This window comes from Mytilus edulis, chromosome 11 (assembly GCF_963676685.1).
Source record: "Mytilus edulis chromosome 11, xbMytEdul2.2, whole genome shotgun sequence".
Lineage (NCBI taxonomy): Eukaryota > Metazoa > Mollusca > Bivalvia > Mytilida > Mytilidae > Mytilus > Mytilus edulis.
In genome coordinates this window covers 29,877,681-29,949,769 of record NC_092354.1, presented here as the reverse complement: position 1 = coordinate 29,949,769, position 72,089 = coordinate 29,877,681, and the positions used below count along the sequence as shown (strand labels likewise).

The following is a 72,089-nucleotide window of genomic DNA, read 5'->3' as shown; positions in this document are numbered from 1 at the left end:
AAAAAATATCAACATTTTTTATTCAATTTAACCACTTTTTGGATATTCATTCGGATGTTACCTTATTGATATTTTTTTCATATTTTACTGTAAATTTGTCAATTTTTTGATAATTTTTTTTTTGTTACCTTAAATCTGTCATTTGTTCAAGAAGAAAATTTGAACCAACCACAGTTTTATCAAAACATTTCAAAATTTTTTATTCAATTTAACCACTTTTTGGATATTCCTTCGGATGTTACCTTAATGATATTTTTTTCATGTTTTACTGTAAATTTGTCAATTTTTTTATAATGTTTTTGACGTTACCTTAAATCGGTCATTTGATCAGGAAGAAAACATGAACCTACCACAGCTTTATAAAAAAATATCAACATTTTTCATTCAATTAAACCACTTTTTGGATATTCGTTCTGATATTACCTTATTCATATTTTTTTCATATATTACTGTAAATTTGTCAATTTTTTTATATTAACAGTTTACTCTCTAATGCAATTGCCAATACATATTAGAAAATTGTCTTGATCAAATGACCGATTTCAGGTAACATCAAATACAATTATAATAAAAAATGTCATATTTACTGTCAAATGTGCAAAAAAAACAATACACCTAAGGTAGGTTGGGTATACATTCTATGCAAATATCTATAAATTATGGTCGATTTAAGGAAAAATCTACATGAATTTCAAAAAAACGTGGTAAAATTTACTGAAAAAAGTGGTTATTTCTTAATAATTGTGTGGTTGGTTCAAGTTTACTTCGTATACAATTGTCAATACATATCAGAAAATTATATTGATCAAATGACCGATTTCAGATAACATCCAATACAATTATCAAAAAAATTATCAAATTAACTGTAAAATGTGCAAAAGTTACCAATACACCGAAGGAAGGTAAGGTGTACATTCTATGCAAATATCTATAAAATATGGTCGATTTAAGGTAACATCTAAATGAATTATCCAAATTGGTAAAATTTACTAAAAATGTGGCAATTTCTTAATAATTATGTAGTTGGTTCAAGTTTACCTTCTAATACAATTGTCAATACATATCCGAAAATTGTCTTGATCAAATGACCGATTTAAGGTAAAATCAAATACAATTATCCAAAAAGTGGTAAAATTTACTGAAAAATTTGGCAAATTCATAACAATTATGTGGTTGGTTCAAGTTTACTTTCTAATACAATCGTCAATACATATCCGAAAATTGTCTTGATCAAATGCCCGATTTAAGGTAACATCAAATACGATTATCCAAAAAGTGGTAAAATTTACTGAAAAATGTGGCAAATTCATAACAAATATGTGGTTGGTTCAAGTTTACTTTCTAATACAATTGTAATTACATATCAGAAAATTGTCTTGATCAAATGACCGGTTTAAGGTAACATCAAATACAATCATCCAACAAGTGGTAAAATTTACTGAAAAATGTGGCAAATTCATAACAATTATGTGGTTGGTCCAGGTTTACTTTCTAATACAATTGTCAACACATATCAGAAAATTGTCTTGATCAAATGACCGGTTTAAGGTAACATCAAATACAATTATCCAAAAAGTGGTAAAATTTACTGAAAAATGTTGCAAATTCATAACAATTATGTGGTTGGTTCAAGTTTACTTTCTAATACAATTGTAAATACATATCAGAAAATTGTCTTGATCAAATGCCCGATTTAAGTAACATCAAATACGATTATCCAAAAAGTGGTAAAATTTACTGAAAAATGTGGCAAATTCATAACAATTATGTGGTTGGTTCAAGTTTACTTTCTAATACAATTGTAATTACATATTTTAGAAAATTGTCTTGATCAAATGACCGATTTAAGGTAACATCAAATACAATTATCCAAAAAGTGGTAAAATTTACTGAAAAATGTGGCAAATTCATAACAATTATGTGGTTGGTTCAAGTTTACTTTCTAATACAATTGTAAATACATATTAGAAAATTGTCTTGATCAAATGCACGATTTAAGGTAACATCAAATACGATTATCCAAAAAGTGGTAAAATTTACAGAAAAATGTGGCAAATTCATAACAATTATGTGGTTAGTTCAAGTTTACTTTCTAATACAATTGCCAATACATATCAGAAAATTGTCTTGATCAAATGACCGATTTCAGGTAACATCAAATACAATTATCCAAAAAGTGGTAAAATTTACTGAAAAATGTGGCAATTTCATAACAATTATGTGGTTGGTTCAGGTTTACTTTCTAATACAAGTGTCAACACATATCAGAAAATTGTCTTGATCAAATGACCGGTTTAAGGTAACATCAAATACAATTATCCAAAAAGTGGTAAAATTTACTGAAAAATGTGGCAAATTCATAACAATTATGTGGTTGGTTCAAGTTTACTTTCTAATACAATTGTAAATACATATCAGAAAATTGTCTTGATCAAATGCACGATTTAAGGTAACATCAAATACGATTATCCAAAAAGTGGTAAAATTTACAGAAAAATGTGGCAAATTCATAACAATTATGTGGTTGGTTCAAGTTTACTTTCTAATACAATTGTAAATACATATCAGAAAATTGTCTTGATCAAATGCCCGATTTAAGTAACATCAAATACGATTATCCAAAAAGTGGTAAAATTTACTGAAAAATGTGGCAAATTCATAACAATTATGTGGTTGGTTCAAGTTTACTTTCTAATACAATTGTAAATACATATCAGAAAATTGTCTTGATCAAATGCACGATTTAAGGTAACATCAAATACGATTATCCAAAAAGTGGTAAAATTTACAGAAAAATGTGGCAAATTCATAACAATTATGTGGTTAGTTCAAGTTTACTTTCTAATACAATTGTAAATACATATCAGAAAATTGTCTTGATCAAATGCCCGATTTAAGTAACATCAAATACGATTATCCAAAAAGTGGTAAAATTTACTGAAAAATGTGGCAAATTCATAACAATTATGTGGTTGGTTCAAGTTTACTTTCTAATACAATTGTAATTACATATTTTAGAAAATTGTCTTGATCAAATGACCGATTTAAGGTAACATCAAATACAATTATCCAAAAAGTGGTAAAATTTACTGAAAAATGTGGCAAATTCATAACAATTATGTGGTTGGTTCAAGTTTACTTTCTAATACAATTGTAAATACATATTAGAAAATTGTCTTGATCAAATGCACGATCTAAGGTAACATCAAATACGATTATCCAAAAAGTGGTAAAATTTACAGAAAAATGTGGCAAATTCATAACAATTATGTGGTTAGTTCAAGTTTACTTTCTAATACAATTGCCAATACATATCAGAAAATTGTCTTGATCAAATGACCGATTTCAGGTAACATCAAATACAATTATCCAAAAAGTGGTAAAATTTACTGAAAAATGTGGCAATTTCATAACAATTATGTGGTTGGTTCAGGTTTACTTTCTAATACAATTGTCAACACATATCAGAAAATTGTCTTGATCAAATGACCGGTTTAAGGTAACATCAAATACAATTATCCAAAAAGTGGTAAAATTTACTGAAAAATGTGGCAAATTCATAACAATTATGTGGTTGGTTCAAGTTTACTTTCTAATACAATTGTAAATACATATCAGAAAATTGTCTTGATCAAATGCACGATTTAAGGTAACATCAAATACGATTATCCAAAAAGTGGTAAAATTTACAGAAAAATGTGGCAAATTCATAACAATTATGTGGTTAGTTCAAGTTTACTTTCTAATAGAATTGCCAATACATATCAGAAAATTGTCTTGATCAAATGACCGATTTCAGGTAACATCAAATACAATTATAATAAAAAATGTCATATTTACTGTCAAATGTGCAAAAAAAAAACAATACACCTAAGGTAGGTTGGGTATACATTCTATGCAAATATCTATAAATTATGGTCGATTTAAGGAAAAATCTACATGAATTTAAAAAAAACGTGGTAAAATTTACTGAAAAAAGTGGCAATTTCTTAATAATTGTGTGGTTGGTTCAAGTTTACGTCGTATACATTTGTCAGTACTTACTTCGTATACAATTGTCAATACATATGAGAAAATTATATTGATCAAATGACCGATTTCAGATAACATCCAATACAATTAACAAAAAGATTATCAAATTATCTGTAAAATGTGCATAAGTAACCAATACACCGAAGGAAGGTAAGGTGTACATTCTATGCAAATATCTATAAAATATGGTCGATTTAAGGTAACATCTAAATGAATTATCCAAAAATTGGTAAAATTTACTGAAAAATCTGGCAATTTCATAACAATTATGTGGTTGGTTTAAATTTGCTTTCTAATACAATTGTCAATACATATCAGAAAATTGTCTTCATCAAATGACCGGTTTAAGGTAACATCAAATACAATCATCCAACAAGTGGTAAAATTTACTGAAAAATGTGGCAAATTCATAACAATTATGTGGTTGGTTCAGGTTTACTTTCTAATACAATTGTCAACACATATCAGAAAATTGTCTTGATCAAATGACCGGTTTAAGGTAACATCAAATACAATTATCCAAAAAGTGGTAAAATTTACTGAAAAATGTTGCAAATTCATAACAATTATGTGGTTGGTTCAAGTTCACTTTCTAATACAATTGTAATTACATATTTTAGAAAATTGTCTTGATCAAATGACCGATTTAAGGTAACATCAAATACGATTATCCAAAAAGTGGTAAAATTTACTGAAAAATGTGGCAAATTCATAACAATTGTGTGGTTGGTTCAAGTTTACTTCGTATACAATTGTCAATACATATCAGAAAATTGTATTGATCAAATGACCGATTTCAGATAACATCCAATACAATTATCAAAAAAAATATCAAATTAACTGTAAAATGTGCAAAAGTTACCAATACACCGAAGGAAGGTAAGGTGTACATTCTATTCCAATATCTATAAAATATGGTCGATTTAAGGTAACATCTAAATGAATTATCCAAAGATTGGTAAAATTTACTGAAAAATGTGGCAATTTCTTAATTATTATGTGGTTGGTTTCAATTTGCCTTCTAATACAATTGTCAATACATATCAGAAAATTGTCTTGATCAAATGACCTATTTAAGGTAACATCAAATACAATTATCCAAAAAATGGTAAAATTTACTGAAAAATGTGGCAAATTCATAACAATTACGTGGTTGGTTCAAGTTTACTTTCTAATACAATTGTAAATACATATCAGAAAATTGTCTTGATCAAATGACCAATTTCAGGTAACATCAAATACAATTATAAAAAAAAATGTCAAATTTACTGTCAAATGTGCAAAAAAAACCAATACACCTAAGGTAGGTTGGGTATACATTCTATGCAAATATCTATAAATTATGGTCGATTTAAGGAAAAATCTACATGAATTTAAAAAAAACGTGGTAAAATTTACTGAAAAAAGTGGCAATTTCTTAATAATTGTGTGGTTGGTTCAAGTTTACGTCGTATATATTTGTCAGTACTTACTTCGTATACAATTTTCAATACATATCAGAAAACTATATTGATCAAATGACCGATTTCAGATAACATCCAATACAATTATCAAAAAGATTATCAAATTAACTGTAAAATGTGCAAAAGTTACCAATACATCGAAGGAAGGTAAGGTGTACATTCTATTCCAATATCTATAAAATATGGTCGATTTAAGGTAACATCTAAATGAATTATCCAAAAATTGGTAAAATTTACTGAAAAATCTGGCAATTTCTTAATAATTATGTGGTTGGTTTCAATTTGCTTTCTAATACAATTGTCAATACATATAAGAAAATTGTCTTGATCAAATGCACGATTTAAGGTAACATCAAATACGATTATCCAAAAAGTGGTAAAATTTACAGAAAAATGTGGCAAATTCATAACAATTATGTGGTTAGTTCAAGTTTACTTTCTAATACAATTGCCAATACATATCAGAAAATTGTCTTGATCAAATGCCCGATTTAAGTAACATCAAATACGATTATCCAAAAAGTGGTAAAATTTACTGAAAAATGTGGCAAATTCATAACAATTATGTGGTTGGTTCAAGTTTACTTTCTAATACAATTGTAATTACATATTTTAGAAAATTGTCTTGATCAAATGACCGATTTAAGGTAACATCAAATACAATTATCCAAAAAGTGGTAAAATTTACTGAAAAATGTGGCAAATTCATAACAATTATGTGGTTGGTTCAAGTTTACTTTCTAATACAATTGTAAATACATATTAGAAAATTGTCTTGATCAAATGCACGATTTAAGGTAACATCAAATACGATTATCCAAAAAGTGGTAAAATTTACAGAAAAATGTGGCAAATTCATAACAATTATGTGGTTAGTTCAAGTTTACTTTCTAATACAATTGCCAATACATATCAGAAAATTGTCTTGATCAAATGACCGATTTCAGGTAACATCAAATACAATTATCCAAAAAGTGGTAAAATTTACTGAAAAATGTGGCAATTTCATAACAATTATGTGGTTGGTTCAGGTTTACTTTCTAATACAAGTGTCAACACATATCAGAAAATTGTCTTGATCAAATGACCGGTTTAAGGTAACATCTAATACAATTATCCAAAAAGTGGTAAAATTTACTGAAAAATGTGGCAAATTCATAACAATTATGTGGTTGGTTCAAGTTTACTTTCTAATACAATTGTAAATACATATCAGAAAATTGTCTTGATCAAATGCACGATTTAAGGTAACATCAAATACGATTATCCAAAAAGTGGTAAAATTTACAGAAAAATGTGGCAAATTCATAACAATTATGTGGTTAGTTCAAGTTTACTTTCTAATACAATTGTAAATACATATCAGAAAATTGTCTTGATCAAATGCCCGATTTAAGTAACATCAAATACGATTATCCAAAAAGTGGTAAAATTTACTGAAAAATGTGGCAAATTCATAACAATTATGTGGTTGGTTCAAGTTTACTTTCTAATACAATTGTAATTACATATTTTAGAAAATTGTCTTGATCAAATGACCGATTTAAGGTAACATCAAATACAATTATCCAAAAAGTGGTAAAATTTACTGAAAAATGTGGCAAATTCATAACAATTATGTGGTTGGTTCAAGTTTACTTTCTAATACAATTGTAAATACATATTAGAAAATTGTCTTGATCAAATGCACGATTTAAGGTAACATCAAATACGATTATCCAAAAAGTGGTAAAATTTACAGAAAAATGTGGCAAATTCATAACAATTATGTGGTTAGTTCAAGTTTACTTTCTAATACAATTGCCAATACATATCAGAAAATTGTATTGATCAAATGACCGATTTCAGGTAACATCAAATACAATTATCCAAAAAGTGGTAAAATTTACTGAAAAATGTGGCAATTTCATAACAATTATGTGGTTGGTTCAGGTTTACTTTCTAATACAATTGTCAACACATATCAGAAAATTGTCTTGATCAAATGACCGGTTTAAGGTAACATCAAATACAATTATCCAAAAAGTGGTAAAATTTACTGAAAAATGTGGCAAATTCATAACAATTATGTGGTTGGTTCAAGTTTACTTTCTAATACAATTGTAAATACATATCAGAAAATTGTCTTGATCAAATGCACGATTTAAGGTAACATCAAATACGATTATCCAAAAAGTGGTAAAATTTACAGAAAAATGTGGCAAATTCATAACAATTATGTGGTTAGTTCAAGTTTACTTTCTAATACAATTGCCAATACATATCAGAAAATTGTCTTGATCAAATGACCGATTTCAGGTAACATCAAATACAATTATAATAAAAAATGTCATATTTACTGTCAAATGTGCAAAAAAAACAATACACCTAAGGTAGGTTGGGTATACATTTTATGCAAATATCTATAAATTATGGTCGATTTAAGGAAAAATCTACATGAATTTAAAAAAAACGTGGTAAAATTACTGAAAAAAGTGGCAATTTCTTAATTATTGTGTGGTTGGTTCAAGTTTACGTCGTATACATTTGTCAGTACTTACTTCGTATACAATTGTCAATACATATGAGAAAATTATATTGATCAAATGACCGATTTCAGATAACATCCAATACAATTATCAAAAAGATTATCAAATTAACTGTAAAATGTGCAAAAGTAACCAATACACCGAAGGAAGGTAAGGTGTACATTCTATGCAAATATCAATAAAATATGGTCGATTTAAGGTAACATCTAAATGAATTATCCAAAAATTGGTAAAATTTACTGAAAAATGTGGCAAATTCATAACAATTATGTGGTTGGTTCAAGTTTACTTTCTAATACAATTGTAAATACATATCAGAAAATTGTCTCGATCAAATGCCCGGTTTAAGGTAACATCAAATACGATTATCCAAAAAGTGGTAAAATTTACTGAAAAATGTGGCAAATTCATAACAATTATGTGGTTGGTTCAAGTTTACTTTCTAATACAATTGTAATTACATATTTTAGAAAATTGTCTTGATCAAATGACCGGTTTAAGGTAACATCACATACAATTATCCAAAAAGTGGTAAAATTTACTGAAAAATGTTGCAAATTCATAACAATTATGTGGTTGGTTCAAGTTTACTTTCTAATACAATTGTAAATACATATCAGAAAATTGTATTGATCAAATCCACGATTTAAGGTAACATCAAATACGATTATCCAAAAAGTGGTAAAATTTACAGAAAAATGTGGCAAATTCATAACAATTATGTGGTTAGTTCAAGTTTACTTTCTAATACAATTGCCAATACATATCAGAAAATTGTCTTGATCAAATGACCGATTTCAGGTAACATCAAATACAATTATCCAAAAAGTGGTAAAATTTACTGAAAAATGTGGCAAATTCATAACAATTATGTGGTTGGTTCAGGTTTATTTTCTAATACAATTGTCAACACATATCAGAAAATTGTCTTGATCAAATGACCGGTTTAAGGCAACATCAAATACAATTATCCAAAAAGTGGTAAAATTTACTGAAAAATGTGGCAAATTCATAACAATTATGTGGTTGGTTCAAGTTTACTTTCTAATACAATTGTAAATACATATCAGAAAATTGTCTTGATGAAATGCACGATTTAAGGTAACATCAAATACGATTATCCAAAAAGTGGTAAAATTTACAGAAAAATGTGGCAAATTCATAACAATTATGTGGTTAGTTCAAGTTTACTTTCTAATACAATTGCCAATACATATCAGAAAATTGTCTTGATCAAATGACCAATTTCAGGTAACATCAAATACAATTATCCAAAAAGTGGTAAAATTTACTTAAAAATGTGGCAAATTCATAACAATTATGTGGTTGGTTCAGGTTTATTTTCTAATACAATTGTCAACACATATCAGAAAATTGTCTTGATCAAATGACCGGTTTAAGGTAACATCAAATACAATTATCCAAAAGGTGGTAAAATTTACTGAAAAATGTGGCAAATTCATAACAATTATGTGGTTGGTTCAAGTTTACTTTCTAATACAATTGTAAATACATATCAGAAAATTGTCTTGATCAAAAGCACGATTTAAGGTAACATCAAATACGATTATCCAAAAAGTGGTAAAATTTACAGAAAAATGTGGCAAATTCATAACAATTATGTGGTTAGTTCAAGTTTACTTTCTAATACAATTGCCAATACATATCAGAAAATTGTCTTGATCAAATGACCGATTTCAGGTAACATCAAATACAATTATAATAAAAAATGTCATATTTACTGTCAAATGTGCAAAAAAAAACAATACACCTAAGGTAGGTTGGGTATACATTCTATGCAAATATCTATAAATTATGGTCGATTTAAGGAAAAATCTACATGAATTTAAAAAAAACGTGGTAAAATTTACTGAAAAAAGTGGCAATTTCTTAATAATTGTGTGGTTGGTTCAAGTTTACGTCGTATACATTTGTCAGTACTTACTTCGTATACAATTGTCAATACATATGAGAAAATTATATTGATCAAATGACCGATTTCAGATAACATCCAATACAATTAACAAAAAGATTATCAAATTAACTGTAAAATGTGCATAAGTAACCAATACACCGAAGGAAGGTAAGGTGTACATTCTATGCAAATATCTATAAAATATGGTCGATTTAAGGTAACATCTAAATGAATTATCCAAAAATTGGTAAAATTTACTGAAAAATCTGGCAATTTCATAACAATTATGTGGTTGGTTTAAATTTGCTTTCTAATACAATTGTCAATACATATCAGAAAATTGTCTTCATCAAATGACCGGTTTAAGGTAACATCAAATACAATCATCCAACAAGTGGTAAAATTTACTGAAAAATGTGGCAAATTCATAACAATTATGTGGTTGGTTCAGGTTTACTTTCTATTACAATTGTCAACACATATCAGAAAATTGTCTTGATCAAATGACCGGTTTAAGGTAACATCAAATACAATTATCCAAAAAGTGGTAAAATTTACTGAAAAATGTTGCAAATTCATAACAATTATGTGGTTGGTTCAAGTTCACTTTCTAATACAATTGTAATTACATATTTTAGAAAATTGTCTTGATCAAATGACCGATTTAAGGTAACATCAAATACGATTATCCAAAAAGTGGTAAAATTTACTGAAAAATGTGGCAAATTCATAACAATTGTGTGGTTGGTTCAAGTTTACTTCGTATACAATTGTCAATACATATCAGAAAATTGTATTGATCAAATGACCGATTCCAGATAACATCCAATACAATTATCAAAAAAAATATCAAATTAACTGTAAAATGTGCAAAAGTTACCAATACACCGAAGGAAGGTAAGGTGTACATTCTATTCCAATATCTATAAAATATGGTCGATTTAAGGTAACATCTAAATGAATTATCCAAAGATTGGTAAAATTTACTGAAAAATGTGGCAATTTCTTAATTATTATGTGGTTGGTTTCAATTTGCCTTCTAATACAATTGTCAATACATATCAGAAAATTGTCTTGATCAAATGACCTATTTAAGGTAACATCAAATACAATTATCCAAAAAATGGTAAAATTTACTGAAAAATGTGGCAAATTCATAACAATTACGTGGTTGGTTCAAGTTTACTTTCTAATACAATTGTAAATACATATCAGAAAATTGTCTTGATCAAATGACCAATTTCAGGTAACATCAAATACAATTATAAAAAAAAATGTCAAATTTACTGTCAAATGTGCAAAAAAAACCAATACACCTAAGGTAGGTTGGGTATACATTCTATGCAAATATCTATAAATTATGGTCGATTTAAGGAAAAATCTACATGAATTTAAAAAAAACGTGGTAAAATTTACTGAAAAAAGTGGCAATTTCTTAATAATTGTGTGGTTGGTTCAAGTTTACGTCGTATATATTTGTCAGTACTTACTTCGTATACAATTTTCAATACATATCAGAAAACTATATTGATCAAATGACCGATTTCAGATAACATCCAATACAATTATCAAAAAGATTATCAAATTAACTGTAAAATGTGCAAAAGTTACCAATACATCGAAGGAAGGTAAGGTGTACATTCTATGCAAATATCTATAAAATATGGTCGATTTAAGGTAACATCTAAATGAATTATCCAAAAATTGGTAAAATTTACTGAAAAATCTGGCAATTTCTTAATAATTATGTGGTTGGTTTCAATTTGCTTTCTAATACAATTGTCAATACATATTAGAAAATTGTCTTGATCAAATGCACGATTTAAGGTAACATCAAATACGATTATCCAAAAAGTGGTAAAATTTACAGAAAAATGTGGCAAATTCATAACAATTATGTGGTTAGTTCAAGTTTACTTTCTAATACAATTGCCAATACATATCAGAAAATTGTCTTGATCAAATGACCGATTTCAGGTAACATCAAATACAATTATCCAAAAAGTGGTAAAATTTACTGAAAAATGTGGCAATTTCATAACAATTATGTGGTTGGTTCAGGTTTACTTTCTAATACAATTGTCAACACATATCAGAAAATTGTCTTGATCAAATGACCTATTTAAGGTAACATCAAATACAATTATCCAAAAAGTGGTAAAATTTACTGAAAAATGTAGCAAATTCATAACAATTATGTCGTTGGTTCAGGTTTAATTTCTAATACAATTGTCAACACATATCAGAAAATTGTCTTCATCAAATGACCAGTTTAAGGTAACATCAAATACAATTATCCAAAAAGTGGTAAAATTTACTGAAAAAGGTGGCAAATTCATAACAATTATGTGGTATGGTTCAAGTTTACTTTATAATACAATTGTAAATACATATCAGAAAATTGTCTTGATCAAATGACCGATTTAAGTAACATCAAATACGATTATCCAAAAAGTGGTAAAATTTACTGAAAAAGGTGGCAATTTCATAACAATTATGTGGTTGGTTCAAGTTTACTTTCTAATACAATTGCCAATACATATCAGAAAATTGTCTTGATCAAATGACCGATTTAAGGTAACATCAAATACAATTATAAAAAAAAATATCAAATTAACTGTAAAATGTGCAAAAGTTAACAATACACCGAAGGAAGGTAAAGTGTACATTCTATTCCAATATCTATAAAATATGGTCGATTTAAGGTAACATCTAAATGAATTATCCAAAGATTGGTAAAATTTACTGAAAAATGTGGCAATTTCTTAATAATTATGTGGTTGGTTTCAATTTGCCTTCTAATACAATTGTCAATACATATCAGAAAATTGTCTTGATCAAATGACCTATTTAAGGTAACATCAAATACAATTATCCAAAAAGTGGTAAAATTTACTGAAAAATGTGGCAAATTCATAACAATTACGTGGTTGGTTCAAGTTTACTTTCTAATACAATTGTAAATACATATCAGAAAATTGTCTTGATCAAATGACCGATTTAAGGTAACATCAAATACGATTATCCAAAAAGTGGTAAAATTTACAGAAAAATGTGGCAAATTCATAACAATTATGTGGTTAGTTCAAGTTTACTTTCTAATAGACGTGTTAGAAAAGTCGATACTACTGCTGGCGCTCGTGTTGGATGAAGATTAACACAATATGATGTACAGGGGTCATCTCTAAAAGTTTAAATACTATCTCATATTTTGTTACCTGTATGGGTGTGTTTGATACAGTTGATGTTTACCTGCAGCAGTTTTTTTTAATAAATAACACAGAAGACGATCAAATATCATGTAAAAAAAAGTAAAATAGTTTAAATTTAAAATTTTTTTTTTTATCAATTATCATATTAATCTTGTTTTACGTTTTGTAAACAAATGGTAAAAAGGGCATAGTCGTATAACGCACGACTTCACATATTTACGTTTTTATATTAAATTGTTTATTAATATATTCCTTTTTAGCTCACTGATGGTAGAACAGCTGAAAGTAAATTAAAAAGATAGAAAAAATAGTTCAAAACAAATAGCAGAAACAAATATAGAAACATTAAAATGCACCCCTAACCCCCTCCATCCTCGCCCCAGGTCAACTCTTATAAGACCAGAAAACAGGGATTATGATTTCTGTTTCGCTTAACGTTTATTAATCAAGCGTCTTTGATAAGATGGAATCTTTTTACTTTCAAATTTTCTAATTTTTTTTCAAAACCAAGTTTGCAAGCTATCGAAAGAAAATGATAAAATACAATTCGTCTCAATTAATTGAATAAGAAGAATGGAAACAGGGATTATGTCAGAAAAACAACAACCAGACCACAATATTTAAAACAACTCCAGGGTCTTCAACAAGCGAGAAATCCCGCACCCAGCGGAAGTTTTGAGCAGGCCCCGAAAACCTAATTTATACTAGACCAAGAAAATGGACGCCACTTTACACTTCGAAAAACAGAGATGATGTTTTCCGTAGCTACAAATTCACACATATATTTTCAATCGACCCTTCGTGTCCCAATTGCATTCGTGTAAATTAACATTCATTTGCATTTACGATATCAATGGTTTTTTGCATTTTGCAATTGTCAACACAAAACTTTATATGACCTGTAAATTAACAATATTGCATCTTATCTTATCTTATATATATATTTAGATTTTTCAGAATAATTTTAGATTCTTCAGATTTGAAATCAATGCAATAATTCAAACGAAAATATGACTAGGCGGCCGATAATGAGCAAATCACACCCTATATATATATAATTCAAACATAATTTCGTTTGAATTATTGCATTGTTTTAAATCTGAAGAATCTAAAACTAATCTGAAGAATCTTAAATTATTCTGAAGAATCGAAAATTATTCTGAAGAATCGAAAATTATTCAGATTTTATCTTTTAAAAATGTATCGATTTGCCGTGATGTTATTGTGATGTACGTAGAGTTCAAGTTGAAAACTGAAGTTTGAACCCTCTTCATGTACTACCCTCAGAACTAAGAAAAAACCGAGGACACAGAGGTAGTTTACCCATGATAAGAACAGGACGCATAGACAACAATATTTATTTTCGGTCAACGTAGATTTGTTTCTCATGATTTAAGTTTTCGTTCACCTTATCATAAACAAATTCGTACCCAGTCATGTTGGAGTTTATATGTTACATACACTTTTGTCTGTGAATAGCAGTGTGCCATAAGAATATTCTTGAACTTAAACAGTTAATAGTTTCAGGTAGATTTGTTTTGCTGTTTATTTACTGTGCACTGTATTGATTGTTGAAAGAGAAGATATACACATGGTTTATAGAAAACGTAAAACTGAATAATTCTGATAATGAAACATACCAAGGAGAAAAAGTTAGCACCGCATGAAAAAAATGGACCTTAGACAAAAAATCGAGATATCCTGTTGTACACTGTAAAAACAGTGTTTAGATCTAAACATAATCCCAAATGCCAAATGTGTTCCCAGGTTGGAAACATGTTTAGGATTATGTGTATTTCTTAAACATGTTTAGAAAGTGTTTATTTCCTAAACACCATTTTTACAGTGTAGTCTTACAATAGTAACTGTAGACCTCAAATATCTTTTTAGATTAGTTTTCAACCTTTGAAATAGTTTTCTTTTCTAAATTTTTCCCATTGATTTCTATAGTAGACACATATGTACTATTTAAGTAATGGCGACCATGTTGTTTGGTTGACAGGTTGTCACCAGGAAACCCTCAATGCTTATTTAAAAAAAGATCCCATAAGGACGATTTAGACCAAGTTTAGTTGAGTTAATTTAGATAAGAAGATATGTTTAAAAGCTAATGAACGACGGACTTCAAGTAATGAGAACAATCCACTTGTACCCTTTGGGTCAGATGACGTAATAAGTAAACAATCTTTGTCTGGTGCTTTGTAATGTCGAGTGTAATTGTATGTTAAAAGTCGCACGGTAAACTATAAATTTGGTCTCTAGTGGATTTATATTTCTTTGGCAATCAAACCACACCATTTTACTTCATTTTTTGAGGAATTTAGTTTTTCAGTAATGGATAGATTATTTTTTGATCTCCATCTAAGTTATTGCTATTTTTAAAAGTTCGCTTTGGTATATACAAAAAATGGAAACTAATTAGGTAGAAGTAATTCATTTAATTCAAGAATCAATCAGAGTCATCGGCACTGCTGTCTGACTCAATTCCGATAGCCTTTAAAATTTTTGGTATTTTCGTTTCCATGAATCTGTTGTATGCTAACTGGTTTTGTCTGGCCAATTCCATTGTTGAAACTCTTTTTTTCTTCTCGGTTTTCTTTTTCTTCTTTGGTGGTTCTACAATGGGTGTGTCCTCGTCAGACGATGACATATTTGCCACCAGCTGACCCCTTAAACTTGTCCCGCCTTTCTTTGGAGCCGACGTGCATGGTTGTTTGTCGACAATACTTGCTGTGCCCTCGTCAGTCATTGCTGCAGCTTCTTCTACCATATCCTTAATTTCAATAGGGTCCTCTGGGACCGTTTGAGGTTCTGTTTTAAAGACATTGGCGATAGCAATAAGAACCTCATCTTCCGGTATTTTGACAATTTTGGACGATGTCTGCGGTGTCCCTTTACTGGTATTTGTTGATAATCTCAACTCTATTTCTTTTATTTTTTGTACGTCATTCCTAAAAATCAAATACAGCTTGTTGTAAAAATATATACTTTTGGACACATGTAAAAAAAATAATATATTGTTGATATATATTGAAAATTGGGATATAATTAGCTTGCTTTAATATTTAATGTAATGTAAATATTAAAAGATTGTGTTCAGATTCTTAACAAAACCAGGCTATACATGTTCTGTTTTATACATGTTAACGATATAAACATGTTAATCTTGATAACATCATCAATGTTTGTCGTTTTATAGTAAAGCAGTTTGATACTTTCTAAACACAATAATTATTATAGAACAAGCGAGAACATATGAAACATGCACGGTTTCTGTCACCGCAGATACGATAGTTATTAAGCAAGGATTTTGCTTCATATAGTGACCATCGACATATGCTTAACCTAAATACTGACTTTTGAAAATAAACATGCTTAAAACTGGAAACCTTTCTTATAAAAACATGATAAGCACTTGGACGTGTTTAACAATGCAACACAACAACCGTGTTTATGATTATGACCGTTTTCTAAAGGGTTAACATGAAATTCAGCAATTGAGAAAAAAAATAAAACATCATTTTTTCAAACATCTATATTTTGGGAACGAGATAATACAATCATCTTGAATTTGTGTGGAATACAGATGACGACATACCAGTTGAATAATTTTTTATATAAAAAAATGTATTTCCTAGTGTATTTTTAAATTTTAAGCCTGGTGACTTTGATATGTATTTATCATATATTTATGAGCCTATGGGGTCGAGAGGTCGAGCGCACCGGATACTGTGCACGCGGCGGTGCCATGATATCTCGGTATTATGAGTTCGAATCCCAGTTTATTTACAGATCTAACATTGTTATATAAACGAATTATATATAATACATGTCTTTAATTTAGACTTGTTTAAAATATATATATTATGTACAAAAATATAATATAAGAAACCGTCAATACAAGTACCATCAATAATTGTCAAACTAATTATATATATCTATATATATATATATTATTTAAGAAATATGAGTATACATATTATACATAATTAGTTTGACAACTATTGATGGTACATGTAGTCCTTGACATTCAATGACGTTTTCTAATATTATATTTTTGTACAGATACGTAACTTTACTACACTTAAAAAAGATAGAAAATTGTTCTTGTACCTTATATCAGTATCCTGAATTGATTCAAGGCGGGTCGCTACAAGCCGGCCAAATTTTGTTGCCAATCGGACCTTTAGCTGCTTATCCGTAGCTTCTTTATATAAATCCTGTGTGTCTGTTGATAGTGCATGCATCTGTTCTCTCATGTCTGCACTGATTTTGGGCCATGAGCATGGGTTTTGCATATATGCTTGGAATAGAATTAAGAGCTCTGGTTTTGTTATTGGAACAGCCTTCCTCCTTTTTGTGGCCAAGATAGTCACCAATTATCCTGAAAAAAATGTCTGAGTTAACTATGAATGTTTATTTTACTGATACGTTGAAAATTTGGTTTACATGTATATGCATTTATTCTTACTTTATATCATTTTCCTTTATATTTTTGATATGATTGGCTTTATATATGACTGTCGTTTTTATTGACTATTAATATGTGCAAGATGTTTTTTTTTCCTTCTGGATTAAAAATTGTGATCCGCTTTTTATCGGCGAACGATAGAAGATGCACAATATATGTTCAGTATCTGCGCTTGTTCGACCGTCTGTCATTTAGTCCTTCACTTAATCGCGATGTCCATGTATCATTTACCATATCTAAATGTAATGGTTTAAAGAAAATTAAAGGGTTTGATTTGATCTATCTTCGCTCTAGATAATAATTCTAGCGCTTGACAAATTGCGTCAAGCGGTCACGATAAAACGGTTTAGCGCTCGAGTAAATAAGTCGTTAAGTTAAGAGATGATACAGTTGAGTGATCGAGATAAATCGAGCGCTCGAGATAATATGTAAAGAGCTTGGATTTATAAATCTAGCTCTAAGGTTATGATAAGTCGAGCGCATGAGATAACTTGTCTAGCAATGAATATGATATGTCGAGCGCTAGAGATAATTTGATAGCAATTGATATGATATGTCGAGCGCTAGAGATAATAAGTTGAGTGCACGAGATAATTTGTCTAATGTAGTAATTGATATGATACGTTGAGCGCTAGAGATTACAAGTCGAGTACTCGAGATAATTTGTCAAGCAATCGGTATGATAAGTTGAGCGCTAGAGATAATAAGTCGAGTGCACGAGATAATTTGTCTAATGTAGCAATTGATATAAGTTGGGCGCAAAAGATTACAAGTCGAGTACTCGAGATAATTTGTCAAGCAATTGGTATGATAAATTGAGCGCTAGAGATAATAAATCGAGTGCACGAGATAATTTGTCTAATGTAGCAATTGATATAGCGCTAGAAATAATTAGGCAAGTGCTCGTGAAAATAAATTAAGTGCTCGAGATGATAAGTTAAACAATTCAGTTGATAAATCTAGCGCTCGAGTGGTGAAGTCTAGCGATAAAGTTAATAAGTCTAGTGCCTGAGATATTCATTACTGAAAACGAAGTATTTTCAAAATTCTTATACGAAAACTATACGAACATACAATAATATAAATTGAAGCACATTCTTTATTTTTTCATCAAAAAAGTCGAACAGTCCGAACAAGCACAACTTTTGAAAGTAAGTAATGTCTCTAACTTATGATGTCCCATTGCATAAATATAAGCACGATATAATTGAGGCGTACGTGTAAAGCAATTCCCATGAAAATTGTAGTTACTTATACTGTTAAGTGCCAATCATACATGTACATCATCTCCTAATTTTGTTGGTAGCATATGCTTTGTACAGAAAATTCATTGATATCAATTTTAGTATAATCTGAAAAAGACGGATTAATATATCGGTTATTTTTAATTAATTTTGATATCATACCTGCTTTTTTCTCTGTTTCCATCTTCCGAACGTTAACTGGTTAACCTTTCAGTTTGTGTATCCTGTAATGTAGTTCGTGAAAAATTTATTTCGGTAAACTCGATTAGTTTTAGATTTAAAAACACAACTTCCTTCTTTCATTGTTTGGTAATTCGCCCTATTTTAAAAAGTGGTTGTAATATGAAACAAATAGTTTTAATCAGTGGATAAAGTTGATTCTTGATTTTTTTGGGATGGGTTGGGTTGGGTTTGGGGGGGGGGGGGGGGGGGGGGGGGGGGGGGGGGGGCGGTGGCTTTCATCCTTTACTATATCAGGCTCATCTGTAATATTCTTTTATTGAATGCATTGAAATACTGCATATGTGCTACAAAAAAAAACAAGGTGGTTTTTTTTTTAATTTCATAGATTAACCGCTAATATTATATAATATCTTAAAACTTGAAACTGGACATCATTTTATCAATTCATCTCAAGATAGTTCAGGTGACGCATGTTAGGGGTTGACCATTTGAAATTTTCTGGGGGGTGGGGGCAGGAGGATTTTGAAAATAAATAACTTCCCACGGCAAAAGCTGAAAATAAATGGTTGAGGGGCGAAGCCGCGAAAAATGAATAAATAAACTGGTCGAGCATAAAGTGAAAATAAATAATTCGTCATGCAGGAGATGAAAATAAATAACTTGTCCTTGCAAAAGCTGAAAATAAACAGTAACGCGGCTTTGCCGCGAAAAATAAATAACATAACTTGTCATGAAGTGAAAATAAATAACTCATCCAAAACAAAAACTCCTGCCCCCCCCCCCCCCCCCCCCCCCCCCCCAAACCCCAGAATATCAAATGGTCGTCCCCTTATATTAATTGTATGGCAACACTTATACGTACGATTTTTAAGCAAGAAATTCATTTTTTTCATTTTTTAAAGTATTTATGTTTTGACAATCGTTAACTTTAATTTTCATTGAACCTAATAAGCCTTTACAGCGATTCAGGGAGAAGGCCCAACATTGACATGTGCAGTAAACAGTCAATCGTTCGCTCAATTTTAAGGCAGCAAACCATGAAACCTTTTTCAGATTATCTTTGCATTAAAAGTTTTTTCGACAAAGGATAAGTTAGTCGTGTATATTAAATGATGGTACAAGACACTTTGAGGTCAAAACACCTCTCGAAAGTTTTAAAATGTTTGAAAAAAAAACGTGTTTCCAAGCGACAATTTGTGTTCACAGTACAATGTTGCCTATTCGCATTTTCATTTTCCATGTTTATAATACCAAGTTCTATTTGGGTGAAAACCCTAAATTGTCTTATACATTCAGAAGATCACACTATAAGGAACATATGTACTCAGATTCAATTAGATGCAGGTTACTTCAACTTATTAAAAACTCACACCTGACGGAGTGAGGGGCGGACACACAAACCGGCAAACAGTGTGCTCCTTTACTGTCGTAGGTTTAGATAAACAAAAACATTGTAAAAGATGTCTTATAGTTCTGAATAAATGTAGCTGTGTTCATTTTTGTTATTGATTTTTAATATTGTTTCAGGTCATAATGGATATTGCAACTTTATCAGGTTCAATTCCTTCTTTGGTAAATCCACCAGCAGACCCATCAGTAATTTTTCAGAATACGTTCAACTCAGTTATGGTAGTTATACACCCTCCCCAGAACCCACTTTAGATATTTACCATCGGGTGTCTGAAGGAAGAAATGAAATGTGGCATGGTAGAGATGTATTTTTAATATTTTCAAATCATCGTTACGCATTTTACCGTTCATGTGGGGAAACACCAGAAACTATATTGCAAATGCTGGGAACAGTTGGGCCAAGGATACACGAGAGTCGTACTGGAAGACCACACAGACTTTCACCTATCAATCGTCTACTGTTAGTTCTGTTATGGCTCCGTAGTTACCCGTGTTACAATCTTCTTAGTTTACTTTTTGACGTTTCGTCTCATACCGTTTCTATGCACATAAGAGCCCTTATACCAATTTTATGGGAAATATATTCACCAAATATAGCCTGGCCTAGCCGTCAACAATGGCTTCAGTTACATGGGAATTGGTCAAACATTCCTACTGCTTTGGCAGCCATTGATGGAACCTCCCATGCCATATACAGGCCTCAAGTAGAACCGCAGGAGGAATATTACTCTGGACATCGCCATGTTCATTGCATCCATACACAAATTGTAGTGGACAATCAAAAATCATATCCGCCTTGTTAAAAGTGGCTTTCTTGGCCATCAAAACGATGCTCAACAATTCAATCTGTTACCAAGTATTGGGACTAATTTAGAATTAGATTTTCCGCCAAATTATGTCATTTTAGCCGATAAAATTTATGCAGATCGTGCACCTATTGTTACTCCATATAGGAGACATCAATTGAGACGAAAACGCCGAAGAAATTTAATAGAAGAATGTCTACATGTCGGGTGTACGTTGAACATGCAATAAGGCGTCTTAAGACATTTAGAGTTGTTGGAACTTTGTGGAGACATCGCAGAAATGAACTTAATCAAATTGTTGAATTATGTGCTGGACTTGTTGAAAGACAACATGATTTTTTTTCCTATTAAACAAATTCCACCCAATTAAACAATGCTTATGTTATAAGACGAGAGCCCACAAAATCTTGTATTTACGTTGGCATATAAGCATCATGCTTTTATCTTATGAACAAGGAATATTTAAAAAAAATGTTTCGTTATAATATATTGGGGAAAATAATCGTCACTAAATGAGAATAAAACAATAGTTTGAGTTTCCTAGGAGTTAAGGCGAAGACATACTATATCTTCTTCCTCTAGTGGATTTGCAAGTCATTTAGCATTTGCTGATTCTGAAAAGTAAATAGAAACAAGCATTGCCCCCCTTTTCAACGAAAAGTAATTAAGATTTTTTTTTAATAATTTATATATATTCCTTTAATCAAATAATACCAATTGCATGTGTGAATATACTTTTTTCAATATTCCACGTGATTAGTTTTAAAAGTCACATACAATGCGTATAAATGTCTTGCTAAAAGTAATTACGCCTTACAGTGTATCAAACACACCCATACAGGTAACACAATATGAGAGAGCATTTAAACTTTTGGAGATGACCCCTATATATCATATCGTATTAATCTTCATCCAACACGAGCGCCAGCAGTAGTGTCGACTTTTCTAACACGTCTTATAAGTGGCAGCTCACAATAAATACACAAAATAGTTATCAAAAGTACCAGGATTATAATTTTAAACGCCAGACGCTCGTTTCGTCTACATAAGACTCATCAGTGACGCTCAGATAAACATAGTTAAAAAGCCAAATAAATATAAAGTTGAAGAGCATTGAGGATCCAAAATTCCAAAAAGTTGTGCCAAATATGGCTAAGGTAATCTACTCCTGGGGTAAGAAAACTAAAATAATGGTCTTTCAGCAGAAAAACATTTTATATAATAAATATGATTTTTACTTAAATGGTGAAAAACAAGAAAAAGTTTTAAAATATAAATATCTTGGAAATATAATTGAAGCATCTGGGAAATTGACTTCATCACACACTGAATTGGATAAGAAAGGTACCTAAAGTTTTGTTTTCTATTATTAAGTATCTTTCTCCTTTAAAAAATGTGTCTATAAAAGTATACAAAAAATTGTTCGAATCACTAGTTAAACCTATTCTTATGTATAACTCTGAAATTTGGAATATGGATTTTTATGAAAAAATAACAAGAGCTGAAAAACGAGCTCAAATTAAAGACATGAGTAAATTTGATATTTTAGCAATGATTGATAGTAGCCAAGTGGAAGAGACACATTTAAAATTTTGCAAATGTATACATGGGCTTAATAAACAATCTTTCAATATAGCTGCAAGAGCAGAACTAGCTCAGTATCCCATAGATGTCTTTATTTAAGTACAATCATTGAACTACTTAGCAAGAATTTCTAGTGATGAAAATAACCCTTTATTAGATGATGCTTTTTGTTTATCTACATGGCTTAGCACTAACGGTATATTTTCATGGTTTTCATATGTAGAAAATATAGCCAATGTAAATAAATTAGACATAAATAAAATTCAGGATATAAACTATAAACAAGAGAAGAGTTCATTCTCAAAAAATATTAAAAAAGAACTTAAAGATAGCTTTGAAAATATTTTCTTTGAAAAATTAAAATTAACTAATGAAACCAGTAAAATATTCTTGTACAGTAAAATATGACCTTTCTTCCCTTCAACCATGCCACCGACCGCCTCGTCGTGTTTCTTTAACAAAATATGAAATAGACAAATACATTTCTAAAAATAGTTTTGAAAATAGAAAATTATTATGTAAAATGCGAGAAAGTGACCATTTCTTGGAAATAGAGAGGGGTAGATATAAAAAAAATTCATATAGAAAATAGAATATGTAAACATTGTAATATAAAAGCGGTTGAAGATGAAACCCAATTTTTCTTAAAATGTAAAATAAATAAATCTTTACGTAATCAGCTTGAAAAAGATATAAATAATATATGTCCAGAATACTTTAATTTGTCTGAAACAGATAGATTACAATTAATTCTATCTTCATTTGATATTATGCAGCTTACTGTTCCGTTCATTTGCACTGAGGGGAGTGGACACAACGCCTGCATAAATATTACTGTTTTACCACTTTATATATGATGTTTAATATGTTGATTTTTCTATTGTGTATATTGTTTGTATATGCCTTCAACCCCCAGGGGTATAAATGTGCATTTCATTAATAAACATAAACAAATACACATAATAATACGAAATTTTCTTTAATAAAGTCAATCTACCATTCTTTTCTTTGTCGCTTTTACATGATACAATTATCTCCATCTGCCCCGCTACAAATTGATGGAATTTCAAATCCTCAAACTTTATTTTTTTGTTTGCATATTCTAATTGTAATTTTGACTGCGGACAGTCCTGTGGATACTTTGTTTTTTGTCTAGATGACACCACTAATCCCGACTTTCTCTTGCTCTTTCTGTATTTCTTTCTTATGCTCCTTGTATAACTGTCCGATTCGGAACTAGACTCTTTGCTATCGGAAAGAGAACTTTCAGAATGAATATTGGAACTCTTTGTTTTTTTACTGCGATTTGTTCTTTTCTTTTTTGATAACACAGAACTTTCACTATCGGAGTCTTCCGAACTGAAACTACTTGTTTGACTTGAATCGGATATTAACTGATATCCTTTTAATTGTTCATGTACAGCCTTTAATAATTTTTTGTCGGACCTTTAGTCATTTATATCAAAGTTTTGCTTGATTAAAGATTTACCTGACTCTTTCTTTTTCTGTGACCTCTTTTCTTTCTCCTTTTTATGACCTTTCTTCCCTTCAACCATGCCACCGACCGCCTCGTCGTGTTTCTTTAATTCTTCGTGTTGAGTTGACCAGTACACTTTTCGAAATGACCAGGAAATATTTATAATTGATTGATTGATTGTTGGTTGCTTTACGCCGCATTAGCACAACAAGGCTATATCGCGGCGAGAGCTAATTCGAAAAAAAATACATTTTAAAGCATATTTTTAAAATATGACAAAAGGTCCTTCAATATACTAAAATTCTTGACTAAAGCAAATTAATTATATACAAATAAAAATCAACAGTAAAATAACGTGATAAAAACTATAATCGATTTAAATATAATAACATTCTTATATTCTATAATAAATTCCAATTTCTTTTAAAAAAGCAACACTATTTGTAAATGGAACATTATTGAATAAATCATACATATTATTGACATTAAAATGCTTCTTACGAATATCAGCAAAGTCAATACAATTAATTAAAACATGTTTAATAGTATACTTGCAGTTGCAAGGAACACATTGTGGTTCATCTTCATTTTTTAAAAATACTCGTGTGTTATTCTAGTATGACCAATACGACATCTAGTAATAACACACTGATCTTTTCTGCACATAATATAATATTATTGAAAGGTTTGCCTAAATTAGGTTTAATTTCATGTAATTTATCATCATCTTTTTTACTCCATTTATTTTTAAAAAAACATATTCTCTAATATTAGATTTAAAATCAGTATAGGGTATATCACAGTTAGATAGAAATATTTACCTGAAGTAAACAGGTATTTCAATTAACCAATCAAATGCGTATAAATTACGAACGATAAATATTTTTGTACAAACAGGTAACGAGTAATGTCGAAAGCATCCGGGATGGAATTAAGTATTTTTAATTAATTATTAAAAATTTACCAAGTATTAACTATTTTTCTACGTCACACAGGTATTGGAAAATATATTTGTCGTTTATAGTGTAAAGATGTAACAGCCAATATTTTGTTTCTGGAACTGAAACTTTTCAACTAGTTAATTCGTTCAGATGGAACTTTTCAACCAGTTGTTTTAGTCCAAGTACAGCTGAAAAGTCCCAGGACAATGTAGCTAGTTGAATAGTTATGGCTGAACACAACTAAGTAGACGATTTTAAGTTGAATTTCATAACTCACTTAAAACAAAATAAGTAGCATAATTTTGTCTATGTATGTTCTTGTTTCTAGTTTTTGAAATTTCATCAATTACCTGAATTATGTCAGTTCTCTTTATCTTAAAATAAAGGTCAACATGTTCTTCGTCAGATGTTGGTTTACTCACACTGATGAGCCCAGCACATCCGAAAAGGCGATCGTAATGCATATTTCAAACTGCTGTTGATTCGGGAGGTCGAAGAACAGAGTTTTTTGCCTTGATATTAAGGGAAATGAATTGATTGATTGTTGGTTGTTTAACGTCCAGTGGCAAATATTTCATGCATATTCAGGACAAGAACAAGTTCACAATAAATACAATAGGTAGGTTGATACAATAGAGGCCATCTGGGATAATGGTCGGAGAAATTTGGACAGCCACAAAAAAAGGAGGGTATATTGTTTTGGACAGAAATTTTCCATTTCAACAAAACCCCTCAAAGAGTTGTTGCAAGGGTTCTTAACGTGCAAGAACGTGGCACTATCTTTACACGGCAAGCGTTTTACTGCCGGTCGGGAGAAGACCAAGTGACCATATTTCTACACCCCAGTCACCCTTGGGGAAAGGGAAATAAAAGAAAAGTACTTTTCACCACTACGAGAATGGTCCAGACTATACTGTTATTGAAAAATATTTGGTAATTATATTACTTGAAATTGAATGTAAATTTATAATTTCTGTTAACTAGATTTTGTAATTTTCTGCTGAAAAAAACTTTTTTTTTTACCAAAACTATTTGTGCAAAGGAAAAGGTCATGTAAGACCCACTTTTAGCTCCATAAATTATAAATTTCTAAAAATTCGATGAAAGTTTACTTGAAATTAGTAATTGTTTAGTAAAATGATGACATTTAAATAACCAGAACTGGTTTTGTCGATGGTCTGCACACTGTAGTAAAGTTCTGGTTTTTTGACATTTTTACTGACTTTCAATAGAGTAGCCCAATTCGAGAGCCTACAACGACCCAATTGGTGAACATTTTTACTTTAAATTAATCAAATCCAATGTAATAGACATTTAAGTCTAAGAAAATTGACGGAAATCTTTTTTTGGTGGATGTATTCAACCTGGCAATCATATCTGTATCGTGTGCACAATAACCCTTAAGGTGTATTGGGCGTTGAAGTTCTGTATGTTGGCCTTAGCCTGACGTTTGTCTAACTTTGATGGAATGCACGCTACGAAGGAAAAAAGTATCTTTAATGTATTTGAGATGCACCCCAGTCGTATGTGGGACGATATTTCGTGCTTTCGGCGTGTCTTGGTAGTTTTACAATGGGATGTTTGTTGCGTAATTTGTGCTTTTTTTTTATTGTATTGAAGGATATTTTTTTTTCAAATCAGACCAAGATTAAAATACGCCTCATTTTCAAAATGAATTGTTTGTGAAAATCCAACCGAAGGATTATCTTAGAATGAAAATGAAAATCTAAATCCTAGCTGGACAAAACGAGAACTAAACTGACCCGATTTTCTCAAACTTTCTTTCAGAATTGACTAAAAAAGAGAAAGATTTCTTGTTCTTTCTTAACTTTACAATATAAGACATATGAACCAAAGACGCAAAGAACAGTCAACAGCATGGGTGAAAGGACTTCCAGTTCCATAAGTAGTCCGCAAGATTATTATTTTCATATATAAATATTATGACTCCTTACCATTCTCCATACATACATCTCTAAATTTATTTGATATCTGTACGTTTCTTTAACCAACGTTTTTTTTTTTCTACCTGTCCTGTTGTTTGTTGGTGTATTACATCAGACATCTCTAATACTTTTTCTCTGGTCGGTTTAACTACATAATATTTGTCAGCAGTTGTTGCTAGATGGTTCATATGATCGGCAAGTTTCTCTCGCAACTCAGGGTGAGACTCTCTGATTGACGTTGATACCGACTTCCTTAATTTTGTTGCCGTCAGTTTTTCGGAATCTCCTTTTCCCATAAATGCTGCATCCCCCTTAGCTTTCAACCGCGACCCGGAACCTCGTTCTATTTGTGCCATGTGATGAAAATTCTTTCATCCTGTCCGATTCGTCTGAAAATTTCTGGGCATATAGGTCTTTACCTGATCAACAATTGTACCCCATGTCAGATTTTCTCTAAGTGCGTTGGTTTCAAAGATATAAGCCAAAATATACGTATGCGAAAATAAAACTATCGCGAATATTTAACTGGAAAATATGGGGTTTCTACCTATACCGAAGCATAGTCATAAACAAAATCTACTCAAAGCACATGATCGGAAAAAAGTATATGTCGATGGACAAATGTATACCAACAACTTTTTAATGGACACTACTTTACATTTGATTCTTAAAGTTAATGTACAAAGACATTTGGTAATAAAATATTTATTAATTATAATGACAAATGAATTTAAAAAAAAAATTATCAAGTTTTTTCCTTTTTATACGAGAAATTTTGCCACTTGGTCTGCATACTAATCTTGAAACTTTTCTCTTAAAATATCTTTATACACTTTGTTGACACGTAAATCAAGGGGCTGTAACTGGTCTGTACCTCCAGCTACTTTAATGTTCGCTCTGTGTAGAACGTCTATGAGCACTAAACACATCAAATATCGGTTAAGCAGGCTGTTTTAAGGGTAAACCAAGTTCATCACGTTTATCCGTTGCATACGGCACTAGCAAATGTTCTATATAATGTTACATAGTGTCAGTATTGCTCCAACGATTTTCCGAATGATATATATAACATGACTTAGGAAACCCATATTTAGGATGACATTGTTCAGTTGTCCCAGCATAAATAATCTGTGGAAGAAGAACACCAGACTTATATATTGTTAACAACGCAGTGATTTGACGTTTATCGTTTATGCCAAAAATATTAAATATTGAAAACAACACGTTATTAATTTCTTGCGTCCTAAGCGCTGTTCTGGATTTACCTATTAACATGCTTACTGCCTTTAGCGTCCATTGTCAAGTTACCACCGGGAATAAGATTTACACCAGTTTGGTCCCAATGGAAAATTAAATCGTCTGGAATATTATTTTCCTCGACACATTTTTCAATTCTATCAATGTAATCCTGTTTTGTTTTTTTGAAGTCTTCTGGTTGGGACCTTGCTGACTTCGTTCGTTATATCCCAAACGATGTAACACAGATTCAGTCCAAGTCTTCGTTAAATCTAAGTTTTCTAAGAGTTCAGAATCATGACATTTGATAATGCCTTTAGTAGACGAAAGAACTATTTGATTAATAACTATCCCACCGAATTCTCGAATGCTTTTTAAGTAATCTAACAATTCTGCATCGTACTTCCCAAGAAGAAGAGGTCTACCACGATCTTTTAAAGGAAGGTCAGCTGCATTTTCAAATTGTTTATGTAATCCACGTCTCATATATAAAGATTTTATACTCCGAATTGTTGATTCATTGACAGGACTTCCAAGATCAGTTGTAAATTTCCTTGCAGTATTTTGAACTCCATTTTCAATAGCATATTTTGCCATTTTAGCAATGTTATGTTTTTAATTGAAGGACATGCTAGTATAATAGGCTTAAAAACAGGCAAGGTAATTGATTATGCATACAGAAGTAGAAGCTGCAGAGTTTGTGAGGTTCATGAGAAGAGAAAGGAAACCGTCTCTGCTCATGATTGCTGCCGTAATTGGAAGGGTACCAGCAAAGTAATGGAACCACACATGGCGGTGGAAATGACACACAAATTAAACGATTCAGGGTGCCAAATCAAGGTTCCTCATGCAGATAATGATTCCACTACCACATCAAGGCTCAAAGTCTATTGTGAAGACCTTGAAAAGAAAGATGATCAAAACCACGTGAAAAAGAGATTCTCTAAGAAATTGTACGAGCTTTCCAAGAAGTATAAGGAACTGAAACATCCTGATGTCTTCCCTTTTCTTGTCAGATGTTTCATGTATGCCATCAAGGAAAATGAAGGAGTAACAAATGAATTGAGAGTGGGTCTAAACAGAATAGTTCCCCATGTTTCAGGAGACCACTCTATGCACAGATGTTGAATGGTGAACCTACAAAGATGACCCTGTAAATATTAAGTAAGACATCTTTAATTTGACTAATCTGATTAACATAATGCTATTTCTAATTATCATCAAAATTTTGCATTCTTTCAATGATCACTTTTCCTGACTCTTACTGTAAGAAATTTTATATAAAGGATTGTACTTGTAACCATAAGTTGATGATGGTTGCCTCTGTTGAGCTAGAAAAGTCCTATCATATCTATTCATATCTTCCCCCAAACTCCTATACTAACATGGACAAATGTTAGTTCTAGAATTGCAGTTTCTGACTTCTTGTTTTGTTTTTGGGTTTCAGTGTTGAACATGCTTTGCAGTAATATATATCAGTTATCTTATTGACAATTTAATAAGACACTGTTGCCCACTATGATCATGGCACATTTTAAAAATACTGTTGACTCTGTCTTTTGTATATACACGAGTGTTGGTAACCCGACCAGTAGCTTTGTCCTCATTATATACATATGTTCATCTCCAACTATGAATTGTTTGGATGTGATTTCTCGAACTCTTCTTTTTTTCTGCATCATTTGTTTCATTTGGATATTTTTTTCAAGGATGCATTTTCCTATATACTAGTATTCCACAGGATTTATATTTGATGTTTACACATTTCATCCTTGTATCCTCAATGTTATGCTTGTTTTATGATGTACTTGAATGATAACTTTTAACTCATAAATTTACTTTCCTTTTCAACTAACCTGTAAGATAGTGATTCCCGATCTTGACACAGCCTTCAATACAGATATTTTTGTAATAAAATTTGAAACACAAGTTACTCACTTGATTTTCTATGATGTGCTAGTGTTTATTTTTTACAAAAAGTTCTAAACATTCTGTAAATTCCAAAACACCTCGTGCTGAGTCACTAACATCGAGCTCATCCTGAAAGGTGTACATGATTTTGGCCATATTTATATATGTTTTAACTAATTTATAAACTTGATTTAAGGAAATCAATGCTAGCACTGCATGCAATAATCCCATATCTATCAGTCAACAAATTGACAAAAATGAGAGTACAAGGATAAAGACTCTGGATTTTCTATAAACATCTTGATTTATTAGCCACAAAGTCCTCTGTTTCTATTAAAAGCCAAGGAACAGTAAAAAATGATGCTGTACATCAAGTTTCCCCTTTGAATATGTACAAAACGACCTATTTCTATTATTCATTATATCTGAAGTTTTGATACAATTGAAGTTTGAAAAGTTCGTACAAAAATGGCTACAGAAGGGTACATACACCTTAAATTCATATTTTGATTTTTTATTATTAGTTTCTTGAAATATTTAGACAGTGTGTATGCAGTATCTAGATTATTGGAACTACACACATACTGTATGCTCGCCTCTTTGTGCTTATATTAAGGTAAGGTTTGCGTTCACAGGGAGACAACTCGAATTCAAATAGTTGAATAACGCTGATTCACTTGAGCGTTTGAAATCAGCGAAATTTACCTTGTTAATGCAAACTTAATTTGCAAACATTCTACCTATCGTCTGCAAAATGTTGAGAAGTAAAACAGGAAAATTTCAATCGAAAAAGTCATTTGTTAAGCAATTCAAAGCTCAAGAGTCCAAAAGAAATATATCAGTAAGTCATCCTGTTGATGAACTACGTGCATACCAACACCTATCCAGTTTTCTCAGACTCAGATCTTGAACTTGGTGCAAGCTGTACCATTGACCCTTCTCTAAATGATGACTGGAAGACAGGTAGACGGGTAATCGAGCTTCAAGCCTTAGCCCAACAGATGTTTTGCACCTCGTGTGATGCTCGACTACACTTGACCGACATTGAGAGTGAGAGACGATATGGCTTAGGCAGCATACTTTTTATACGGTGTCAGAACAGTGTGTGTAGTTCATTAAACGACGTTAAAACAGGAAAGAGAAACAACGGAACCTTTGACATCAATTCAAAATTAGCACTAGGTAATTACAATGTTTTTTGTACATACGTTTAAATACTATTTATAAAAAAAAAATGAAATGAAAGGGAACAACTATGTATTAAAGTTTAAACCTATGGATGGGATGGATAGGGATTGAACTGAAGACTTGCAGCTGTAGCCCACAGCTTAAATTGTGTATGCAAAATATATATTCCTACATAAGAAATGGAATCTGGGTCCATTCTCCCTGATTCACGTTCGCCCTAGTATGTACCTGTTTGCCCAGGGTACATTCGCCCTTTTATTTTTTTCTAATTATTGTCTCTTCCTGAAACTACTATAGTTGTCTCAGTCTATTCACATGTAGTCTGAGATTACTCTGACGTCCAACGGCTGTTTTGTCTCGGACTATTCGCATGATTTTAAGAATTTGAACAAACTATGTTAAAAGTTTGTTGAAAAATTGACAGAATATTTATATGCCATAATCAATTTATCATTTTCCCTTTGATTGACGCAGAGTAGAATACTGGAATACAATGTATTTATCTTCATATTGTTTTTTGTTAACAAAATAACTGTATTCATTAAATCACAAACGCATGCAGTATAACTGAGACTAGTCTCATAGTATAATAATAAATGAACTTGTAAATCCATTTCGTGATTTACTTTTCGTACATCATTGTTTTCATTAGTTTCAAGCTGAATATTTTATCAAATCAAAACAAAACGTTTGTTTTTATTATTAATCCATCAACTGAAAAAACAAGGATCACAATAATCAGTGATCCGAATTATTAAACAATTACTGATCCAAAACAAGCAATAAACTGAATGTATCTGAATAAGTTTATTCAACTTCAATGCCCTGAATATTGATAATTTTTTAGTAGGGCAAATGGACGCTATGGGCGAACAATCCCATTGGGAACATGTTATTAAGGCGAACGGACCCAATGCCCAAGAAAAGCTGAAATTTAAGTAGCCCTCATCAAATTTTAGGGGCGTGTGGGCTCCTGCTAAGTTCAAATCCTGGGTGGGGGTTTTAAAAATCACTCTGATTTCAATAGGAAGAAATCAATTATCTGACACTGTTTTGTTATTTTTAAACCATTTTAAAAAAATAATACCCCCCCCCCCCCCCCTTTTTCCCCTTACAACTGCATTTCAGCGATTGTTAAAAAACCCAAAACGAATGATTGTTGCAATATATCTTGTCCAAGATTACTCTGAAGTCCAATGGCTGTTTTGCAAGACAAGCTGATGCCGTGGGAAGATATTAATTTGATATTTGGTATAGATTTATCATGACCAGTTAAAGTTTGAATCCAATACTACATTGTATAAGGTTAAAGATTAAATTTTGCTGCTTTATAATTTATTATTTCTCATTTTCTGTCTACATTAGGCAAAAGAAAAGAATATTACCATGATGACTGATGTAATTTTTATGCCAATCAAATTTCTCCCCAAGATGAGATTTTACATTATTGGGAAAAAGTGGTGTTGGATCAGGCAGTCCCTAATTTGATTTCTTCCTTGTGTAATTAAAAAAGGGTTGAAAGCTCAATGACTAAAAATTCATTCATCCAGCACTATGTATACATTTTCAACTTTTCCTTTAGCTTGCATGAAAATTAAAACAGAATAAATATGTCAATTTGACAATCATGATTTTAATAATGAATTAATATTCTGTTCAGTGTTGATGCATTTAATGTGATAAAAAATGTGACTGTTCTTGGAAGCAATTGTTCTTTAAAATTAATATGTATGCAAAATATTGTAGCCATGGTACACACAGGAATGGGCCCAGTACAAATTAACAACTTGCTTGCAACTTTAAATTTACCACCAGTTGTGCCGTCCACTCTTAAGAGAAGGGAACAAAAGATTGATACAACTCTGGAGACTGTAGCCAAAAAATCTTGTCTTGAGGCCCAAAAGGAAGAAATTGAAAAGGGAAATGGAAAGGTAAAAAACTTAAAACTCCAAATGATTATTTTTATATCAATTATCATGAATAAATATACAATATATGTACATTGTTGGAAAATATAAGATTTATTTGTATGAGCTTCAAAAACAGGAAGAAAAGCAAGGCTAATTGCTGAGCTTTTCTCCTGTTTCGTAGCAAAGAAAACTCATGGACTGGTGTAACTTACTTGAAAATAGTGATTATCGAAAAGTGCATGCACATGCACTCACTCACTACAATTGCATATATATATATAAACACCAAAATTTCTAAATAAGGGGCTGATTCAGGACTGGCTTGATGTTGATGAGGAACAATATTTTGGACATTTTTTTTTCAATGTAATTATGTTTTCTCCATCATTTTCATCAAATGGAAAACATTTTCAAATCTGTTGCCAAAATCTGCTTCTGTAAAAACAGCTTTTTTAGAATACAGGTAGACTGCTTTATAGATGGTTGGTTAGGCAACATCAAACAATTCAAATTTTATTTCTTGCCTAACATGAATTCTTCAGTACATGTATTAAAGATATGTATCTATTTTGATGGAAGTAAGCTTTGACGGTGGGTGGCAGAAAAGGGGTACAGGATGGAATTATAATAGTAATACAGGTGAGAATTTTTCTGTTTATTTTTACTTGTATGAAAATAAGAAAGATGTGGTATGATTGCTAAATTTAGACATTATTCCCTATAAACCAAAACATTTAGATATTAACAACTATATGTCCCACCATGGTCTTGAACAATGAGCAAAACCAATATTGCAAAGCAAGCTCTAAAGGGCCATGAAATGACAAATGGAAAACAATTTAAACGAAAAACTAACGACCTGATTTATGTACAAAAACAATGAATAAGAAAAAATAAAAGAACAAAGTGTCAGTGTCCCTTATGTTGCAGATTTTTTATCTGTCCAACTTAAACTTACTCGAAGATCAATAATCAAAAAATAAATTAGATTTTTAGTTATTTTGAACTTTTCATATTGCATGTACAAATGTATTGTTATCTTATAGTATTATATTATCTTAAAGAAATGTAAGCATTTGGAATCATTCGGAATGCTTACAATGCATTTTCCAATATAATTGATATTTTCAAGGGACATAACTCTTTTAAAAATAATTGATCTACACTGATTTTCTAATTTGTCCTAGACATTGCTGATAAAAAACAATGATATAAATGTCATAAAAATCTGGTAAAACTTGTACACATGTAATTTTACATGTAATTAATATTTACAAGAGGCATAACTCTTTTTACCTGTGCCTTCATGGTAATTTACCTGTTTGAAATCATTTTAAGTAAAAATAACGTTCATAATTTCAGGCCATGCATCATTAATTGGGAAAGAAACAGGAAAGGTACTGCAGTTCTCTCTTAGAAGTAAATCTTGCCAGATATGTGCCCTACATCAGAGCAAAAACCACACTATACCTGTACATGAATGTTCAAAAAACTGGGACGGTTCTAGTAAGGCAACGGAGCCTGACATGGCAATATCAATGGCCAGAGAGTTAGAGGGAACTGGATGTTCAATAGATGTCATCCATGGTGATAATGACTCTACCACAACTTCTCGTCTGAAAGCTGTTTTCCCTTCCATTGAGAAAAAAGATGACAGTAACCACACCAAAAAAGGCATCACATCAAAACTATATCAGCTTAGCCACAAATATAAAGTACTAAAACAACCAAATGTAATATCTTACATTGGGAGATGCTTCATGTACGCCATAAAAGAATGCCAGACAAAAGACCCAGAGAGTCTTAGAAAATCACTGGATATTATAGTTCCACATTTATATGGTGACCACTCTCTTTGTGCCAATGAAGATGTTACCTGGTGCAGTTATCAGAAGAATCCTTCTCATTTCAGGTATAGTACATAGTACTTTAAGAATTTTTTTTTTTATTTAAAATAGTTTAATGCTACTAATACTATTGTAAATATTAAGCATTTAATTTACTACTGAACTGGATATATTTAAAATTGGTTTGCAGCTTTAACTTCTTAACAATGATGCCTTGTAAAGTCTTCACAGCTTTAACCCCCAAAAGAACAGGGGAAAATAAGATGAGATGCCCGGGAAAAGTTCTTAAAAGTCTGTAATTCTCTTATACAGATTAAATATAACAAGTTCAATAACAAAAAGGTGTCCCAAAGGTGCCAAATATTCATGTATAAAAAGTTGTTAGTTGATACCAATATGTTAATATAAAATGTGTATATATAGGTAAATATAAAACAAGAATAAAAAAATATATGTCGAGATTCTTAGCCAATAAACACAGAAGTCAGATACTTGAGTTATGATAATGCTTTGTACATGTATTGTATAACTGATTTTTTTGTTTTGTTTTGTTTAAAAAGTTGTTTTGGGTTGTGATTTTTATCCTTAACATTTAAACAATCAATTTTATAGGTACCGCAGTTTACCGGAGGGTAAGCCTCTCACATGTCCAAGTCTTCAGACAGATCTAAAAGCCATTGTAAAAACCCAAAAAGATAGAGCTGCCTGCTTGACCAACTTAGGATCAACCCAAGCAAATGAGAATTTCAATTTCATAGTTTCAACAAAAGCTCCAAAAAACAAGTAAGATATCTGTTCATAATCATAATTATTAATTAACTACACTGTTATTGGACTTAATATGATGAAAACTGCCTATGCAATATAATGTGTAAACTGGGCCAATACAGAAGAACTCGGCCAATATAGATTTTTTTTCTGTATTGGCCGAGTTATTCTATATTGGCCGAGTTGACACAAGTGCAGAATTTCGGAACGTCTCTAGATTTTACATCGAAAGCAGAAACTGAAAGTAAACAGTTGTTTTGAAGACGCAGTTGTCATTTAGTTATCTTAAACATGCTGAAATTGTCAGTATGGCAAACATTTCAGGCAAAAGACGGTCATATTCATTTAAAAGGTATTTTGAAAGCAGATGATAGAACTATTTCAGGGTTGGGGAACGAGTAGATTATCACAAAGTTCATTTCTTGACGACCTCATAATTTCACGATTGTACACATCGATTTTAAATTAGTGTCTGCATAACACATGCAATGGCAGTACCTTTCCAATTACTATTTATGTGTTGCGTCTAAATTTAAGTTGTAACACTTTATAGTGACTGAAAAGGGTAGAAAAATTCATCAGATGAGAAAATGCTGAAGACACATGCATCTAATAAAAAGAAACAAACTGAGATTTGGAAAGTTCCACTTCAAGGTAAAAATATTTATCTCTTTTGAAATGAAATTAAAAAAATATTGTAACACTGTAGTTAATTAATAAAGATATTATTACGTGTATATCTGTATTGGCCTTGTTATTGGTCCTCGGCCAGCTGTATTGGCCTTCGGCTTCGCCACAGGCCAATACAGCAAGCCTCTGACCAATAACAAGGCCAATACAGAAATACTTACGTAATAATATCATATGAATAAGAATTTATATGATATAAAAAAGAAGATGTGGTATGATTGCCAATAAAACAACTCTCCACAAGAGATCAAAATAACACAAATCAATCACTGGCGGATCCAGAAATTTTCATTAGTGGGGGCCCACTGACTGCCCAAGAGAGGGCCCGCTCCAGTCATGCTTCAGTGATTCCCTATATAAGCAACCACATTTTTGAAATGTTTTTATCCTAAATATGCATGTTGATTGATTGATTGATTGTTGGTTGCTTTACGCCGCATTAGCACAAAAAGGCTATATCGCGGCGAGAGCCAATTCGAATATTTTTACAATTTAAAGCATATTTTTAAAATAAGACAAAAAGTCCTTCAATATACTAAAATTCTAGACTAAAGCAAATTGATTATTTACAAATAAAAATTAATATGAGTAAAATAACGTGATAAAAATTAAAAACGACTTAAATATAATAACATTTTTATATTCTATAATAAATTCCAATTTCTTTTAAAAATGCAACAATATTTGTAAATGGAACATTATTAAATAAATCATACATATTATTGACATTGAAATGCTTCTTACGAATATCAGCAAAGTCAATACAATTAATTAAAACATGTTTAGTAGTATACTTGCAGTTGCAAGGTACACATTGTGGTTCATCTTCATTTTTTAAAAGATACTCGTGTGTTATTCTAGTATGACCAATACGACATCTAGTAATAATACACTGATCTTTTCTGCACATAAAATTATTAAAAGGTTTACCTATATTAGGTTTAATTTCATGTAATTTATTATCATCTTTTTTACTCCATTCATTTTTTAAAATATTAAACACATATTCTCTAATATTAGATTTAAAATCAGTATATGGTATATCACAGTTAGATAAAGGGTCACCCAGGGCATGCTTTGCCTCAAGGTCTACAGCTGTGTTTCCAAGGATTCCAACATGACTCGGAACCCATAGAAATATTATTTCTTTCAGAAGAATTTTCAAATTCCTCATTACATATAAAATTTGGAGAATTGTTGGGTTTTTAATTTTAGTATTTTGTATAGCTTGTAAGCATGAAAGTGATTCAGAACATATAATAAATTTGGATTTATCTGAAGAAGCAATAAATTTCAAAGCCAAAATTATTGCTTCTGCTTCAGCAGTAAAGATGGATGCATCAGATGGCAAACGGAGAGTTGCAGCTCTGTCCCTGAAGACAGCAGCAGATGCAACTCTGTCGCCATCTTTTGATCCATCAGTATAGACAGTTGAAAAATCTGGATAATTGGCTTTAATTTCAGCATAGTGTTGCTGAATTAAAAGAGGATTTGTTTTATTTTTATTGTGTTCACGGAGATCAAATATCATTTTTGGTTTGGGAAGTTCCCATGGAGGACATTTGCAAATTTTAACTTGAGCAACAGATTTTAAATCAAAAGAAGCTAAATGTGGTTTTAAACGTATACCTAACGGAGGAATTTTATTTTCATGTTTTGCAAAAATATCTTCATAAATTGGATTAAAAACACAGCTGTAGGCAGGATTATCTGAATAGGCTTTTAGTTTGACAGCATATTGAAGTCCAAGCTTCAAACGTCTGTTAGAGAGTGAGTAAATATGCATGTAATCAGCCACGTAATAATTTATACATCAAACCAATCATTAATTCTGTCGACACTTGCCTCATTGTTCATTGTAAACATGTTGTTTTGCATTTAATTTTTCATACAAAAAATATTAGTTCAACTGCATTATAAATGAGACCTTCAACTTTAATATTTACAGGTCATTTGGATCAAGCAAATCTCTGACAGGGAGAATTTCAGCATCTGTTCTGCAGAAGAACGAGGGTCACAAGTATTTATAAAAGGTTTGTGTTAGATAGAACTATAAGTGATAAACAGGCAGGCAGATTAAACCTGGTATGTGGAATGGTTGTAAGGTTTACATGTCTGTCTGGCTTTGTTTCATCTGACCTTGATTTCATTTTAATGATTCTTTGGTTATTGTTAAGTTTTTATACGACCGCAAAATTTGAAAAAATGTTCGTCGTATATTGCTATCACGTTGGCGTCGTCGTCGTCGTCGTCCGAATACTTTTAGTTTTCGCACTCTAACTTTAGTAAAAGTGAATGGAAATCTATGAAATTTTAACACAAGGTTTATGACCACTAAAGGAAAATTGGTATTGATTTTGGGAGTTTTGGTCCCAACATTTTAGGAAGTAGGGGCCAAAAAGGGCCCAAATAAGCATTTTCTTGGTTTTCGCACTATAACTTAAGTTTAAGTTAATAGAAATCTATGAAATTTTGACACAAGGTTTATGACCACAAAAGAACGGTTGGGATTGATTTTGGGAGTTTTGGTTTCAACAGTTTAGGAATTAGGGGCCAAAAAAGGGCCCAAATAGGGCCCCCCCAAAAAAATAGGTGTGTTTCCGGTCGCCCGACCGACCCTAATTTTTTGGCGCCGACCCTAACTTTTTTTTCCCGGAAAAAAAAAAAAAAAAAAAAAAATCCGGATTATTTTCGTTTTTTTCCGGAAACGGTTTTTGTTTAGTATAGCCTTTGAATGGCATCTTTTAAACGTTTGATTTCAAATAAAATTTTAATACAGTAAGCATTTGTGTGATACAGATTGAAGTCAAACAACGGCATGGCTTCTGCTATGGCCATCAGTCAAAGTGTGTTATCAATAACAATCAATGAGTGTCCACACAGGAACGAGAAAAAAAGTATAATAGCCCCATTTTCTAATTCTACCACCTTTATTGATATATTCAATCAGTATCATAACTTTGGATTAAAGAACAATGAATTTACTGTGACTGGAAAAAACCATGAAATATCTCCCACATTGACAGTTGGGGAAGTTGTGCAGCTTTTTAATGTGAGGGACTTTAAATTCAAGTGTGTTGTTCCAGAATCTGACACTTTTGAACTTTTATCAAATAGTGTCAAGGATGCTGCAGAGAAAGCAACCAAACATGCAGTGAACGCTTTTCAACTGTTGATGGCTGGGGGAAGATCCTTCCCAGCATTAAAATCAGGAAGGTAGAGTATACCATGAATTGAAATCTATAACTTTAGTCCAATATCTTTCAGGGTAGAATTCATGACATCATACTCTATAAATGTTGTCTGTCCCAGAATTCTACCTTCATCATTATCTACCCCCCACCCGGCCTTTCATCTGTTTCATGCACAAGGTATATTTTTTTCTGTTTTTGCTGGAAAATGGCCACAATTAACAAACTATTTATCCTGACATGAATATGGTGTGCATACAGAGCATGCAGAGTGGGTATGTTCAAAAATAAACAGGAGCCTTTAACTGACGCACAACACAGTTTAAATGTGGCGTATTATTAAAATCAAACGTGCAATATAAATTAAACAATATATTAATATTTCATTTCAATACATTGAAAGAACGGTACAATTTTCGAAGGAGTTTATATTTACTTTAATGCATACAACAGTTTTAGTATTGCTGGACCAATTAAGATTCATATTATTAAAATATAAAAATGCATTTAAATTATTTCAGTGTTGGGTCGAAACCACCAAATTTAAACAGAAAGAATGAAATGTTCAACAAACTTATTGACAAGTTAAAGACAGAGGGTTTAGATTTCCCGAGAACGTCAGCAGCATCAGATGGTTCTTATTTTGTTCAGGTATAATCACAGGCAGCATAAATTAATTTGTTATAAAAAGTGCAGTTTCTCCACTACAACATTTCCACTTTTTATACTAGTATCTACCATCACACAGGGCATTGTTGAAGCCTTGTTTCCATATAGCCTGTTAAATGCATCAAAATGTTTCCACGTACATCGGTTATTGCCTGTGTGATTGTTCGAATCCATTACTTCTTTGTATTTTTTTTAAAGATTTAAAGATTTTTCCATTTATTGATAACCTGTTTACTAGAAACAGTTACTCCTTCCTGATTCATTTGTTTTACTATTTTTCCCCACAGTGTATCATGTTGTTTTGTGCCATTGAATGCATCTTCCATATCTCCACGAATGGTCATCAATAACTTCTCTTCTTTTTCGGTCCAATTGTGGATCTAAGTAAAATATAAATAATGTAATGGCATATGATCACTACCAGAAACAACATGTACAATTTTGAATATATATATATTTTATTTCAACTTAGTTTTTCCATTAGTATTTTATGAAATTCTTCAAAATTTAAGACCAGTGAGTCTGTTGTCTGTACATGATTCACTGGGACAGATTGGAGTCCGTAGGCAGATTCAATACTTTGTAAGGTACTGACATTATCAGAATTTGAAAGAGACGAAAAACATACTGTTTCCTCATCGGAATAATCAGGGGTACATTTTGTAGCATGGATAACTTTTTGTCTATATAAATATAATTTCTCCATGTGTAGCAATGTTTGCGTTCAGGTTCCTTTCCATCAGTTGTTTTTTTGAAAGACCTTTTATGAATTTCTTGGTCTTTTTCTTTATCTTCTTTTTTTCTTTTTTCTTTTGTTTCTTATCACAGATATTTAAATTGTTTACCGAATCAGTAATTTGCTGAACTGGAGGGTTTTCAGTTTCTGCTGGGCTCTCAGGCTGAACATTGGTGCTTCCAGGCTCATTTTCTGGGTTCACAGGTAGAACTGCTTGCACGGTATCAAAGGGATCTTCATTTCCAGTGTTTCTTATAATGGCAGCATATACTTCTTTTTTCAATTCTGGATCTGTAATTAATAATTCTATACTCTTAATATATTAAAACCACAAGTTAAAAATAATTTATACAATGTATATAATAAAATAAAACAAAAAATGCCTATATATCATGTATATGATTTTCAATAGTAATTAGCACCAATCAGTTTTTGTGAAAACAGACAGATTGTTCTAGCAGATATGATCTACATGCATATGTCAAAAATATCATAAATACTGGTACGTCCATCATGCAACAGTCTTCAGGAAAAAAAATTCAACTTACATTTTAAAAAATTTCTTAACATCAAACTGGCTTGATATTTCTCATTTTTTGGAAAATTTTGAAAGTCTGACCATGATTTATCTGACCCGGGTCGTCAGGCTAGTGGCCAATTCAAATACAGCTGCAGGGAATAAATCAGAGGCAGGCTCATTTTAGAAACCTGTATAGCTCACCTGAAGACAAAGTGATTTTTTACAGAAGAGTTTAAATTGACTTTTTCATAAGGTCTTCTGTTAGTTTGTTTCAAATTGGTAAAGTGGGCTCAGAAAAAGATCTTAGTGGTTTTCCTGCAGGTTCCTTTGTTCGGATTTGTCTGTGTTTAAGCACTAATGCACATTTGAACATTTTATTATTCTACACATAATTTTGAATGAAGTTTAACCCTACTATTTTATAAAATGTTAGATATTGCCTTGTATCTTTGCAGGTGTGATGCTGTCTTCTCAAACCGGTACTACAGTCATTGCCAGTGTTGAAGGCATCTTGAACTTGCATTAAGACGAGAATATTTTCTATGTGTAGAAGATCTCACTTCACATTTCAAGATGAAGAATAGCAATGAAAGTGCTGTTCCTTTGCTCCAATATTCTTCTTGTACATGTAGTTTCCATTTTATGTCAGGGTCATGTACACAGTCACTATTTCCTTCCTTACACATTTAGTATACTAAAATAATATTGATCAACTTAAACTTACCACAATCAGGAGCGTTTATCATAGCAGCCAACTCTGTAGTTATATTGCCTTCATAAGTTTTATTAGGGCCTACGATTTTTATTTTCACACTGAAATTGAAAATTTACATTTTAATTCTAGATTCAAAAGTGCATCATACATATTTCTCCTCTGCTAACCATATTTTACATTATATATAAAGTCATATATAAGCATCTAAAAAAGAAGCAAAACACCATAAAAAATAAAGGGCTGCAGCATGATATGATTGATTTTTTTGACAAGGGAAAGCTGAACAAGTCTGTCGAGAGCAAGTATGGACTTTTATTCGTTCATAGTGTATTAATCAACTTTTTTTGATGGAGTTAAGCCTGTCAATTGAAATTTTATCGTGTGGTTTTTCTATGTTGTGAACTCATGCTATTGTTTCAGAAAAAGGGAGAAGGTTTGGTACCATTAAAACGTTTAATCCAGCTGCAAATGTTTGCACCTGTTCTAAGTCAGGAATCTGATGTACAGCAGGTGTCGTTTGTTTATGTAATTTATATGTGTTTCTCGATTTTTTTATATAGATTAGACAGTTGGTTTTCCAGTTTGAATGGTTTTACACTAGTAATTTTGGGGCCCTTTATAGCTTGTTGTTCGGTGTGAGCCAAGGCTCCGTGTTGAAGGCCGTACATTGACCTATAACGGTTTACTTTTTTAAATTGTCATTTGGATGGAGAGTTATCTCATTGGCACTTACACAACATCTTCCTATATCTATAGTACTTGTTTAAAATTGTACCTCTTGTAAAGAGAATCTCAATATGGTCAATGAAAAAATTACATCCAAATTCGATGCTGAATGGCAAGCTACTTTTCAGGTACTTTGCATGCATGATGGAGTTTGAATGGTAAACAGGACATTTTCATTTTGATTGCCCCTTGCTGTCGATTTTATTGATTGAGTCAAACTAGATTAGTAGATAGCCTTCCGTGTCTGATGTTCAGGTCTATGCTTAAGCGTACATCAAAAGCGTTCATCAATGTTATAATAGTGAACAGAATTGCCTATGATATGGAAATCTATGTGATAATAAGAAATGAGAACTGTTAACTGTGTAGATAAAGTGTTGGTGGGGTATGTACAGTGTACAAAGTTTTGGTTCAACCAATATATTTTTTTATCTAACAAATCATTGGCAGATCCACAGGGAAGGGGGGCTTCCGGGGGTTGGAATCTCACTTTTTTTTTGCCGATCAATGCATTTGAATGAGAACTTATAGTTGGAACCACCCACCTTTTTAAAATGGCCGGATCCGCCCCTGCAGATTGTATTAGCAGCTGATTTGTGCACCATTGTTATTGTGACCGTGTATCTATAAAGTGGCAATAATTCATAGTATTTTAAAGAGTATAATTCACACTGACTTAAGACAACAGTGTCAGTGGAATCATCTGACAGAGTTGGCAAATACATGAATACCATACCTGGAGCCAGGGGGGGTTGGACGAACCCCCTCCCCCTTGAAAACAAATTCGGTTCGAATTGTGACTGTTAAAGTCGAGTTTGTGAGTCAATCCAACCCCCTTTGGAGATTCCTGGCTACGGGCCTGAATACAGGATAGGTACATGTATTTATAAAAAAAGGTATAAACATTTTGACTATTTATTTGTATGAAAAATGACCGCCTGCTGATTTCAAATAATTCAATTCATCAAGCGTTTTCATGAAATTGTTGTTATTTATGTCAACGATGTGATGAAAATCTTTAAACAAGAGTAAAGTTCTTTTTTACAATCTGCAACTTACATATTACTTCCACCGGTCGCCATTTTGAAACTCTTCCAACCCTGACAAGAATCTGGGTTCCACGAGTTAACGGGTCACTACGTCACGAGAGTACGGATCTTACTTGTCCAGGTGTTGATCGAGTGCCTAGAGTTAACTCTAGAGTTTCACCTGAACACGGCCGATGATGACTGCTGTACCCGTATTTTGACTATTTCATTTATTTACTTCTGTTTAGTTCATGCATCATTGTAACTATAACAATTTGATGAGACTGTCGTACTTTATGAGAGGTTTAGCGCTGTAAAACCAGGTTGAATCAACCAATTTGATTTGTTAAAAGCGTCCTCCTGGAAACCGTGTATATTTAATATTAGGTTAGTTGGGTGGCGGGGCTTATTTCATATATGGTTAGAAGTAAAGTTACGTCTCTTTAGATTCCATTTAAGGTAATAAGGAGGCGGGGCTCATTTCATACATGGTTAGTAGTGGTGTTAGTCCGTTTAGAAAAACAAAACAGTACTGAGAAAAAATCTTAAAGGTTTCAACCGACGAAAAAAGTGATGATAAAGTGAAATGAATTCATAAAATATATTTAAATCTAACAAGTTGTCATTGTTGGCATCTGTTTTTGTAGGATCATAGGAAGTAGTTTCTTAATCATGTTAATGCTACCTGTATTGAAGACTTGCTCATTTTCATAGGTCACTAGTCTTAAATTATACACGTTAAGATAAATTTGTTACATAGGGTGCCAGTGACGTAATGGGTACATATGGGGTCAGTAAATTCCATATGGGAATTCGACAACCAGTATTCACCCAAATTTTATGTTTTTTACAGATGAAAAGGACAAAAAGGACTAAATGTAATTTTAAAAGGCTTCAAACAACTCATATGGCAAAATCAAAGGTTCTTTATTCAAATGATTTGCACCAGGTGACTTTGTCCCTTTTGATCAAATTACTTCTCTTAGCTAAAGATTGAAAATATAATTTATTTAAGATTTGCGGATAATCACGTCCTTTTCCGTCATGTATCTAAAACTAATGTATCTTTAAAAACTTCCTTTGGCGGAAAATTACAAAAAAATGCTGTGTAATTCTAAGGGAAAATGCTTAAAATTTGACTTTTTACGAAATGGGAAGGTTGAAATCATCATGTTTTTAAAAGAATTTGGCCGAAAACTTAAGAAAGCAGGTAAGTTATTTAACTTTAAAATTCAACCTACAAGGTGTTTCCCTATATGCGAACAAATCATGAACAACATCTTGCATATGTATTTCTGTTTTGAATCCTTCTATTTTACGATTTTCCGTCATTTTATATGATCTTATATAGCAATTATACTATGACTACGCTTCCGATTTTTAAACTAAAAAGGCCGAAAGATTTTAGAGTAGACAATGCCCATTTGTACACGGACAGAAGCCTAAAAACATGTACAATTCACCTATATGCGAACAAATTGTTCATTCGAGATAGATATTGGCATATTGACATTTTTATTTAAGGGGCTTATATAATTATTGTAATGGCTGTTGTCATGATAAGGCAACATGGCCGTTATGCAAATTAGCAAAATACCCCAAATTGTGCCATATGTTATAGTTCATACAAGCAAACTAATGGAAATCTAAAAGGTACAAAATGTAACATGGCCATTCCATAAAGTGAAACTCCTAAAAGAAAGAAGATTGATTGATTGATTGTTGGTTGCTTAACGTCCAGTGGCAAGAAAGAAAGAAGATCAATGAAAGTAATGGAAAAACACCACCACAGAAGACACCATCACAAAAGAAGAAGAAGAGAAAAATAACAACAGAATGTACTGATGACAATACTAAGACAAAGGTAAGTTTACAATATACATTTTTGGCTCTATTTATTGTAGTATCAAGATTGATTGATTGTTGGTTGCTTAACGTCCAGTGGCAAATATTTCATGCATATTCAGGACGAGAACAAGTTCATAATAAATACAATAGGTAGGTTGATACGATAGAGGTCATATGGGATGATGGTCGGGGAAATTTGGACCCTCTTAGACATTATTATTTCAGCACAATATATGAGCAAACAATAAACCTGTATTTAAAAAGGCTTTCACGTCAATACCATATAAAATATAAAGTTCTCAATAAACAAATAAACAGGTCTGATAGCACACAGAAGGATTATGATAAATTATAAAACTTTGCTGTTAATGAGTATGTAGTTTAATTGGTGGAAGCTTTTGATTTATGATTCATTATTTTCTATGAGTTATTCCCCATTGCTCCAGATGGTATATGTGATACAATTGCATCTTATTTAAAACAATACAACATTTCATGAAGCTAATAAATGAAAAGAACATACAAATGTTCACATCAACAAGGTTTTTTTATTAGTTTACTAACCCCCAAGCGTGACTGGGGTATAGAAATATGGTCACTTGGTCTTTTCCCGACCGGCAGTAAAACGCTAGCCGAAGTGGGGCGTCCGTTTGGCTGTGCGGGATGTATCAAGTTCGCAGTCATGTCCGGTCTGAAGGGGGACGTTAAATCCGATGCCTCGTGTAAAGAGAGTGCCACGCTCTTTGCACGTTAAGAACCCTTGCAACAACTTTTTGAGGGGTCCGTAGGTGGCCTGTTGCAAGGCAAAATTTCTGTCCCTATCCATATACCCTCCTTTTCCGGTGGCAGTCCAAATTTCTCCGACCATAATTCCTGAATGGCCTCTATTGTATCAACCTACCTATTGTATTTATTGTGAACTTGTTCTCGTCCTGAATATGCATGAAATATGTGCCACTGGACGTTAAGCAACCAATAATCAATCAATCAATATTAGTTGACTATTGTTGGTGTTAAGAGTCTTTTAAATATATAGGAATCTGGTAATATTTTGAATGCCAGAGTACAACTTGTAGATGTGGGGTATGTACAGATGCTTACAAAGGATCTTTTGTTATTAGCATCAGGTATATCAATGTTTTTTTTATCTTTTCAGCCAAGAGAGACGAAAGTATTACAAACATTGTGCTAAGAGCAGAAAGGAGCCAAACAAATATATGTCCATCATAATTGAAGGAATGGACCAGCAGAAGACATTTATACCAAATTTTATGCATATGAGCAAATTTATGTCAAGAATGTGGCGCTTGAGAACGCACTTAGTCGGTACCATTGTTCATGGCGTAGGGGTTTAGGGCAGCTTTTACTAATTTCAATGGCCTCATTCTACGAATTTAACCTTACCAATCCTGGTTCATGTATTTTTTTCTTTTATAGGATTCAATTCCATACATTTTATACCTTCAAATGGACAATTGTTCAAGAGAGAACAAAAACCGGTAAGTTGTACATGGTAAAATAAAAAATAAGGATTTTATTCCAAATTTTGTTCTCTTATATTTAATGCGTTTCCCTCGGTTTTAGTTTGTTACCCCAATTTTGTTTTTTGTCCATGGATTTTTTAGTTTTGAACAGCGGTATACTACTGTTGCCTTTGTTTACTTTGAAAAAGCTTTATCAATAGTTCCAGGTAAGTAACTTAAAGAGCACATATTGAAATACTAGATCTTTCATAACTGCACAAATATACATACACAAAAAATTGTTAAAAACGAATGTTGAAAATGAATGCTGAATGTTAACAACGAATGTTGAAAGCTGAAGATCGAATGTTGCAAACGAAAGTTGAATGTTGAAAACGAATGTTGAAAACGAATGTTGAAAACGGATATTGAATGTTCAAAACGAATGTTGAAAGTTAAAAATCGAATGTTGCAAACAAAAGTTGAATGTTGAAAACAAATGTTGAATGTTGAAAAATGAAAATTGCATGTTGTGAACGATTGTTGAATGTTGAAAGCGAATGTTGAAAGTTGAAAACAAATGTTTAAAACGAATGTTGAATGTTACAAACGAATGTTGAAAGTTGAAAATAGAAAGTTGAATTTTGGAAATCGAGTGTTGCAAACGAAAGTTGAATGTTGAAAACGAATGTTGAATGTTGAAAATCGAATGTTAAATGTTAACAAACAATTGTTGAATGTTAAAACGAATGTTGAAAACAAATGTTCAATGATGAAAATCAAATGTTAAATGTTAACAAACAATTGTTGATTATTGAAAACGAATGTTGAAAGTTGAAAACGAATGTTGAATTTTGAAAACGAATGTGATCCATGCAAAAGTCAAAACGGTACACTTTTGAGTTTTGTTGCGATGACTTTCTAAAATGTATGTTTCGTTCCCCGGTTTCTTCCAGTTAATCGACCAATGTAACCCATTTCTATATATATATGTTTACAATAGCTTTTTGAACCATCTGTTTGAAAAACCAAAGTTCTTTGTATCAACTGTCTGACCATTTCAAACATCAGCAGACGAGCGTCCTTTTGTGTCATAGAACGACTACGGTGAAAAGATTTCCGGGTTTCCGTATTCGAGGATCCAAGTAAGTATAATGACTCGAGTCAAATATATGTGAGAGTTAACTTAGTCTGGAATCGAGAATGCGGAATTAAATAAGGACAACAAAACAAAGTTAGTTAAAAAGCAAAAATATAGAATAAAGGATCATTATTCTCAGAGCACATGCCCCCCTTTTCTTGGACATTTTTTTTTTTGGTAAACTGATTAATCAGACAAGACTTCAAGACTTCGAGAACTTTGCCTTTTCCCGTGTATTTCTTTTTTATGCGACAATTCTTTACTTATATAATGATGTTTTTTGCTGGTATTTACTGATTATGTCAAAGTCATGTGATTCGCTATGGTGGAGTTGACCAGTTCGCCGTTAAAACGTCACTCAGTCATTGTGAAACACATGGATAGACTGAGGATGACAATCATGACATCTTCAAAGCGACACAGGATTGAGCAAGAACGTATTGACTTCTATTTCGCAATTCCACGAGACAGAAATTTATACTCTATTACATTAGTCAGCATAACCTCTAGATACGAACTATTTGTTTGAGACCCCCAAGGGTGACTGGGGTATAGAAATATGGTCACTTGGTCTTCTCCCGACCGGCAGTAAAACGCTTGCCGAAGTGGGGCGTCCGTTTGGCTGTGCGGGATGTATTAAGTTCGCAGTCACGTCCGGTCAGAAGGGGGACGTTAAATCCGATGCCTCGTGTAAAGAGAGTGCCACGCTCTTTGCACGTTAAGAACCCTTGCAACAACTCTTTTGAGGGGTCCGTAGGTGGCCTGTTGTAAGGCAAAATTTCTGTCCCTATCCAAAAAAAAACTCATTTTCCAGTGGTAGTCCAAATTTCCCCGACCATCATCCCGGATGGCCTCTATCGTATCAACCTGCCTATTGTATTTATTGTGAACTTGTTCTCGTCCTGAATATGCATGAAATATTTGCCACTGGACGTTAAGCAACCAACAATCAATCAATCAATTTGTTTGAGAAGGCAGTCTGAGATATTTGAAAGAAAAAATCTGACTCTGGGATTTGCCTTTTAAAAACAAAAATTCTGGCCGTATCTGGTCTTGATTGAAAACAATAGCTTGTCCACTTTTTTGCTTTTAGAAACGACATTTCTAGTAGAATGGTCTGTAGAACATTTTCTCGTCTCTGAATAAGATCTGGTTATTTTTAACCACAATTCTTGGTATAGTTTTTAATCTTAGTTTTTGGTATACTTTAACCATAATTATTGGTATACTTTAACCATAATTGTTGGAATGGTTTAACCACAGTTGTTGGTATACTGTAACCACAAGTATTGGTAATCTTTATCCACAATAAGTGGTATATTTGAACCACAATTATGGGTTGTAACCAATAAGTATCTATTAATTATAAAGTAATTATAATTACCATGGCTTGTTTTCACCAAGGGTTCGTAACTTTCTGTGTATATCAAAAGATGTGTTGTAATCTACAAGTCTCATATTAAAGTGGTAGATGGAACCTTTTCCCGGCGACGGTAGTCTTGAAGACTAATAATGTTGCATAAAAAAACCAGGGACACAGATGGATTTATGACAAAATTATGTTTTGGTCATGGTGATGTGTTTGTAAATCTTACTTTACTGATTATTCTTGCTTCTTGCACTTTTCTGTATCTACATTAAACTTGGCCTTTTAGATACAAAGGAAAATATTTTGTAAAAAATTACAAAATTTTACCAGATTATTGAAAATTGTTAAAAATTGCCTTTAAAGGTCAATAATGCTTTAAGGGATCAACTGACCATTTTGGTCAAGTTGACGTAGTTTTAGATCTTAGTTTGCTGAAAATACATTCACACAGAAAACATATGTATGGTGTTCATCAAGCACAGATAAGAAGGAAAGATGCAAGCTCTTGAGTGTCGAGCATGATGTTGCATCTAAGTGTAATAACTGTTTGAAACTGTTTTAACATTTCAGTAATCTTGCAGTTGAAAGGTCTATAATATTAACAAATAAACCAGATTATTGAGTATTCAAAACTTGATCTTTTTAACTACCTATTGATCAAAGTGAACAAATTTAAACATCATAACCACAAGAAACCCCAAGGGTGACTGGGGTATAGAAATATGGTCATTTGGTCTTCTCCCGACCGGCAGTAAAACGCTTGTCGAAGTGGGGCGTCCGTTTGGCTGTGCGGGATGTATCAAGTTCGCAGTCACGTCCGGTCAGAAGGGGGACGTTAAATCCGATGCCTCGTGTAATGAGAGTGCCACGCTCTTTGCACGTTAAGAACCCTTGCAACAACTCTTTGAGGGGTCCGTAGGTGGCCTGTTGCAAGGCAAAATTTCTGTCCCTATCCAAAGAAAACCTCATTTTCCAGTGGCAGTCCAAATGTTCCAGACCATCATCCCATATGGCCTCTATTATGACAAGACCTACCTATTGTATTTATTGTTAATTGTTAATCTGCTCTTGTCCTGAATATGCATGAAATATTTGCCACTGGACGTTAAGCAACCAACAATCCATCAATATTAAGCATTTATGTTTCTTATGTAAAATACCCTTGGAAGATCCCTGCATAATTTGGACTCCACTCCACTTGTGTTGGGTAACACTTCCCCTGCAAACGCTCACATTATACAGTCTGTTGATATAGGTAGTAGACCAAATCTTGAGAACAAATCTGTAAAGGATTTTATGTTGAACCAACAAACCGCACAAAGAATGTCCCTTACCTTGCCATTATAGATATGAGTATTTTGGTAGAAATGGATATAGGCAAATATTGGAGGCATCAGGAGATATTAAAGTTGAGAGAATAAAATCGTCTGAAGCGTTTAGAATTCTCATCAAAATATGGTCAAAAACGTGTTTTTTTTTAGGAGTCTGAAATTCCGAAGAAAAACATGTATTCCAAGACCGATGTTATAGAAAATCTTAAGTCAGTTTTTTGAGATATTCATTTGACGTGACTCTGTGCTTATGTGTACCATCATACTTTGAACGGGACAATTATTTATTTATTAATATTACTTATGTATCTTGTCATACTTTGAATGACAAAACTATTTTATTTATTAATACTTCTTTTTCTGTTAAGTCTGTTTTTTGTGATATATATTTGGCGTGACTCTGTAATTATGTATCCCGTCATACTTTGAACGACACAATTATTTTATTTATTATTATTACTGTTACTGTTAAGTGTGTTTTTTGTTATATTTACTTTACCAGTTGGAAGGCAAACGCCTGAATCTGACAGATAGAGGTCAATTTGTCGACAAAAAAAGAACCCGTATGTAAAATGTTTACGCCCACAAACAGCGCCACCTATAATTTTTTCTACGGCATCTTTGAGAACGATGTCCCATTCTGTAGTAAATTAAAACATTAAATTAACTAAAACATAGAAAAGTAATTGTAAAACACAAATTAAAAGATATATTTGCAGATGACTGTTTATGCATGATACGCTGGCAATGTGCGCAATGTCCTTTAATCCAAGACTGAAAATTAGTTTGTTTCCTACGTCAAGATGGCGGATTTCAATGTTTACATTTTTTCACCTATTTATAATCTGACACAAATTCGTATCCAATCATTTATTAGCAATTTTATTATTGATCTTTAAATATCATCCAATTACATTTGCCGTTAGAAAGTGGCTACACGTTACCAGCCGTCGTTACAAAGTAGCCATGTGTTTTGTGGGGATACCTTGGGAATGTTGTGTATTCAAAAGTTACGGTAAAAATCAATGTTATCTTCCTTATATTTCCATGCATACACAATTTATAACAGCAAATCCATTCTTAACAGACCCCACAAGGTAAACGGACATATTTAACTGTCTGATTGAGCAACAATTCGTGTAAATAAGCCTGATGGGTCGTTTTGAATTCAAGCACAGCAGACAAACACGTGGTAGATTGTTTATGTTTGACAGTTTGTTTACCTGAATTACACGTTGATGTTACTATATACTTACCAATAACCTTTATCGTGTTATACTTTCAAGAGTAATATAATAAATCTTACTCAAGAAATACGTCTAGGTAGGCGCAGGGACTTCCTTTTCTTGGTCCTTAACTAATGAGAGTGTAATGATACATTACAGCATTTTTTTGCATTTGATATATTTCATGTACATGTACATTTTATGTACACAAAGAACAATAAAGTAAAAGAACGTACATGGGTTTAATTCCCACCCTAGGTATACGTTTTGACTCTCATAACAGGTTGGAACAAATAGAGCAGATAGCAATTGACAATAATGTAATGCTAAAATGCTGATTGATGGGGTCAAATCATCAACATCATTTTTTCTAGTATACATCAACTCCCCTAAGGATAAGTCATACTTTACTAAGAGTCCAGTGGCTAAGTCCTGTCTTTTTTGCCTCTGATATTTACTTATTTATATTTTAATTTCTAATATTCTCTTGTGCATGCAGTAAGGCAAAAGCTATTGTTACTCTTATTTTCCTCATTTGCCTTAAAACAATGGAATGTATTGATTGTTGATGTATGTAAAGTGACTTGTAATTTAACTGTCACTGCTAAAAGAGACTTGGACTCTGATGATAAGTGTCCAGACTGTTATCTCATTGGCAACTATATCATAAATGTCAGTTTCCCCTTTATAAGTTAAATTTTTTAAGAAAAGAATTTAATAATAATATAGTAACAAGTTGTAAAAAATTTTGAAAAGTTCAGCACAAGGGCCAAATCTTATCTTTATTTCAGAATGTCAAAGCATTTTTCCTTGAAGAGGTAATATCATATCCCGTCAGGAGTAGATTCTCCGCTAATGGGAAATCCCTTAAATACACAGTGTGGGCAATTGTGGAGAACAAACTATGTCAGGTAGCCACATTCAAAGAAAGAAAAAAGCCAAGCAGCTTAACAGGGATGACCAACTGAAATTCATTAAAATGTTTATTGACCCAACATACGGATATCTGTTTAGGCCGGACACAGTTGTAAGTTGTATAAAGTATTATTTAAAGTTGAAAATTTAAGTTACGAAGGACATATATATATAGTATATATATATTGCCTAGAAAATCAACCTTATATATATATATATATATATATATTATAGAAAGTGAGGTCTACCCTTTTATGCAATAAAAGAAATAATTATTGAAGTCTTGCAGATTTTGAAGAAAAATACTAGGCAGACGATACTATATATTGCCTAGTAATATAAATTTGTATTTATACCGAAGTCTATATGTAAACTATAGGTATACATTTAAATTGCAAAATATCAATAATACATAAAATACATAATTACAAATATAACTCAAACTATGTGACAGCAAAACAGAAGGTGTTGTAGTAATACATATACATTATTTTAGCATTTCGGTGTTCAAATTAAAATATCCAAATATGAATTTATCTAAATTACACGAATTCCTTATTTCAGATAATGAAAACAAGTGGTCCCCTCAACGAAACTGAGGTGGGTTTGAAAGAGCAATTTTTAAACCCCCAGTGTTCACCATGAATGAAGCGGCATCTATTGCAAATGGGGTCCGGATTTCGTTGCAGAAAGCTGGCATTACAAGTGTATCTATTAAAAGTCGACATGTCTTTACTTAGGTCGCAATATAAGCCGACTATTTCAAAGTAATATCCACAGAAAATAACATCTTTTAATCATATGTTATAATACGAATAAGAAAGTAAGCATCATCCTTGTACATATATTGTTCAATCCAGGGAAATGAGATTTTTGGGGTCAACTTTATATTCTCTCAGATTTACATTAGTATTCTTCTACGCAACATATCTCTTGTTTGAAACGCCTTCTGTGCGAAATAACATTGCAACCACAGCTTCGATTTTTCGTATCAAATGCTATTTTTTCTCTCGATAATTTCCCTGTGTTTTGAGTGTATATATGACAATTTTGCTAGTAGTTAAAAAATCAAATCCCAATCTTTAAAATGTTCGCTGTGATTATAAAGTGATAACGACCCTTTTACTTTCAATGTTATATTATTGGTGGCTGCCATCTCCAGGCCGGAAAGCTGTACCACATCAAGTGTCTGGTACCGACCAATGAATATGATGGAGCAAGGTGTTACAACGCCTCACCATCAGCAACCTTTGAGGTATATTCGTTTTCATCTTTTTTCATTAAGTTTCATCCTTTGATCAAACGAAGAACAATGAACGTTATACTAAACTCTAAATAAAATTTTTAAAAAATCATTAAACACTTTCAAGACTTGTAAAGGCAAGCGGCTCCCTACTTTGGACAGGCGCAATAATACGGCGGTGTTCAACATGTTTGATGATATGATGGACGATGTTAACGACCTTGCATTGCTATACAGCCCTCGCACGATCTCCACCCTCCCCATATACCTCCGTATTATATATAGATCAGGCCTGGGGCCATTCCATTGCAATGTAATGCATTTAATTACAATGTAATGCACTACATTACAATTACTTTGTGATTCTTCCATTACAATTATTGATTGATTTATTGTTGGTTGCTTAACGTCCAGTGGCAAATATTTCATGCATATTCAGGACGAGAACAAGTTCACAATAAATACAATAAGTAGGTTGATATAATATAGGCCATCTGGGATGATGGTCGGGGAAATTTGGACTGCCACTGGAAAATGAGGGTATATTGGATAAGGACATAAAGTTTGCCTTGCAACAGGTCACCTACGGACCCCTCAAAGAGTTGTTGCAAGGGTTCTTAACGTGCTAAGAGCGTGTCACTCTCTTTACACGAGGCATCGGATTTAACGTCCCCCTTCTGACCGGACGTGACTGCGAACTTGATACATCCCGCACAGCCAAACGGACGCCCCGCTTCGGCAAGCGTTTTACTGCCGGTCGGGAGAAGACCAAGTGACCATATTTCTATACCCCAGTCACCCTTGGGGGTCAATTACAATTACATTTTTTCTCACATGTAATGCATTACATTACAATTACTTTGCCTGTGTAATGCATTACATTACACATTACTTTTTCAACATGTTCAATATAAAAACTATAAACATTTCATTAACAGATTTTATAAGAAAATGATACATATTACAGGGATATATATGTACATATATATATATATACAGTGTTAGTGAAATAGACTTCAAATAATGGTTAATTAATATGCCCATTCACTCCATTGCACTTTATCACCATAAGTGTATCAAACGTGATGTCATCAAGAGAACAGCGATCAGTTCTGTACACCTTTCCAGCAATACTAAAAAGCCTTTCTACAGGAGCTGATGTATTGGAAATGGCTAAATACTTGATAGCTGTATTAGCCAAAAAAGAAAGGCACACTGAGTTTGACTTCCATTATTCCAGTGCACTGATTGCAATTTCTTCACATGGCTCAGACAAGGAGATGTCAACATCATGTACTGCACCATACCTGTTTCTATACTCTTTGATGGAGTAGTAGGAGACATGAAACTATGAAAAAGTCACTTATAAGTTTCTTAGGTGGTGGTAAAAAATAAATAAATTATCATATTATTTTGTTTTTAACATTGATCACTTAATCATTAAGACATCATTAAGGGATTTCAAAGGGATATAATAAATGTGTCATTAAAGGATTATCTTGTGAAATGCCTTAGGGCTCTGTGAGGACAAACATAAGTTGAGAAGATTTGATTACAATAAAAACATTTTGATATTAATTAGGTGAAATAACAACACACACTACTGGACGAAAAAACGTCTGTCCATACCAGTAACAGTCGTTCTAAGACTGATAGTGTTTGTTAATGTTGTGACAGTTGTAAAATTTCACTGCTGCAGTTTTTTTGTAACTGTCCCAACTTTAAAAATGTTTGTCTACAACATAAATCGACTGTAACAACGCAAGAAATAACTGTCACGGTCATTAAAGGACTGATACAACTATTTCAAAGTTGTAACAGTTGATTTACAACTGTCCCAACTCGAAAAACGTTGCAACAGTCATAAATAAACTGATTAAACGCTTAAAGGGTTGTCACAGTCGTAATAAAACTGATGCAACCATTAGAAAGTTATAACAGTCATAAGGGTATATTGGATAGGGACAGAAATTTGGCCTTGCAACAGGCCACCTACGGACCCCTCAAAGAGTTGTTGCAAGGGTTCTTAACGTGCAAAGAGCGTGGCACTCTCCTTACACGAGGCATCGGATTTAACGTCCCCCTTCTGACCGGACGTGACTGCGAACTTATACATCCCGCACAGCCAAACGGACGCCCCACTTCAGCAAGCGTCGGTCGGGAGAAGACCGAGTGACCATATTTCTATTCCCCAGTCACCCTTGGGGATTTTGAAAATAAAAATAGCTGATGAAGACCTCTTTCTTGAGGGTAAATCAAGTAGAAATTAATGTTTTCTCATTTTTTGCCAGAATTTTTCTTTATTCCATAATAAGTTGTAGTAGATATTGATAGTGAGCTGCTTTTTTGTGTCCAACGTAAAGCGTAAAGCAACCAACAATCAATTTTTATAGCTATGCAGCAATGTTGGTTAGATGGCAGAGTTCGGACACATTTTTTTTAACTACTAACCCTATTATGATTAAGATAATAGCACAAGAACAATAAAAGTGGAATAATGATACATGTTCTATATATTTTAAATTTTGCTCAAAGGAAAAATGCTTGGCTCATCCTGTTTACATGTATGGAAAAAAACATCCATTCTTTAACCAAACATCGCGTGCTTATATTCCTTAGGCCGAAAGAGTTTTGTAGATTATTTGAACATAAACAAAAACAAATCATTATTCATGACTTTTAAAGGCAACATGGGAAAATAACTCAATGCTCTTCAACTTTGTATTTGTTTGGCTTTTTAACTATTTTGATCTGAGCGTCACTGATGAGTCTTATGTAGACGAAACGCGCGTCTGGCGTATAATATTATAATCCTGGTACTTTTGATAACTATTTACACCACTGGGTCGATGCCACTGCTGGTGGACGTTTCGTACCCGAGGGTATCACCAGCCCAGTAGTCAGCACTTCGGTGTTGACATGAATATCAATTATATGGTCAATTTTATCAATTTTCTGTTTACAAAACTTTGAATTATTCGAAAAACTAAGGATTTTCTTACCCCAGGAGTAGATTACCTTAGCCGTATTTGGCACAACTTTTTGGAATTTTGGGTCCTCAATGCTCTTCAACTTTGTATTTGTTTGGCTTTTTAACTATTTTGATCTGAGCGTCACTGATGAGTCTTATGTAGACGAAACGCGCGTCTGGCGTATAATATTATAATCCTGGTACTTTTGATAACTATTTGATGAGATGTGTCCGTTTTCGTCTATTATATTATTGATGAACAAAATATTACTACTGATCCAATTTTTAAAAAAACAGACATTTCCCATTTTCTTTGATAAGATTATTTCCCCATATAATTTGTTTTCTAACTTCAAGAAAGTTTTTAGGAGTGATAGTTTGACCTCCTTTTACTTCTACCCAAGTTTTAATTAATTGTTTATAGAATTCAGGCAAGGATTTATACTCTGTTTTATTAAGCAAATTTACATTTGTTAAATTCATTCTGAATAAAAGAAAATCTTTCCCAAATTTATTAAGATAAAATCTTGGAATAATTTTCCAGTTATCATTATCGTTTTGAAACCCATCTAATTTGCAAGGATTTTATATAGGAGTCTAAATCAATCATTTTTAATCCTCCATCAAGGTATGGCTTACATAATATAGAGCGTTTAATTCTGTCTTTTTTTCCGCTCCATATAAAACTATATATTAAATTTTTGAACTTTTGTTTTATTTCATGCGTTATTATCGTACATGATGCTGTGTATGTTAGGTTTGGTAAAATTAGGGACTTTACTACAGTAATTTTTCCTATTAATGTTAAGTTGCGTTTGTTCCATCCTTGAATCAATTTTTCACATTTATCTATTTGTTTCTCTGTGTTTAATTTTTGACATTCTTGATAATTGTATCCAAAGTATATTCCTAGACTTTTAATGTGGTCTTGTTTCCAGTTTATATTTTCAAATTTATCTTTTGACTTTTTAAATTTGCCAAGCTCAGTTTGAGCCCAGAAAGGCTTCCAAAAGTTTCAATTATATTAAGGGCAATACTTATATCTTTGTGTGTTTTTAAAAACAATTGAGTATCATCTGCCAGTTGACATATTTTTAGTGAGCAAGATTTTCCATCTAATTTGATTTCAAATCCTTTTAATTCTTTATTTTCTCTTAATTTAATTGCCATTATTTCAACACACAATACAAAAATTAACGAGGATAACGGACATCCTTGTCTAATCCCACGAAATGTATTGAAGGGGACAGACACCCATCCATTATTTAAAATACATCCTTTTATGTCTGTATACATGGTTTCAACCCATTTTATGAATTCTTTTTTAAAACCAAATTTTTTCAAAGATTCAAACATAAAGCACCACTCAAGTGAGTCGAAAGCTTTAGTAAAGTCTAAAAATAAAATTGCACCATCTACATTAAATTTTTCAGAATAATCAATAATGTCTTGGATTTGTCTTATGTTAAAACCTATGTATCTATTTTTTATGTAACCTTTTTGATCAGAGTGAATAGTTTTTGGTAGTACTGATTTTAGTCGTTGCGCTAAGGCATAAGCTAGTAATTTAACATTATAGTTTAATAATGTAATAGGTCTATAGTTATCAAGGGAGAGGGGATCATTTTTTTAAACAAGAGAGATATGGCTCCAATTTTTTGGGAGTTTGTTAATTCTCCTTTTTTATAGCAATAGTTGAAAACTTGTACTATGAAATCTTTAATCTGTTCCCAAAATTTTCTATAAAACTCCACGTTCAGTCCGTCCAGCCCTGGGGCCTTGTTTAATTTCATCTTAAATATAGCCTCTGTGCATTCCTTTATAGTAATTTTTCCCTCGCATGTATTACTTTCAGATTCATTTATTATTTTACTTTCTTTGATAGTTTCAGAGTATTGTTTACCTTTTCTGTATCAGGTTTTGTTGAAGTGTATAATTTAGTGTAATAATTGACTTCCAAATTTAGTATTTTGTTTTGGTCATATGTTACTTGATTATTTTCATCATACAGTTGAGTTATAGTTTTTTTACTTTGTCGTGTTTTTTCTAGCCCAAGAAAAAAAGATGTGTATTTCTCCCCTTCTTCTAGCCATTTTACGCGTGATCTAATTTGATTTCCTTTAATTTTTTCATTATATAAACTTGCTAATTGTTTTTCAATGTTTTCTTTTAGGTTTACTTTCTTCTTATTTATATAATTATCACAATCAATTTCTTCAGATAAGGTTTTTAATGTATTTTCTAAAATTTCAATAGAATCTTTTTTTATATTCGCCTTTAATTTGCAGTATTGGATGGTATAATCCCTTACCTCAACTTTAAAATTATCCCATAAAATATCTAGGTTGAGAGATGTTTCTGATTTTATTTTATATTTATCAATCAATTTGGAAATAATTTTTTGATACTGTTCATCATCCAGGATGCTGCTATTTAATTTCCAGTAACCTCGCCCTTTTGAGGTTCTATTTATGTTGATTTTTAATGAAACCGCGTAATGATCCGTGTGTTGTAGAACTATTGGTCTTATGTCACATGTAATGCAATTTTTATTAACTTCATCACTTACTAAAAAGTAATCTATTCTTGTAGATTCTGATAAGTTTTGCCTTCTCCAGGTAAATTGGGTTTTATTTATGTTTTTGCTTCTCCAGACATCAGTTAGTTTTAGATTCTTGATAAACATTTTAAGGTTATGAACTGGTTTATCAAATTTTGTATTTCCTACTTTTTTCTTTGTGTCAATTTTAGATAATATGTCGTTGAAGTCGCCCCCAATTATTAACTGGCCAATACTGTGATTTACAATTAATTGTTTTACTGATTTAAAAAAGGTTTTTCTTACTTTACAATTATTAGGTGCATATAGGTTCACTAATGTATATATATTGTCATCTATTTCTATATTAACTAAAATGAATCTACCTTCAGAATCCTTATATTGGTCAATAATCTTAAAGTTTAATCTGCTTTTTATCCATATGGCAACCCCTCTTGCATTACTTAACCCGTTACTAAAGATTACTTCACCTTGAATTCTTGTTTTAGCTTTGGTTCTAAAATTTGAGTGAAATGTGTTTCTTGTAGAAATACTATATCACATTTTTGTTGGTTAGCCCATTCAATAATTCTTTTTCTTTTTTCAGGTTTTTGTAACCCGTTGGTATTTACAGTGCAGACATGGATACAGTTTTTGTTTGTCATTTTGTGTTAATATTAGGAAGGTAAGTTAGGTATTTACAGAGTTCTGTTGTGTTTGAAAGTACATTTAACTTGTAAATCAGCAATAATTTAGATTTTATGATTTTATCTAGATCCTTGCTTTGTGGATTTTTCTTTTTATATATCTTTATCAATATTAAATTCGTTCTATATTTACATCTATGTACAATTACATGTACATGTATAATACTCATGATTATAAATGTGTAAACATAACACAACATTTCAATTATTGACCTCAATATATAGGTCATGATTTGGGTCAACAATGTGACTTCAGATACAGACTCCTCTGTGTCCAAAAAAATTATTTTGGACTCATTAAGTTTGTAAACATACATAAAAATACAATCAATAGCAAAATATATACAGAGATAGTTGAAAGAAAAAAAACATAGCTTCTAAACACAAAATAAACAACTATTTTTTTTTTTTATATTTTTAAATGTAACATAAAAATATATACTGGACTTCTATTTACATAATATTTACAGAGCCAATGTTGCATAGTATTATTGGCCACTTGATAAGCTAACTTACAAACTAGTTTATTTGTTTTAAAAGCTTGTATTGTATGACTTATCAAAGTTTTTATGTGAACTATAGTAATTGAATTTTGTTTTGATTTTTGTAGGTGTGCTTTATCCTGTTGAAGTTTGTTGAATGAAATCGCAGATAATAATCTAATATCAACTTGAATCAAACATATTGATGGATTTATTACAATTACGCTGGAACGTTTCTGAAGAGTTATTTGATAACAAGAAAGTGACGTAAAAGAACTTGTGTAGTTATGCAACACGTGAAATAAAAATACACAAAAAATTATATGAAAAGGATCTAAAGATTTCGAGATTTTGTGCATGCTGCTTACTATTTGGTGTGAGAATATGTACATAATTCCCAAAGGAATGTACATTTCTTTAAAGGTAGTAAACTTGTCGCTGTTGTGATGTGTACTGACAATTAAGTGAAATAAAATAAAAAGACTTATAGCTAAATGTTCAGCTGATTTTTGAAATGTGGATATGTGATACATGTGTACTAATAATAAAATATTAATTTATACATCATTATATTCATTTTGTTGTGTTTGAATTCTTATACAAACACAGGTAAAATAATTATATATATGTATATAATTAGGAAACAGTTGTTTTTGACCTCTTGGCTGTAGAGTCACTCTCTTTGTCGTGAAGCTTCTCAGTTGGTGTCACTGGAGACTTCAGAAAGGAAATACTGACAGGATGCTTTGATGGAGTTTGAGATTTTTTGGTTGATTCTTTTGTGCTTTGATTGTTACTAGACATGAATAAGGTTATTTCAGCTTGACTTAGTTCACTAGTTTTTTTACTGCTCTTTTTTTTCTTTTTGATTTTCTTCCGTTTTTGTGGATCAGCTACTGGATTGATAATAGATTGTGACTGTCCGTTGTCATCTTCATATCCAGTAGTTGATGCACCTTCCCGTCCGGTAGCCGTTGTGCTTGCACATACTTCATCATTGTTGGTTTTGACTGATATTTGTGTTGCGTCAGTGCCAGATTCAGATTCAGAAGTCTCGTCATCTGCATCACTTGTTTCATGGCTTTCTTTTGTGTTTTCTTTATCTGATTGCTCTTGTGCGTCTGAATAAGCATCTTTGGTACATGCATTTTGTTTGTGTCCTTCTTCTCCGCATGACCTACACACCCAATCATTTGTACAGTCTCTTGTATGATGACCTTCCTGCAAACATTTTGAGCATTTCATATTTTGAGGGTTGTTTTTAGGCTGATCGCGATAGATGATGGTGGCTCTATATTTGCCAATGAAAATGGATCTTGGGATGTGCTCTGTTAGCGGTCCTTCACAAATGATGATCCTATCTTCCTTTATTAACAATTGGTTGAGGCAAACTCAATGTTGACAAGGGAAACGACAGAATTATCACTTTTCCATTAATAAAGGACTTAACTTATGAACTTATGAACTGTAAAAGTGACGCTCTTCAATTACAAGTTTGATTGTGTTTTGTGGTAAAAAGTATAACGTATAAATATTGTAACATTTGGTCAAATTGTTTCAGCGAATAAGACTTTTTATTTAAAACAGCAACAGGTGCAACATAAGGGGGAAAGCTCACATTCTAGTGTGTGGGTCAGGTGAGCTAAACATCTGTGAAAATGATTTTTAATCAGAAATCATAAATTAATAAAATGATAATTACCAATTCAACGAATTTAAACCGTTCTAACCAATTAAATAATTCGTTATCACAAATTACAAAAAATGTTTTGCACTTTATTTACACAAAAAAAAAACTATATTTCCGGCCAAAATTGTATTCAATTCAATGAGATGTATGCCTCTTGATTTTACTTTAGTGTATCCATTTGAATTAGAGGTTTGAATAAACGTTTTCAAATATTCGTAACTTATATAACATAAAAAGTAAAATCACAAAAACACTGAACTCAGAGGAAAATCAATTCGGAAAGTCCATTATCACATGGCAAAATCAAAAAACAAAACACATAAAAAACGAATGGACAAGAACTGTCATTTTCCTGACTAGGTACAGCCATTTTCAAATGCTGGATTAAACCTGGTTTTATATCGCTATCCCTCTCACTTTGATGACGGTCTCATCAAATTCCGTTATATTTACAATGATGCGTCAACTAAAAAGACAACGAATAAAATAGTCAAAATAAGGGCACAACAGTCCTCATCGAGTTACAATTTGGAAAGGAACTACAAGGGCAACAGTTATCAAAGGTACCAGGATTATAATTTAGTACGCCAGACGCGCGTTTCGTCTACATAAGACTCATCAGTGACGTTCGTATCAAAATATTTATCAATCCAAACAAGTATCGGACGCGTAACTAGATACCCCAATTATGATTGTGGCCAAGAGTGGTTAAATTTGGCCCAGTAGTTTCAGAGGAGACGATTTTTGTAAAAATTGAGGGACGACGGACGCAGGACGAATGACGCCAAGTGATGAGAAAAGCTCACTTAGCCTTTCGAAGCATGCTATCGCTGTGTTCATTTTGAGCTAAACTGCAAATCTTTGTTATGTTATAGCAAAATTATTGAAATTAAATCAAACATCACTATTATAGTGATCGCCCTTATGTCCGCGTCTCACTGTCCTGATTTTTACGCCGATGGCAACTCGATTATGGAAATTTTCTAAATCGGGACTAATCGTATCCAGATCGGGCTATTCGTGGTGCCATCTTTAACCATCGTAGAACCATTGGTCACTTTTTCAAGCCTCCTGGGACAACTTCGGAAAAGGTTTTTAATTTTTAACATGTTCGTAATCCCGTCGTGTTGCCATCGAATACAAGTACGAAGGCGAAAAGATGGAACTACGACGGCATTTAATCCAGCAAAATGTAAGCTTAATTTTCGCGCTAAAATACATTTTGAGTGCCATGCGCGATATGCACTGGTCAGTCTAAGACGGCAGTTAAAAAAGACGTTCACAAAACATGGAACTCATATCATATGATTCTATGAGATTCTAACAAAAAAAGGGAACAGCATTGTTTCTATTATTTCAAATAGAACAAGAAGAGCAGCTATTACAGGCTCAGGATTTACATTTACAAGTATTATATTATTTTTTGTCAATTTTTCATATCAAGTAACATAATGAAAATCATAAATGCGCCTCGTACACCAACACTGCAGGTACATGTATATAGGGAAACCAACTTTTTCTTCGTTATTCTGATTATTTATGTATCGTCTGAGTTGTTGTCACACAAATGTTTACTCCATAACCATTTTGTTTTCTATATGTCATATTTTGTCGCATTTGTTGCTTTCCCCACATCCTTCAGTGTGTCTATATTATAATGATATTCAACTGGAAAGAGCTCGTTTTGCATTACCTTGCCTTTAAGATAGACCAGAAAACATGGGCATAAGTATGGGTGATTATTCAGACTAGTAGACACATTTTACAGTTCAAACAAGGCAATGCCGAGCCTGGCATGCCCTCGTATATCACATATTGGGGGCAAATATGGACACTATATGTGTATATGACACATGCAGAAAATTGTAAATTGAACGTAAAAAATAGCAGATCATTATAAGAAGGAAGAACATACCAAATGTGTTTTGAAGCATAATGGTTTTAGAGTGTCCACAAGGGTGATATTGCCATGTATTACAACTGCCACTGTGACCTTGACCTTTGAACTTTAAAGTCAATAGTGCTTAAGATTTTCTTAACGAGTAACACCATACCAAGTTTTGAGCATTTTTGTTCTAGAGTGTCCATAACAATTAATCTACACGCAACTTACATGTAGTAGGCGAGGGGACAATAAACTAAGTTTCATAAGAATTAGACAAAAAGATCGATTTCCCCCATGCATGGCAGCCTTGTACAGATACGATATGTTGTCGAAATTATGTTCGTACCATAAAAAAATCAAAACAGGTAGAACGCCGTTTTGATCGTTTTCATACATGTATTATGTACATACATGTATTTTACCTTTATGTATCTTGTTTGTTTTCGCACCATGGTCGTAATCAATCGTGTATCATTCGTAATCCATCGTGTACATAGCCTTCGTGATCCATCGTGTAGGCTTCGGCTGAGATATGAAGCTTAAATACACGTCTTCGGTAACCTTCAAATGTCCATCTTTTGCTATCATATATAATTTCGGCACCATCGTATAGACTTCGTTATTCATCGTTCTTGCTTCGGTCTCTTTTTGGTATTTTAACGAGATCGGGAACAACTTCGTACGAACTTACAATTTTCCCATTCGGGTGTCCATCGTATATAATAATCGGGATAGTGTGACGCAGGCATTAATAAAAGAGGGAAGAAAGATACCAGAGGAACAGTCAAATTCATAAATCGAAAAAACTGACAACGCCATGGCTAAAAATGAAAAAGACAAACTGACAAAAAAAAATACACACAACATATAAAACTGAATAATAAGCAACACGAACCCCACCAAAAACATTAACTTGATGTATTTCATAGATTGGTTGATTGATTGGAGGTTAACGCCTTTTTTGGGAAATATTGGACTATTTAGTGGCAAAGGCGGGTCCAAGTAGGACATTTTGTATGACAATTTGGTTGATTATATAGGGAATGACCGAAGCATGATTGCCTCCCCTTTTTTTTTGCTCAGCCAGCGGCCTGTCCCTAATAAAAACTATAAAAAATGAAGATGTGGTATGATTGTCCATGTAACATCTTATATATAACATAAAGACACTAAGTACAGATCTGAGAGTACTTGCAGTTACTGAAAATCATTTCAAAGCCACTGGTACATTTTGGCCGTTTTATTTATGTAATTGTGTCATGAAACCCTTACTGAATAACTTGAATCTAAAGATCGCTCTTTCTAACGTACAACCGTTTACATCATTTCTTAAATTCCAAACTAAGAAAATATTCAGTTGACGATCGCACTTTCCTACCTTCCGTGCAAGTTTAATATTTCAAAGTCTTTAACTTACACAATAATGCAGTGACCATGCAATTACTACCCAGAAAGAGTATTCTCAAATAAAGAGCGAACTTAAGCAGAATTTAACAAGAAAGATAATGATGTGTAACTATTGAAGTTGAAAATTGAAAGAGAGTTGGATGAAAAATGCGGATAGCAAACATTATCTGAATATTTTATTTTATCAAAATTAATGTCCATTGCTAAAATAAATTTAAGTTGTTAAAATGTAAACGTATTTTTTCTCTTGACGAAAAAACGTTATTCATAACGAAATGTTCCTTCCGATTAAAACAAAAAAGGAGGTTTTTGTAGAAAAAAACATACAAACAAACTATCGCTGTGTTCATTATTAACAGAACTCTAAAGCAGAGATTAAAACGGTTAAAACCAACTCAAACATATTGAACCAATGATCGCCCATCACTTTTAAAATGTATAGGATAGTTTTATAGATTTGCTTTAAAGATAACGACTATAAAATTACAGATACGAAAACACGATTTATATCTTGTTATTCTATCATAAATTTCCATACGAATGACATTCCTTTTGTCGAACACTACACATTGTGACACAGAGTGAGACAAAGGTTGAAATAATACATAGAAACATGAAAATATATACAACTATCGCTGTCTACATTTTTATAAGCAGAACGTCACAAGAAAGATAATGATGTGTGTTAAAGTTGGAAAAGGCAGAATACCAAAATATTCATAATGTAATCATCCTGTCATAAACTATTCTCTAGCACAAAATTAAGTTGTTGATTAATCTTTTGTACCTTAAAGTAAATTAATATTCACTTGCTAACAAAAAAAAAAACAATCACACTAAGGTTTTTTTTTCAATTATGACATAGAAAAAAGATAATTAGCAAAAACAAAAAAAACATATCGCTGTTATTAGAACAACTCCATATCGAACGTTTAGCCGCAAACATAGATAAAACCCGATCGCCTTTCCTATCATTAAAAATAGGATAGTGATGTGCATCAAAGAAAAAAAGCTGCAAAAATGATCTTTTTCATGTTATTGTGTTATAAACCTTTTACTGACGAAATATAGGCCTTAAATAGCTCTTTCCTACCCACAACCGTTAATTATGTCACAAACTTCATACTAAGAAGAAAATTTAAGTTGACGATCGCTCTTTCCCACCTTCACGCCTTCGATTTAGTGACATTTTCACTTGAATAAAAAAAAAACTTTCTTTTTACAATTATGAAACAGAAAAATAAAATTTGACCAAAAAAACCAACAAGAAGCTCTCAAGAACTTGAATCTTTCACCTGTAATTCTTTTATCAATGATTTTTGTTTGTTTTTCAATATAGTACATTAATCAATGACTTAAAATTTCCTTTGAAATGATCTTTGTATCTGTCTTATTTTCTTCAAAATCAAAGAAATGCACTTTACCCACATGTTCCATTTTAGTCCTAGCTAGTTGCTATGTTTCTTGACAAAGAAATTAAATATAAAATTTATAGTAGATACTTTGAAACTCATTCGGCCCAAGTTTGGCTGAAATTGTTTCAGCAGTTTCAAAGGAGCAGATTCTTTAAAGTAAGCAAACTAAATGAACAAATTGTGAATTTTTTAAAAGGGCAATAACACCTTTAGGGGACAATTGACAATATTGGTCATTCAACTTATTTGTAGATCTTACTTTGTTTGAAATAGTATAAACTAGACGCACGACGACGACAGACGGAAACGACGACGACAGACGGAGTCGATGAACGCCAAGTAATGGCTAAAAAAGGAAACAGATATTTCTGTCTGCGTTATAAAAATAACTTGATATCGAAGGTTTAGCCGCAAATATAGATTAATAACGATCGCCCTTTCCATCATTCACAGTATGACGTAGAGATGCATCAAGAAAAAAAAGCTGAAAAGGTGGAATGCAAAAATGATCAATGCTCTTCAACTGCGTACTATATTTGGCCTTTTTAACTTTTTTGAATTAGAGCGTCACTGATGAGTCTTTTGTAGACGAAACGCGCGTCTGGCGTATATACTAAATTTAGTCCTGGTATCTATGATAAGCTTATTTGATGTTATTGAGAAATGAACCCCCCAACTGACAGACTTACATTGTACATTTAAAGATCGCACTTTCCTACCTACTTCTTTTTAAATTCTGTCATAGTGGTTTTTTTTAATATTCAAGTTGCCGATCGCTCTTTCTAGACCATCTAGACTGAATTAATAATTTGGCTTCCGGTGGCCTAGTGCTTGTTCTAAAAAAGATCAAATTGATAAATATGTATATATATATATATATATATATATATAACTCGTCTAAACATCAACCCAACAATGTTAGATCTGTAAATTTGCATTCGCAAATCTTCTGTTCTTCCCTCGCCGGGATTCGAACCCATGCTACTGTGATATCGTGACACCAAATCGCCTGCACTGTGGCCGTCCCGCAAGACCACACGACCACATGGGCTCTACAAAAATAAAGCTTTCAGTGGCCGTGTGTTACCTTTCCTCGTCAGTTTTAATCTAGCATCGTACTACAGTACATGATATATAAGGCATGAAGATGTTATTGTTACTTATATATATATAAGTACGTCTGAGTCAGTGACAACCCTACAACAGATGTATCCATCGGATCGCCATCAATGATGGTGATACATGGCTGTGTACATAATGTATATACAACTCGTCTAAACATCAACCCAACAATGTTAGATCTGTAAATTTGCTTTCGCAAATATATATATATATATATAAATACGTCTGAGTCAGTGACAACCCTACAACAGATGTATCCATCGGATCGCCATCAATGATGGTGATACATGGCTGTGTACATAATGTATATACAACTCGTCTAAACATCAACATTGTTGGGTTGATGTTTAGACGAGTTGTATATATATATATATATATATTTCTCTAATTCTTCGTCAATTTATCCCTTTCTGCACCCATTGTATACCAAAAATTTAATCAACGTGTGGTTCGTTTGATCTCAGTACTTCATTGGTTAAAATCAGATTGTTGACGTCGAATTTTCTTGCTTTCCTCTGAGTTTCCTATTGTGACGGCATGAAAAAGGCGACCATGCCTGACGACGTCACATAGAAAGAACACATCTGTTTGCAGATCATTCGAAAAGAAAGAATATGTTTGCCTGCATAATGTGAGAAAATCATTAGAGAAACAGATTCCACCACCAAATATCGTGTAATACGATATCTATCCACTCTCGACAATTAAATTATCAATTTTAAAGTCCTTGCTGAGGCGGTTCGGACTTTAAATTTGAAAATGTAACTGTCTCGAGTGGTTAAATATCGTATTACACTCGATGCAGTGGTAGAATCTATATACAAGTCAAAAAAAGAAACGATACCCAACATTTTTTCATAAAAATTTTTATTGACAAAATAATATTTATTGCGACTAGTTATATGTTCGAAAAGAGTCATAAGTCTGTAGGGTACTGCACTTTTGTTTTTATTTTACCGGACAATAACGTCATTTTAGCGGTTTTTTGAATTCGAGCCGAACCACATTTATGCCGTCCGAACAGGGGTTTTCAATTTAATGAGGGTGATTAAATATCCGGTCAACACAGGTAAACAAAAGGTGATTGAAGGTGACATTCAAAAAAGGGGATTTCATATGCCTCGCCAACATGAACGTGATAGAGCTGTGGGAATGGTACAATCAGATATGCGTCATATTGACGTCGCAAACAACGTTGGTGTTTCTAAATTGACTATAACAGGATCAATGAGTCGTCTAAGACAGACTGGGTTCTCAAATGACAGACGACGTAGTGGACGTCCAAGAGAAACGACGTTACGCCAAGATCGTCGATTAAGATTCACACATCTCAGCAATCGGGTTTTACCAGCTACAATTACCGCTAGACAATCACCTGGAAGACATAATCCAAGGATATCAGCCCAAACAGTACGTAATAGGCTAAGAGAGGCTGGTTTACGTTCACGACGTCTAGTAGTAGGAGCCATTCTAAAACAGTGTCATCGAACTACACGCCTACATTGGGCAAATGTACGTTTGTGTAAGGTGGCAAAACGTCATTTTTAGCGATGAGTCAAAATTTCTCTTACGTGGAAGTGATTGCAGAATGAGAGAGAACCGACGTCAAAATGAACGTTATGTAGACGCGTGTGTACAAGAATGTGATCGCTTTGGTGGTGGTGGTGTGATGGTTTGGGCAGGAATCACGCATTGTGGACGAACTGACTTGACGTTCATTAACGAAAGCCTTACTGGAGTTCGTTATCGTGATGAATTTCTCTCTCCCATTGTACAACCATTCATTGCAAGGCATAGAAATCGGCATAGTTTCCAACAGGACAATGTTAGGTGCCACGTGGCACGTGTATCAACACAATATCTTGGACAAAATAACATTGACATTCTTCCATGGCCAGCTTTATCACCAGATCTGTCACCCATTGAACATTTATGGGATGAACTTGATGAACGTTTTCGCAGACGTCATCAACCACCAGAGTCAGTCAACCAGCTACGAGCCGCCTTAGTGGAAGAGTGGAATAACATTCAACAAGCATTTATTCAACGATTATTTGGATCAATGCGTCGGCGATTGACTGCTTTTATCAACGCAAGAGGTGGCCATCAACAGTCCGTGCAATAAGGAAAATTATTTGTGATTTGTTATCTATGTTAAGTTTGTGTGCTTTGATGTTATTGTTTCATAAAATACAAAACAAAAACAATATTGTTGAAAAATAAAGTAGATATTTTTGATAAAAATCAGGTATCGTTTCTTTTTGTGGCTAGTATATATATCATTCCTAAATACTGAAAAAAAAGTTCAGTTGACGATCGCTTTTTCCTACCTTTTCTACCTATGTGGATTTTAATTCTAATCGTTGTGTTCATAAAAGATCAGTAACTGTATATTGCCCTGCAATTCTGAAACAAAACAAAAAAGACTGGTATAATTCGACTATAATCAAAACAAGGGGAAACATACTGCCGTACAATCTAACTATCAGTCAAAATGTAACCATTGGAAAGTATACAGTGTACGGTTTTTAAATATTTTGGTAATTCGGGAGACTGTACATGTCAAGCGGGGTTCCGACATTCGACAAAAGACAAGTTGCTTGATTAAAACTTTTATGAACCAGTATAGAATGGGTAGTATAGTTTGCCAAAGATTGCAGAGTAAAGCTCCCAAGTGATTGTACAGGAAAGTTTCAAGTGATTGTACAGTTAGATCGCTAGCGATTCAAGAAAACTATTCGACATTGATAAAAATAATGTATTTGATTTTTTACTGCGACAAGGGTTTTAAATCATCAAGACAGGTGGGACTATAATATACCAGAAATGGTACACGTGAACATTCTGGTAGTAACGATTGTTTTCTTGATGTTTATTTGGCATTTTGTATCGCTGTTGTGTGGCAGTTTCGATCGTTTTACTGGGAGCTCCTCCATCCTAAAGAACCCGTTAGGATGGATATTTCTTTTTTACCATTTGATTGATTCA

The 72,089-nt window shown here is 32.4% G+C and overlaps 5 protein-coding genes and 1 long non-coding RNA gene across 6 annotated transcripts; 3 read left to right on the top strand and 3 right to left on the bottom strand.

Annotated features, from left to right (window-relative positions):
* Positions 1-15,344: 15,344 nt before the first annotated feature.
* Positions 15,345-19,238, bottom strand: LOC139494801 (uncharacterized). The gene is made up of 3 exons (XM_071282984.1): positions 19,028-19,238; positions 17,264-17,534; positions 15,345-16,101 (listed from the first exon to the last, which is right to left on the bottom strand). Exons 2-3 carry the CDS (start codon positions 17,446-17,448, stop codon positions 15,600-15,602), a joined length of 687 nt encoding a protein of 228 aa, XP_071139085.1. The 5' UTR covers positions 17,449-17,534; positions 19,028-19,238; the 3' UTR covers positions 15,345-15,599.
* A 14,791-nt stretch (positions 19,239-34,029) lies between these two features.
* On the top strand, positions 34,030-38,792 carry LOC139494163 (uncharacterized). The gene is made up of 4 exons (XM_071282338.1): positions 34,030-34,096; positions 34,820-35,369; positions 35,917-36,087; positions 38,711-38,792. Exons 1-4 carry the CDS (start codon positions 34,030-34,032, stop codon positions 38,790-38,792), a joined length of 870 nt encoding a protein of 289 aa, XP_071138439.1.
* A 570-nt stretch (positions 38,793-39,362) lies between these two features.
* Positions 39,363-40,610, top strand: LOC139494162 (uncharacterized). The gene is made up of 2 exons (XM_071282337.1): positions 39,363-39,978; positions 40,475-40,610. The coding sequence occupies exons 1-2, from the start codon at positions 39,581-39,583 to the stop codon at positions 40,608-40,610; spliced, it is 534 nt and encodes a 177-aa protein (XP_071138438.1). The 5' UTR covers positions 39,363-39,580.
* A 212-nt stretch (positions 40,611-40,822) lies between these two features.
* On the bottom strand, positions 40,823-42,738 carry LOC139494161 (uncharacterized). The gene is made up of 3 exons (XM_071282336.1): positions 42,603-42,738; positions 41,468-41,649; positions 40,823-41,002 (listed from the first exon to the last, which is right to left on the bottom strand). The coding sequence occupies exons 1-3, from the start codon at positions 42,622-42,624 to the stop codon at positions 40,823-40,825; spliced, it is 384 nt and encodes a 127-aa protein (XP_071138437.1). The 5' UTR covers positions 42,625-42,738.
* An 18,212-nt stretch (positions 42,739-60,950) lies between these two features.
* LOC139494800 (uncharacterized) lies at positions 60,951-62,152 on the top strand. Its single transcript, XR_011657157.1, has 2 exons — positions 60,951-61,078; positions 61,711-62,152. It is a non-coding gene; the product is annotated as an uncharacterized lncRNA (long non-coding RNA).
* Positions 62,153-62,218: 66 nt separating this feature from the next.
* LOC139494160 (zinc finger CCHC domain-containing protein 10-like) lies at positions 62,219-62,827 on the bottom strand. Its single transcript, XM_071282335.1, has one exon. It carries the CDS (start codon positions 62,825-62,827, stop codon positions 62,219-62,221), a length of 609 nt encoding a protein of 202 aa, XP_071138436.1.
* Between the last annotated feature and the right edge of the window lie 9,262 nt (positions 62,828-72,089).

Excerpts from the sequence above, each read along its gene's own strand:
- LOC139494162 (XM_071282337.1), top strand. The coding sequence starts at position 39,581 with ATGGCTTCTGCTATGGCCATCAGTCAAAGTGTGTTATCAATAACAATC. Across the intron at positions 39,979-40,474 it reads CCAGCATTAAAATCAGGAAG|TGTTGGGTCGAAACCACCAA; the intron begins GTAGAGTATACC and ends AAATTATTTCAG.
- LOC139494801 (XM_071282984.1), bottom strand. The coding sequence starts at position 17,448 with ATGCAAAACCCATGCTCATGGCCCAAAATCAGTGCAGACATGAGAGAA. Across the intron at positions 16,102-17,263 it reads ATTCAGGATACTGATATAAG|GAATGACGTACAAAAAATAA; the intron begins GTACAAGAACAA and ends TTTGATTTTTAG.
- LOC139494163 (XM_071282338.1), top strand. The coding sequence starts at position 34,030 with ATGGAAGTAAGCTTTGACGGTGGGTGGCAGAAAAGGGGTACAGGATGG. Across the intron at positions 34,097-34,819 it reads GAATTATAATAGTAATACAG|GCCATGCATCATTAATTGGG; the intron begins GTGAGAATTTTT and ends TCATAATTTCAG. Across the intron at positions 36,088-38,710 it reads ACAAAAGCTCCAAAAAACAA|GTCATTTGGATCAAGCAAAT; the intron begins GTAAGATATCTG and ends TAATATTTACAG.
- LOC139494160 (XM_071282335.1), bottom strand. The coding sequence starts at position 62,827 with ATGAAATGCTCAAAATGTTTGCAGGAAGGTCATCATACAAGAGACTGT.
- LOC139494161 (XM_071282336.1), bottom strand. The coding sequence starts at position 42,624 with ATGATAAACGCTCCTGATTGTG. Across the intron at positions 41,650-42,602 it reads GATAAACGCTCCTGATTGTG|ATCCAGAATTGAAAAAAGAA; the intron begins GTAAGTTTAAGT and ends TATTAATTACAG. Across the intron at positions 41,003-41,467 it reads TTCAGCAAATTACTGATTCG|ATCCACAATTGGACCGAAAA; the intron begins GTAAACAATTTA and ends TATTTTACTTAG.